Consider the following 72,089-nt stretch of genomic DNA (forward strand, 5'->3'; position numbering starts at 1 on the left):
TGACAGTCATTACTTTAAAAAAAATTCTAAATAAACACTTTAAATTTTCCATTAATCTTCCACTATCTCCTCTCCCTGGCTTCGGATTCTGCCAGTCCTTTCCGTCAGTTCCATATAATCCATCAACCTGGTGCCCTTATATCCGAGGCTCTTAAATCTCTTCCAAGTCCCTTCTGTAGGTCTTCTTCATATTCTTTGATGCTCAGGAGCAAATCTCGGGAAAACTCCAGCCTAGCAATACTTTTGTTCCTTCTGGACAGTTCAGCCAAATTTCCAAAGTTAAAAGTAATGTCCATAGAGTGTTTCAGAACGTATTTCAGGATTCCTCCAATTCTAGCGACCCCCAAAACTTCAAACTCCTCCAAACCCAGGTCCATGTCCCAAAAGTCAGTCAATCCCTGGATAGAGGGTTCTTTCCAACTTTCCTTCTTCAATCCAAGCCGGGATCCTAGCCTCAAAATTTGACTTTTGCTAGATTCAGTCATGAGAGACCTCAATTTATAATCCTCAATCTGCTTCTGAGAAATTAAGGATCCCGCTTGTACTACTTTTGGTTTCACATCATCAGCTTTCTCCTTTTCCTCCACCATTTGTCCAACCAAGATATGTTCCTGTACCCAATCCTGAGTTGTTTCTGCATTGACACTCACTTTTTGATTCAAATTAATCACGTTCTGTTCCAACTTGTCAATTTTAGAGATCGTGTCATCTGTCTTTTTATGGAGCTGTTCCAGCGAGTAGTTTATTTTGTATAATACAGTCACAATGGCTTCTCCTATCAACATTTTGAGTGATCCAAGGTCAGACTCTATTTTTCAGAATCTTATCTTGCAGCTGGAGCTCTCCCTGTTGCACTCCTGTAACAGTTTCACATGCTCCCTCTAGAGGGAAACAGTCTCCGTTTGTATCAATTCTTTCAAACACAACTCAAGCAAGTAACAATAGTTTCAATTTTCGGTTACTTTTTCCTCCTTTTTTAAACGCAGGAGAGGACAATGGAGACAGTACCTTTCTTATTTTAGCTAGCTGTCAAATCCGTTCTGTCAATAAACATTCCCCGAACGTCATCTGGCAGCCCTTTTCCAGGTTCAAAGCAGTGGCAATTTAATTTTGACTCTCTTCTGCAGGCACACTAAATCCAAAACTTCCCCTCTCTTCTCCTGCTTCCAAGAGGGGTTATATATTCTTGTCCGGTGGGAATTTAATCCTTTATCAAAAGCTTTCAAAGACTTTAGCTTGTAACGTCTTTGCTTCTATCTATTTACAAAACAGGAGGCGGGCTTTCTGTTTAGAGCCTTCCCGCTTCAGCGCCAAATTAAAGTGTTTCAAGGTCCAATTTTCCATTCTACTCACGGGTAGTTGTTTAAAATCCAATTGTCCACAGGAAAAAGTCAGCGCTCTCCGGCAACAGCAATGCGGCTTCACTCCGTGAAAGAAGCGGTCGATTCAAAGCACCGCACCGCTCACCCCACGTCGCTCCGGATCCCCAAAACAGGGTTTCCCCGCGAGTAGGGGGGGCGCAAATGGTGCCAGCCGAATCCCAGGTTCACAGGCTTCTCCCGCCTGTGATTTCTATGGGTCTCCGCCTTCACCGTGGCGGTCAGACCCTGCTTTTCACGGAGCAAATTCCTCCCGATTGGAGGAATTCAGCCATTGCCGGAGGCGCCTCCCCGGAAGTCCTAAATTCAATTTCCCATTTCATCCTTCTCTGGTCCGCTATCTTTCACCATTTCATCAATCTCAGCTCTGATCTCTATGGATCATCTAATGATGTATTTGCCATACTGAATATTCTTGATCTTATTAACAATTCAGTCTCCACCTTAAGATCTTCACAATTTGCACCTTAATATCTTCAATCTCCTGTATCCACTTTAAGATCTTCACAGCGTTATCTCTTATCAGAACACATTCCTTTCCCAAAGAGGCAATATGAAGTAGCAAGGCAACACTTTTGCCAGGAAAACAGTGAATTAAAAATAAAGGAAATAAAAATTCTTAGTACTCAGAACTCCCTTGATGGTTTCACACTTTCTTGGTTCAAACTACAGATAGGTAGCCGTGTTGGTCTGCCATAGTCAAAATAAAAAAAATCCTTCCAGTAGCACCTTTAAGACCAACAAACTATTAAACTATTAAACTATTGGTTCAAACTATTAAAGCATACTTTTTGTTCTGCCTTCTGCCCTTTAATGACCGAATCTTCTTAAAGCCAAAAAGTAGCTCACACACCAGATGTAAATGTCAACCAGAAGACAGAGAAACCTCTCTCAGTTGTAAATTATAACCATCTCAGAGATATTTAGAGAAGAGAAGGCTTGCAGACTCTATGCTCTTCGAGGCTCTAACATGGCTTTTGGGCAAGATGTCGATTCCTCCAATTTAAGTTGCTCACCCTTGTCCAAATTCCTAGCAGCTGACAGCTTTTCGGTCTTCTGATGTAGAAAGTGGCTTTTTCAGAGCACCAATACCCTGTTCATTCTTATCCCCAGTGTGAATTTGATAGCTAAGATTCATGTCTTGGCTAACATCAATCACCATGTAGTTATCTCTGTAGGCAACTTGCCAATGGAAGACGTTCAGTCCGCCACGTACCGCCCCCGCCCCCAGAAGTCTCCAGAGTCATTTCAACAATATGATGAGGCTCAGAAGTATGTGGGAGACTCAGGGGATATCACAATGAGGCATTTTAAAGCTGGGATTCCTGGATTACAGGACTAGATGACCCTTGGAGTTTCTTCCAGCTCTACACATCTATGATTCTATGAGGGTGTCACAATATATGCAATTGGCCATGAAGCTGAAATCAGCAAATCCTGAAAAAGGGTCTGGGTGGGAAGGAAATAGTGGCTAATTAAAAACTTTAAACCTCACAGTCAGCCCCCCCCCCCATTTCCCCTCCAGCCCGCTGAGGTGTGTTAAAGTGCCTCAACCCTGATTTATGGCTAAGTAAATATGGCTAAATACGGGCAATTTTCGCATGATTAGACCCAATTGTCACATTTCACCAAGAAGACGATGATTCCATTTCGCTGTAGGCCTTAGACTAATGAGCCTGCCTTCCCTCAAGCAGGGGGCTTGTCTCCTGAGGCATGCAGGAGGGCAAAGGTGTGGGGCCTCTGCAGAATCCCCCCTTTCTTCTCCCAAAGCTCAGGGCTGGCAGGCATCAAGCCCTGAGTGACAGAACAATGGTCTTCACAGACCGACAGATTCAGGTTACTGAAGGCTGATTTCGTTTATCAGAAGAGCACAAGAGCATAAGAACATAAGAAGAGCCTGCTGGATCAGGCCAACAGCCCATCTAGTCCACCATCCTATTCTCACAATGGTCAAGCACCTTAATATCCTAGGAACTAGGATAGAATCCCTCTGGCCATGCAGGTCCCACAAGAGCATCAGAAACTGCTGGATCTGAGCTGTGCTCTCTGTAGTCCAGCCTCCTCTTCCCACAGTGGCCAACCAGTTGCCTCTTGTGGGAAACTCGCCACCAGGATTTGACTGCAAGAGCCCTCTCCCTTCCTGCAGCTTCTGGCAACTGCTTTTCATAAGCATGAATACTTCTGTGGAGGCAGAGCATAGCCATCCTAGGTAGTAGCCATTGGCAGCCCTCTCTTCCTCCATGAATCTGTCCAATCCTCTTTTAAAGCTATTGAAGTTGGTGGCTACCATTGCCTCCTGTGGTTGCAATTTAAAACAGAAGCTGTTAGCAGAGCTCTGGGTAATTCCACCTCCTAAGTTCCTGCAACACTGAGTCATGCTAGTTTGAGCTGACATGGGTTCAAAGGGTTCTGCGAAAAGACAACTGCAAATGCAATTTGTGTGTGTATCCCATAATCAAAGTCTCACTTCAGCTGTGATGACTGTGGTTATGAAAGCCACAGCATCTCATTCCCAGCAATAAGTGCAGGGGAGGGGGGAGCTACCCAACCAAACAGAGGGGCTGTAAGGGTATATGTGATATTTCATATGCAAAGTGCTCAAAGATCTATGGTAATAAACTGATGCTGATGGTGGTTGTGATCTAAGACTACCAAATAGAATTGTAGGGGTGGAAGGGGCTGCAAGAATCATCCAGTTCAGCCCCCTGCAATGAAGGAATCATGGCTAAAGAATCCCCAACAAGTGGTCATCCAGCTTATGCTGAAAAGTTTCCAGTGAAGGAGATTTGCTATTCTTCTTCTTAATCATAGAAACATGGAATTGTAGAGTTGGAAAAAACCCAACAGGTCATCTAGACCAACCCCCTGCAATGCAGGAATTGCAGTCGCAGTGGATAATGGGCCAGAGCAAGTGTTAATGGCTTAGATACTTTTTTAAAAAAAAGAGTCTAACTTCATCATGGTTTCATTAGAGTTTTTCCTCCATGCATCAAACTTTGTCCAACCATTTAACCTCCTCATTAGGAGACATGTTTTCTTTTAATCTTGCCTTTTAAAAAAAATGGGGGGGGGTAACAGCTACTAATTTGCAACTCTGAGGCTCATTGAGTGCACTGAAGGTTGATCCCATTGTTGCCCCCCCCCCCACTTCTGTTGTGTCTGCACATGACGTGCATCTGTGGATGCCTCGCTAAGGTATCTCATGTCTGGGCAATTAATTATGCCCTGAGCATGCTGACTTTCCCACCTCCAGATACAATTCAAAGGCAATGCAGAAACTGTGGTTTTCTCTCACTGCCCTGTTCCACTTAATTAGTTTCACATGTCCATAGACCCCCATCTTGGGTCTGCTGTTTAGAAATGTGAAAAAAGCTATAAGGCATAAGAACATAAGAAGTGGCTGCTGGACCAGGCCAGTGGGCCATCTATTCCAACATCCTGTTCCCACAGTGTTCAGCCACATACCCCAAACACACAACCCATAAGCAAGAGCTGAGCACAAGAGCCCTCTCCCCTCCTGTTGTTTCCAGCAATAGTACTTCTGGTGGGTGACATGTTGTGCTCCTTCAAGGGTAGTTTGTCCACCTTGGGGCCCCACCCTGCACTCAGCTCTCACCTGTGGCTCCTGGAAGCAGCCACACCCTAGGAAATGGCTTTGATTGCCTGGCTAAACCAGGTGAGGGTAGCTGGTGGGTATCAAACCCTCAGTGAGTTAGAGACTTCCCCTGCATATGAAGACAGGCTCTGGTGGATTGAGCGGATAAGACTAATAGTGGGTCCAACCAGTGCTTCCCCCCCTAGAAAAATAGGTGCCGGTACTCACCATGAAGTTGTTACAGTAAGTGCCATGCTGTACAACCACAACAAAAAAGAAATGCTGGCACTGCGTATCCTTGAGAACCCCCTGAAAAAAAGCCCTGGGTGCAACAGTCAAGAAGGCGATTTCTGCATGTCCTATAGAGGGAAGTGAGGCTCGTCAAGCAGGGAAGGGAGCCCATCTAGAAGGAAAGCTCTGATCCTAAACTCCCACTGACTTGTGGGATATCTTCAGGAGTAGAAAAGGCTAATGAGTAAACCCTATAGCCATTGTGACTAATTGTACTGATATCCTTTCATGTGTCTTGAACCTGCTTGGGTACCTGGTGCTGCAATTAGGAAAAACAAACAAACAAAAACTCCATAATTCTATGATTCATTGGCCACCTGTCAGGGATTCTTGAGCTGTGATTCCCACATTGCAGGGGGTTGGGAGAGATGACATTCTGGGGACCCTTCTGATTCTACAGTCCTATAATTCTTGAGCTACAATTCATGCATTGCTTGAAAGGATAGCAGAAGGGGAGGGGAGGGGAAAGACTGGAACACAATTGCTTATAATCCACAGTGGCATACAGATTCTCCATCACAACCGAGAATGAAAGGAAGAAATTAAGTCCATCACAGAGAAAGCAGCTGATCTGAGGAGTGAAGGAAGGGGAGGGGAAACCCTCCCAGGGATGATGGGTGTTGTTGACTCAGCAACTGGCCTGGGAATGTCTGTTTCTATATGCATATATCTCTACACTCTGCTCTGGTGCAGAGACTACCACCACCATGTTTTCATTTCTTTACCACTTAATATTTTAAAGAGAAAAAACCCTCAAAGCAGTTTACAACCTACATTCAAATATTTAAAAAAATCCAAAATAAAACATTATAGGGGGGATTCATATCTGAAGTATATGTTTGGTGCAACATAATTAACAGGAGACTAAGATGCTATCTTAAAGATTCCAAAATTTAAAAAAGAGGCCAGATATAGAATACATGTTTAATGCTGCAAAATTAACCAACCCTCCCCCCACTTCAACATTTCAGACCATACCCCTGCTTCCTTAAGTGTGCTGCTCCATTATGTGCCCTTGTACATGTTGCTGTGGCAACCACAGGTGAGCATCCCTGAGCCTTTCCTCTGCATTATAAGCACCTGACCCCTGACCCTCTTCCTCACACAGGTAGGAAGATTTAATTGCCGTTGCACGATCGGGAACCCGCAGAGAGGACAAGAGTGAGGAGGCCTTGTGTTCCCAGAGCGCCACACACCCCTCACAGCACACTCTGCGAAGGAATGAAAGTGCCATGTTATTGCATGTCCGTGAGCACAATGAATATGTAAGGCCAAGCGCTCCAGGCAGAGGCAGGAAAAAAGAGATGTTATTTGAGTGCAGCAAGGCAACAGGTAATTCTGGAGGCTGAGAAGGTAGTAAGGCAGATGCAGGAAGGCAGGAGCACCTTTCCAGAAAGCGGCAGGAGTGGCAGAGCAAGAGGAGCATTGCAGGGGGGTGGACAGGATGACGCTTGGTGTCCCTCCGAGCTCTGCAATTCTTTGATTCTATGACCTCAGAAGGAGGTAGGCTCTCCTTCACTGGAGGTTTTGAAATGGAGGTTGTCTAGCCATCTGCCAGAGATTCTTGAGCTGGGATCCCTGCATTGCAGGGAGTGGACTAGATGGTCCTTTAGGTATCTTCCAACTCTACAGTCCTATGAATCTTTTTTTTTTTTTTAAATGATATTTATTACTTTTTCAAAATTTCCAACACAGCAACAAACACAAAGAAAAGGAAAAAAGAAAGAAAAAACAATACAAATATAAAATCAAGCAAAGACAAACAAAAACAATTTAAAAACACCTCAAACATTTTCAATATCTTATATTTCGTTCACTTATTTCCAGCGACTTCCTCACACCTCCCTTTTTGTATTCTACTTCTGTTATTTGTTTCAGCAATTCCTTTCCATCTTACTCTGTTTTCTGTTCTATAATTATCTTAACACATTCTTGCCATACTTTTTCTTTAATTTTCTATTAATCTATTTATACTTAATTCCTTATGACATTTCAACTAAAGCCATGTAATTTCATTCCAACATTTTTCTAACAATCCTTAAATTTACAGTATTTCTATAAATAGTCTTTAAACTTTTTCCAATCTTCTTCCACCAACTCTTCACCCTGGTCTCGGATCTTGCCAGTCATTTCCGCTAATTCCCTAAAGTCCATCTACTTCGTCTGCCATTATCCAACATTTCGGTGTTTTCAAAAAGCAACCATTCTCTCAACCAGCAAAAGACAGATGATTCACAACGAAGTTTAAAGGTCTGGCAGGGCAGGTCCACCTCCTTCTTTAGCATCCATCAATATCTTAAGCTTAACTCGAGGCTTCCTGCCCTGCCAAACAACTCTAGGAGCATCCCTCTGCCACCTCCTAAGACCCTCCATCCCCTCCAGAGCTTGCAATGTTTGAAACCACAGCAACATCCCCAGCAACACAGCAGCCCCCATCCCCACCACAACAACTCGGCCCAACAGTAACATCTTCTGATTTGACCATATTTCCAAATTCTCCTTCTCTTCAATCCAACATCCTTCGCAATTGTCCTTAAGCAGATTCACATTTTTGGCGGTCATATTAACCCCCAAATACCTCTCTTTCTCAACCAATGTTAGTCTTGTCGCCTCCTGAAGCTCTGTCAGGCTTTCCTTCTCCAACTCAAACAGGGCTCTGGTCCCCAAATTTATCTGCTCTTCTCTAAGTTCAATCATAACGAATGTCAGCTTATGTTCATCAAGTTGTCTTTGTATAGATGGGGCTCTCCTCTCCAGTTGTATCACCTTAAGTTCAGCAGCAAGGGTTTTTTCCCTAACTTCATCTGCAGTTTGCCGTATCAGAGTAGATTCCTGTATCAGTTTCTGGGTGGTTTCTGAATTGGTATTCACCTTTTGTCCCAGCGTATTTAAACTTTCTACAATTAAATCAGTCTCAATATTTGCAACATCCAGTTTTGCATTCCTCGCATCTGTTTTCTTATGGAGTTGTTCCAGCGAATCATTTATTTTCAATAATGCAGCCACTAAGGCCTCCTCTGTCAACATCCCGTCTGCTTTTTCCCTTCCGTTTGCCATAACACTTTAGAAATTCAAGGTCAATTCCAAAGTCTCACACTTTTCTTATCTTGCAGCTGGAAGTTCCCCCAGCCCAGCTCCTGTAAAGTAACCAATTTCAAAAGCTTCCACTAGGGGGAAACAAGTTGTAATTGTATTGGTCAATATGTCCTCTTTTAAACACAGTTTCAGTAATCCGAAGTTAATTTCAATTTTCAGTTACTTTCCTCCTTTTTTAAAAACAGCCGGGAACAGTAGAAACAATGTATTTCTCTTATTTAGCTAGCTGTCAATGAACGTTCTAAGCGCTGTCAATGAACATTCCAAAGCAGCCCGTTTCCAGAGTCAGAGCGGCGGTGTTTTAAGCCTCTCCGCTCTCTCCCGCAGGCATATTCAATCCACACCTTCCCCCTCTCTTCTCCTGCCTCCAAGAGGGGGTTTAATGTTCTTTACTGTTGGAAATTTGATATTTTACAAAAGACCTTCCAGGACTCCAGCTTGCAACTTCATTGCCTCAGTCTATTTACACAAAGGGAAGGTGGACTTCCTGTTTTGAACCTCCCCATTACGATGCCAAATTAAACTTTTAGAGATCCAATTCTTCCGTTTCTACTCACGGGTAATTACTTTAAAGTCAAATTGTCCACAGGAAAAGGTCAGCGCTCTCCGGGAACAGCAATGCGGCTTCGCTCCGTGGAAGAAGCAGACAATTAGATGCACCGCGCTGCTCACCCCACGTCGCTCCGGAGCCCCAAAAACCAGGGTTCCCCACGAGTGGGAGAGGTGCAAAAGGTGCCCGCCGAATCCCACATTCACAGGCTTCTCCCACCTGTGATTTTAACGGGTCTCCGCCTTCGCCGTGGCAGCCAGACCCAGATTTCCACGGAGCAGATTCCTCCCGGTCAGAGGAATTCTGCCATTGCCGGAGGCGCCTCCCCCGGAAGTCTCAGTCCTATGAATCTATGGTTCATTACAGGTTGGACTAGAAGACCCTTGGGGTACCCTCGTTTTATAGTCCTATGATAGGACAGAACTGCAATCTGAATACACTTTTGTCCACATTTGCTGGGTAGTGAGTCAGGTTCCTTTGTTAAGATGCTGCAGATTTTGGGGGGAGGAGGGGGTGGGACATACTTGGCTAAAAAGTTCTCAGCAAAATCAGAACATGGAAAGAAGCTCAATGTGATTTACAAAGAGAGTGAAAGAATAAAATCAATAAAAACAACTCTCTAAAGATAAAAACAACAATATACTAAAAACGAATTAAAACAGACATCCACCTTCTACACGTCTGGAGAGAGGCTTGTCTAAAGAATGTTTTTAGCAGGTGCCAAAAAGAGTACAGTGAAGAAGGGGCTGCCACAATAAAATATTGATTTCCCACAAATGAGGAATGGATGCCTGGTGGCACCTGTAACATGGCCAGTTTTGCTGATATGGTAATGTGGCCTTGCAGGTAAATTGGTCCCACATTGTTAAGGGCTTTATATACTGATAGTAAAACCCCAAACTTGGTCTAGTAGCAAATAGGCAACCAGTGCAGATCTCTGAGCAGGGGTGATTTTGGATTGTTTAGTTGTAATCCCTGCACTGAAGCGGGTTGGGCTAGATGACCCTTGAGGTCCCTTGCAACTCTACAATTCTCTGCTCTATAGTGGCAAGGCCTCACTGCCACCAGGCACCAGCAGTTGTGCTGCAGCATTCTGCGTTGACTGCAGCTTCTGGATGAAGTGCAAGGGAAGTCAGGGCATCCATAAAGCTATGTAAAAACTTCCTTTAAAAAAAAAGTAAGTCACAGAACATTACTGTATATTGGCAAGAGACCCTTGTAACTTTGCCCGTCTGCATCCCAGTGATGCCCTTGTTTGGCATTCGGTTGCTATTCTGATAGGACATTCCTTTTCCACCCACCAGGTCCAACAAGACATAACACAAACATCCCTGGGGGGAGACAGCAAGGACCGTTTCTCAGCTGCCTTGACAGCTTGGGTTCTGCAAATTCCTTCCTCTGTTTAGAACTTCTCCTTTTTGCAGCTCATCGTAAACTCAGAAATTCAGCTGGTCCAGGCACAGGTTTTGCAAACGTTCCTGGAAAGGAATTTCTTTTTTATTTTATATACAGAGAATGGTTCCTTGTCATCATTCTTGCTCCTCCATTTTTGATACCAGGCTGTGGGCATAGCCAGGATTTTTGTTGGGGGGGGGGGAGAACCTCAGTTTGCTATGTATTTTTATTGATATGGGGGCAGCTGCCCCTCCCTGCCCTCCCTGGCTACGCCCATGTAACAGGCTATGCTGTGCCAAATAGTGGATGGAGACACCCATATAAATAAAGGCTGTAACATATGAGGAAAGGTTGTAGCATTTGAGACATTTCAGGTTAGAGAAAAGGCAAAAGGTGACATGATAGAAGTTTAGAAAGTTATGCGTTTCTTCATATGCATGTAAAGAGCTGGAAATGGAAGGGACCAGGACTATCCTAGAGGTTGAAGTACATGTCTACTCCTCCTGCACCTCACCCTGTGGTAACAAACCAGAGCCAGGACAGTACAGTGGTTAGATTGTTGGGCTAGGACCTGAGAGAGACTAGGGTTCAAATTCCCCTCTCGGTCATGAAGCTCACTGGGTGACCTGAGCTAGTGGCTGCCTCTCAGCCTAACCTACCTCACAGGGTTGTTGTTATATAGGAGATAGGTTGAGGATTAAATCTGTAGATTAAAATTTAAACCTCCTATCCCATGTGTGTGGGAGAAAGACAGAAAGTTAGTGGGCTGTGAAACCTTTTGGCAGAGTAAAACACCTATACGTTTTACAGCATACTAAAGATTATGAATTAGGCAATTACATTTTTTAATCCTTTTTATTTGTGGTCTGCTGACCTCCATCTCTTCAGCCCTGTTGCAGAGAGTGAACCACACCTGTTTTTAGTAAGATAAACAAAAAACAAAACAGAGGTTTACTTACATTCCAGCGTAGGCAGCAAATGCAATATAGGTAAGAAATCTTCTTAGGTACAAAATGCAAAAGTTGGCTTCAAAACAGGGTGCATGTATCTGGAACCCCCCAGACACACATCTGATCAGTTTGGCAGCATGGTGGCAGAAGGGAGTATAAAGGATTATTTTCTTTGTTACATAATTTCTACCCGGAGGAGGCAGGGGAAGTAGCCACACAGAAGGTACCCTCTAGGATACCTCTAGGATACCTAGGGAGTTTAAGAACTCTCTGTGTACTAGCCTTGTGCATGTCTAGCAAAATATGCATTTGAGATTTGGATGCAAACCCCACAGTTGTAAAGATTAAGTGAGGAGGGGGAGACAACCATATACGCCACCTTGAGCTCGTTGGAGAAAAAAGTAGGATAGAAATGCACTCAATAAATAATTCATAAATAAATACAACTCCAGAATGATGATGTTTCTGCTTCTTGCTTCTTAAGCAGCAGGTGGGTGGGCAGGCAGCTGCACACAGATGACAAGGAGATGACGTGAGATCAATCCTCCAGCTTTTGACCTCGACCTTCTCTCTTCAGTGTCTTTTATTCAAAGAGATGAGTTCTTGACTGATACAGGTGGCTTGACTCCTAAGTCCAGGAGGAAACTGCAGCTCCTGGTTTTAAAAAATCTGGATAAAAAGTTTTTGGGGGGCAGAGGAGGCAGGGGTGAAACTAGGCTTTATTTCACCTAGGTCAAAGACACAGTTTGGCACCCCCATGAACCTTTGCGTACACACACAGAGAGAGACTAGGAACCTAAAAGGCACCCCTCTGGAGGCTTCACTCAGGGTAAAAAAGCCTTCCCCTCCCATAGCTACAGCTCTCGCAGGAGGGCTCAGAGCAACCCTTGCATCCTCTGCTCTGGATCAAGATATTCAGTTCTAAACCAGAGCTTTGCTCCTGGAGCTTTCATGAATCCTTAGCCTCAAAAAGGGACAAATGAATGTAAGAAGAGCTTGGCTGCTGGATCAGGCCAATGGCCCATCTAGTCCAGCATCCTGTTCTCACAGTGGATAACTGGATGCCTGTGGTTGCATCCCTTTGATAAAACATTTCTGGATAAAACATTTGTTTTTTGTTTGCATCATGGTAGAGGGACCCAAGCAATCAGAAATTGGAGAATGAGCTGTATTTTCTTTGCCCCCAAAATACTGAAACCTAAGGATGGAGGGAAATAGCAAGAGCAGCAGTAGCAGCAGCAGCAGCAACAACAACGTACGCATTGGAACTACCTTTTGATTATTTGTGCAGATAAAAAAAAAAAATATCTAAATTTGTATAGAAGATGCTGTCAGGCTAGACCAATGGTCCTTCTAGTCTAGCATCATCTACTTGCAGGGACCAACCAGAAGCCTCATTCAGAAAATCCCCAAACAGGACCTGAGCAGAAGAGCCCTCTGCACTCCTTTGCTTTCCAGGAGGTATTCAGAAGCATTGCTGCCTCTGACTGGAGCCAGAGCAAAGCTATTGTAGCTATTGTTTCAGGCAGGGCTCTAAAATGTCTAACGCTCATTTTGTTTCTTGCTTCTAGATATTGTATGGCTACTAGCCATTATATCTGTTATCTGCCTCCACAGTCAGATGTAGCATTGCTTATGAATACCAGTTGCTGGCAACTGCAGGAGGGGGAGAGTGCTCTTGTGCATGAATCCTGCTTGCTGGTTTCCTATACACAGCTGGTTGGCCACTGTGAGAACAAAATGCAGGCCCAGATAGGCAGCTGGCCTGATCCAGGAGGGCCGTTAGCACTTTCATCCACCAAGGTCCATAGAGACAGCCTGAGGCTACTGGGATATTTATTAGGCTTGTAAAACTTCAGGACTCAGGCCTAATTGTCTACACCCCATTCTCCTCCTCCCTTGGCACCTCACCAAGGGAAGCATTTGATTTAAGCTCTGTTCCCAAGCTGTGTCAAAGCTTCTGTGGCTGGCGCTTGAAGCCGAATTAAACAATTTGTGTGAGGGCCAAAGGATAATTGCAACCTCCATTGTCTGGAGGCCTGAATTCCAAGGAGTAATTTGTGTCTAAATGGAGTCAGTCCTCAGCTTGTCCCCTTTCTACCCGCGGCATGCCTTCCCTCCTCTCTCTTGGTTGCAAACCAGCCCACTTTGAATCATTAACATTTCTGTGCTTCCTTTAAACAGGGCAGAATTCCTGCTTCCTGAAAGGTAGGGTGAAAACAGGGCATGTGAACAGAAGAAAGTAGAAAGAGCCTGCTGAAAAAACAGGGCTCATGTCATGCAGCATCCTGTCCTGTGGCTAAATGCTTCTAACAGCCTAGGAAATCTAGATAGACACACTCTGTGCCTGGAGGTTCCATAAATGCATAAGAAGAGCATGCTGGATCAGTCGTTTGTCGAACATCACATTCTCACCATGGTCAAACAGGTGCCCCCATGGGGAAACCCGCAAGCAGGATTTGAGCACAAAAGCCCTCTCCCCTCCTGTGATCTCCAGCAACTGAGATTCAGAATCACTGCTGCCTCTGATTGTGGAGGCAGAGCATAGCCATTGTGGCTAGTAGCCACCCATAGTCCTCTCCTCCTCCATGAATTTGTCTTTTAGAGTAGGGTTACCAGAGGTCCCCAGATTTGAAATCTGTCCCTGGACAAATTCCGTCCCCGGAATGTCCCCAGATTTGCAAATCTGTCCCCGGGAAACGTTGCAGCGGCAGCCTCAGCAGCACAGAGCCAGCCTGGTAGCGCAGTTGGCTCTGGCTGGCTTCAGGAGCAGCTCGCTGCCATGGCGTCCGCCATTTTTCCTCACTGGAAGTCCGCATATGATGTGTCTTGTGTGCAACATATCATATGGGATCTTCCAGAGAGGAAAAATGGCGGGCACCATGGCAGTGAGCAGCAAGCAGCTCCTGAAGCCAGCCAGAGCCAACTGCGCTACCAGGCTGGCTCCGGGCTGCTGACTGCCACTGCTGCTGCCACTGCCGAAGGAGAACCGGGGACATCTGGAGCTCCAGAACTCCTGCCCCCTTGTTTTGACTGATTGGGGGAGGCTCGGGAGTTGCGGCCGACCGGCCATTACCCAGTTTTTTTTAAAAAAAAACTCTGTGCATTTATGTTTCACAAGGTGCGAAAGAAGGGCTTTGCACCTTGCCTGGCAGAGAAACCGCGCGCATTGCACCCCTCCTGGACAACACCCACCCGCGACTCCCAAGCCTCCCCCGCTTTGTCAAAACAAAGGGGAAAGAGGGCAGGAGATTGGCGCGCCATTACCCAGTTGCATTTATTTTTCACAGGGTGCGAAAGAAGGACTTTGCACCTTTATACAATATGCATGTGTGCTTGGGCCCAGGGTCCTTTCCCTCACCATCCCCACTACTGACTCCCTGTTGCTACTCAGCTTCAAAAGGGGGGAAAAGGGGGGGAAAAGGTGTCCCCTTATTCACTGAAAAAAATCTGATAACCATATTTTTGAGCCATCCAAGTTAGTGGACATTACTGCCTCTAATGGGAGGGAACTCCACAATTAAACTACGTATGTGCTGCATGAAGAAATCCATTTTAAAATCTGTCCCCAAACTCCCATCATTCAGCTTCACAGGATGTCCACAAGTTCTAGTGTTATGAGAGACAGAGGAAAACTTTTCTCTATCCACTTTCTCCATGCCATGCATCATTTTAGAAACTTCTATCATGTTGCCACTCACTCTTCTTTTGTCTTTCCACCCACTTGGCTACCCTTTTCTGAACCTTTTCCAACTCCTCAATATTCTTTTTCAGGTCAGGCAACCAGAACTGAACACTCTGTATATTCCAAATGCAGTTGCATCATGGATTTGCATGATGTCCTTATCATTTGACAGTTTTATGAAACTTGGTTGCAAAATAGGCCACCCTGAATGGCCAGCATATAAGGAATTCCCTTCAGAGGGTGGGATTCCTACCTCCTAAGAGGGAGGTTGAAATCGGGTCATGTGCATTTGGGGATGGTCCCTCGTGCCATGTATTTTTAGAGACTAAAGGCACTTTTAAACCAATGGACTCAAATGACAAGAAAGGAGATTCCAACTAAACATCAGGAAGAACTTTATGATGGCAAGAGCTTTTCAACAAGCCTTCCCTTGGTAGGCTGTGAACACTCCTTTCTTGGAGGATTTTGAGCAGAGGTTGGATGGCCACCTGTCAGGGATGCTTTAGTTATGATTCCAACATTGCATAAGGGTTGGATTAGATGACCCTTACAGGTCCCTGCCAGCTCTACAGTTTTCTGATTATGTGAACATGAAAGGAAATGCAGGGGTAAAGCTTAGGAGAGCCCACTGCAAACTTTCCCATTTTTGTCCATGCTGTCTTGCCCTCAGGGTTCTTTCCCCTATCCTTTTTTATAGCATAATTCCCATATTTGTTCCGATTCAGCAGTAAACAGCAGGTTTTCCAGGAGAAAGCAGTGGGACAACCCCCCCCCCCCCCACCTTCATGGACCTATCAGGGGCAAATTTATTTTTTTATTTTTATTTTTTTAAAAATAATGTTTATTAAAGTTTTAAACAACAAAAAAACAACACACACAAAAAGCAATACAAAACTCAACAATAAAAAACAAAAAGCATAACAATTAAAAACAAACTCTCTTTTCCATTTCCATTTTTAGATTACTTATTTTCTGGACTTCCTCATACCTCCCTCTTTTGTATTCCAATCCAAATTATTTGTCCAGCAGTTTCTTTTCCACTTTTTTAATCCCAATCTTTAATTTAATAAAATGTTAAAATATATAACTTCAACTTCTTTAAACCTAATCCTTGATCTTAATATCATATAACGTTAACATTTTCCCTTTTAATATCAAATTTCCATTTCTTTAAACATCTTTAATCTTAATCTTTAATCTTAATCTATCATTAACTTTAACCTGTGCAGCTGGAAACCACTTATTTTCAGTCCAACATCACTTTAACATTCCTTAATTTTGCAATGTTTCTGAAGATAGTCTTTGAATTTCTTCCAGTCTTCCTCCATCGACTCTTCTCCCTGGTCACGGATTCTACCAGTCATTTCCGCCAATTCCATATAGTCCATAAGTTTCATCTGCCATTCCTCCAGTGTGGGAAGTTCTTGTGTCTTCCAATACTTTGCGATAAGTATTCTTGCTGCTGTTGTTGCATACATAAAGAAAGTTCTATCCTTTTTTACCACCATTTGGCCGACTATGCCCAGGAGAAAGGCCTCTGGTTTCTTAGGGAAGGTATACTTAAATACCTTTTTTTAATTCATTATATATCATTTCCCAGAAAGCCTTAATCTTTGGGCACGTCCACCAAAGGTGAAAGAATGTACCTTCGGTTTCTTTACATTTCCAACATTTATTATCGGGCAAATGGTAGATTTTTGCAAGCTTGACTGGGGTTATGTACCACCTGTATATCATTTTCATAATATTCTCTCTTAAGGCGTTACATGCCGTAAATTTCATACCTGTGGTCCACAACTGTTCCCAGTCAGCAAACATAATATTATGTCCAATATCTTGTGCCCATTTAATCATAGCCGATTTTACCGTTTCATCCTGAGTATTCTACTTCAGCAGCAAGTTATACATTCTTGACAAATTCTTAGTTTTGGGTTCTAACAGTTCTGTTTCTAATTTTGATCTTTCCACCTGGAAGCCAATTTTCCTGTCCAATTTAAATAACTCCATTATCTGATAATAATGAAGGCAGTCTCGCACTTTGTTTTTTAGTTTTTCAAAACTCTGCAATTTCAGTCTATCTCCGTCTTGTTCCAAAATTTCCCAATATTTCGGCCATTTGACCTCCATATTGACCTTTTTCAAGGCTTTCGCTTCCATTGGTGACAGCCACCTTGGGGTTTTGTTTTCTAACAGATCCTTATATCTTAACCAAACATTAAATAGCGCTTTCCTGACAATGTGGTTTCTAAACGCTTTATGTGCTTTGACCTTATCATACCATAAATATGCATGCCATCCAAATACATTATTAAAACCTTCCAAGTCCAAAATGTCAGTGTTTTCAAGAAGTAGCCATTCTTTCAACCAGCAAAAAGCTGCTGATTCATAGTAAAGTTTCAGGTCTGGCAGGGCAAATCCACCTCTTTCCTTTGCATCTGTTAAAATTTTAAATTTTATTCTGGGCTTCTTGCCCTGCCAGACAAATTTAGAAATATCTTTCTGCCACCTCTTGAAACAATCCATTTTGTCCACAATCTGCAAAGTTTGGAACAAAAACAACATTCTAGGCAATACATTCATTTTTATCGCAGCAATACGGCCCAGCAGTGAAAGCTTCAAATTTGACCAAGTTTCTAAATCTTTTTTCACTTCAGACCAGCATTTTTCATAATTATCTTTAAATAAATTCCCATTTTTTGCTGTCATGTTAATCCCCAAATATTTAACTTTCTTAACCACTGTTAAACCTGTCTCATTCTGAAACCTCTCTCTTTCAATCAGTGTTAAATTTTTCTCTAAAACCTTGGTTTTTAACTTATTCAATTTAAATCCTGCCACTTGACCAAATTCTTGAATCAGTTCTAAAACCCTTTTAGTACTAGATTCTGGCTCCTGTAACGTCAATATTAAGTCATCTGCAAATGCTCTCAACTTGTACTGTTTAGTTCCGACCTATCAGGGGCAAATTTAGGGCTGTGCAAGCAGTGCAGCGAGACACTGGGCTTTTTGAAGGAGGTGTGAGGACTCTGACAGGATCCTAGGGTCCGCCCCCCCATCTCCTTGCCAAAGGCTAGTTAGCACTTGCCCAGCTTTGAGAAGGAGGTGGGAGGGTTCTAGGACCCTGCTGGAGTCCCGTGCTTCCTTCCCAAAGCCCAGCACCTCCTTACCCACTTTTGGAAAGGTAGTACGAGGTTGGGGGCACCAAATTTTGGCCTTGCGTAGGGTGCCATAGTACCCAAGTCTGCCACTGGACCTGTGACTTGGAATCATGGGACGAATGGAAATGAGGATAAGCCCAAGTGTTAAGAAGGCTTTTGAAATCATTAATCAACTGGTGGTGCAAGAAAAACTAAAAATTAATTATGAAAAGAAAAAGGGTTTCCCCTCCACCCCAAGAAGTTTAAAAACACAAGTGGCAAGTTGGTGGTCACTTCACTGAGCAGGTAAAAAGTTTTAAATATCTAGGTTAGTACTTTTATTCAGCTAGGAATTGTAACAAACACTTTGTAAATATGAATAAATTGGCTATTAATACAGTGAAGTCTCCATCAAAGTTCTATTGGAGTAAAGAAGGCAGATTCCTCCAGCCATCAAAATTTATGAAGCCAAAGTCATCTTGCAAATCTGTTATGGTGCACAAATATGGGGATCTCTTCAAAAAATGAATCTGGAAATATCCCAGAATAAATATCTTTGTGTTCCCCCAAGACAGTTGAATCTTCCATTCCCATACCGTCCAACTTTTTCCGACAGAAAACTGGAACGCGTGTCTTCTGGGACATGCTCCCGAGTGAGTCACATGACTTGCACCTTGCTCTTGCCTCCCCCAGCACCTTTTTCAGGGCAATATCTTGCATGATGCCCCAAAATACATGTTTTGGGGCATTGCACCAGTATATTTTCGGGGAGCAAGAGCACAAGAGATTGTGGCACCCAAAATGGCCATTGGGGTTTTGTGTGAAAATGCAAGATGTCCCTTTATTCCAAGGCACTTGGAAGGTATGCATTATTCACTTGGAAGCTGATATTTTTTCAGTGAAGGCCAGACTGCATATCCTTGCCAATGGCGGTCTTTTGGCTCTCAAATTCCAGAAGCACCCTGTGCAATGCTAAAATTCGACACCCCAACTCTTGAGCTCCATTCTACAGCATTGTTGGGGCGCCCCCTGCAGCATGGTGTCTAGTGCAGCTGTACAAGTTACGCTACTCTAAAACCACCTCTGATCTTTGCCCTTCGGTATTGACTAAAATTTTAACAAGGGATAGGGCCCATTTTAGTACTTTCTGCTTTCAAGGAGATGCTGAGGCTTAACAGTACAGTGACTCAGTCTTGGAATCTGGAAACACTACAAGTTATTGATATGTTTGGCCTCTCTTTGGACATTCTGAGTTCACTGGACTGTGAGGCAGCATCTCACCGCATGAAATCTCATATTTTAAAACATGATTTTTGTGCTGATCACACTTCTGCTTGTCTGTCCAAATGCGGCCTCGAGTATGCCAAACTGTCCATTCAGATTCCCTGTCCTCACTATGTGACCAGCATCACAAATGTTGAATGGAGAAAAGCCTTTGTAGTTCTGCGATTCCAGACTCTGCACAGTGCCATAGTTGAAGGATGCTATCCCTGGATGCCTTTTGAGAAGAGAGTTTGCCCATATGGAGGTAACGTGCCTGAAGATTTACCCCACTATTTGCTGGTTTGCCCAATCTACAAGGACTTAGAATCATTAAAGAGCAGCCTTGTTCAAAGATTTAAATCTCCCAGTGGGGAGGCTGATTGGGTATTTGATCAACTTTTTGTTAGGTGACAGGACCGCCTACACCTCTGAAAAACTGGCCTGTTTTTCCTTTAGAGCAGCAATTTTAAGGAGAAAGGTTAGTGGGGATGATACATTTAATTCTTCAGGGTTGCAAACTCTTATCTAACAAAATCCCTGGTTTTAATAATTATTTTAACTGTGCCATGTATTTTATTTTGTATTCCATTTTGTAATGGTTTTGGCTACACAAATAAATAATATTCGTATACCAGGAGATAATGTAGCCAGCAACAGATTGGTTTCAAAGCATCCGCTCACCCATTGATAATACTCTGCTTGCCATCACAGCTCAGTCTCCTGGTTGGTCTCAAAAGACCAGGAATGCTTCCTTGGACAGAACCACCAGCAAAGATATTTTCCAGCAACCCACTAGAAGCTGATGGACCCTTGGGTCTTTGAATGGCAATGTAAGAACATAGGGGGAGCCTGCTAGATCAGGCCAATGGCCCATTTAGTCCCATTATCCTGTTCTCACAGTGGCCAGCCAGATGTTTCAATGGAAAACCTTCAAACAGGATTTAAGCACAGAGCCTAAGAATGTAAGAAAAGGCTGCTGGAAACAACAGATTTAAATGGCAAGAAAGGAGATTGCGACTAATCATTAGGAAGAACTTTCTGACAGGAAGAGTTGTTCAATGGCAGAAGGGACTGCCTTGGAAGGTGGTGGACTCTCCTTCATTGGAGGTTTTTCAGCAAAGGTTGGATGGACATGGTTGCTTTAGCTGTGATCCTTGCACTGCAAGGGGTTGGACTAGATGGAACCTGGGATCCCTTCCAACTCCACACTTCTAGGATTCTACAGTTTGAAGGAAGGGGTTGCCAGAGGCACCTTCAAAGCCTTTGTTCATAAATACTGTTGTACAATGGAGATCTGATTGAGTAAGTGTGGAGCATAATTCTCACACACCTGGAGGAGCAGTTGTCAGGTAGCTTATGAAATCCCAAAATGGCCCTGCCCTGCTTTCCCATGAGGAAATGAGGACCTTCCCTTTCTTAGCAGGCCAGAATTCTCACCTCTGCAGACTCCGTTGCTACTGACAGTGATGGAAGGATTTTCATAGCAGGGCTTTTGAAATATGGCACTGGCAAAATATAGCCTCACAGTGTCTAACTAGATGCCTGTAGGAAAGCTGCAAGCTGGATTCAAGCACAAGAGCCCTCTCTTCTCCTGTTTTTCCCCAGCAACTGGCACTCAAATGCCTTGTTGCCTCTGACCAGGCAGAGCACAGCCATCCTGTCTAGTAGCCATCAATATTTCTCTCCTTCTCCATGAATTTGTCCAGTCCTCTTTTAAAGCCATCCAGGTTGGTGGCCATCACTGCCTCCTGTGGGAGCGAGTTCTACAGTTTAAATATGCACTCCATGAAAAAGTCCTTTCTTTTAATCTGTCCTGAATTTTGCAACATACACACACTGATTCCTGCAATTATTTATTTATTTATTTATTTATTTATTTCATTTATATCCCACCTTTCCCTCCAGTCATTTCCAGGGGGCATACTTAGTTCGCCCCCCTCCCCAAGTCACTAATGGCCAAGTGGGGATTTGAACCCTGGCCCGCCAGGTCAATACTCTAGCCATTACACCACGCTGGTTCTCATCGCAGGGGGTTGCAATGCAAGGGGTGAACTAGATGGTCCTCTGGTGTCCCTTCCATATCTACAGTTCTATGACTTTGCATCAAGCTGGGCTGCAGAAGGAGGAGGAAGCTGGAGCACCCACCACGAACCAGCTGTGAACACAAATCAGGGTGCTTGAGGGGAACCTGGCAATGGTACCATCCACAGCACACCCAGTAGCCTGGAACGCCAACGTCACCTGGCAGCTGGTGATGTACCACCCACGCTGTGCCCCACCTTGGGCCAGGGAGGAGCAGCAGAGGGGGCAGAAGCAGAAACATGCCTGGAATGTTTGTTGTGGGAGGAGGTGTGGCAAGTTTAAGGTGTGACTGGGTGAACAGTAAACATTCATCCATGGGCAGGATGATCATGTGCTCAGTACATAAGGGTGTGTTCTCTCTCTCTCTCTCTCTCTCTCTCTCTCTCTCTCTCTCTGCAAGGTGAAACTTTTGGTAGTGGAGAAATCTGGGATAAGGAATTAAATACACAGGAGGAGCTTGGCATAAGAACATAATTAGAGCCCTGCTGGATCAGGCCAGTGGCCCATCTAGTCCAGCATCCTGTTCTCACAGTGGCCAAATATCCCTAAGAATTTAGCAATCTAAATAAACTGCCTCTGGGCATGGAAATTTCAGAAGAGAGCTGCGGGGTCAGGCCTATGGCCCATCTGGTCCAGCATCCTCTTCTCACAGTGGCCAGCCAGATATCTGTCAGAAGCCCACAAGCTGAATTCGGACACAAGAGCACAAGAATACTGTATAAACACCTTCAGTGAAGGAAGGTCCACTGTCTGCCTAGGTCATCCATCCCACTTTCAAAGAACTCTTACCCTCAGAACCCCCTACAGATGCCCATGCAACCTCTGTATACAAATATCAAATGAAGGGGAGTCCACTATCTTTCAATGGACAACTTTCTTTTTTCCAGTTTCTGGGAATATAGCAGGGAAATGTCACACAGGAACCAAAAAAGGGCTTCCAAAGTGTTGTCACATGAAGTATGGAGCAAGCTGGCTTTCTGCTGCTCCAGAAAATGGGGACCCAAAATGATGGATTTGAATGACAAGGAAGTAGGTTTTGACTAAACATTAGGAAGAACTTCCTGATCATAAGAGCGCTCCACAGTGGGCCAGACTCCCTCTGAAGGTGATGGACTCTCTTGCACTGGCAGTTTTTAAGTGGAAGTCAGATGGAGCCGTCTGTTACAGATTATTCAGCAGTAATTCACGCATTGCAGGGGGTTGGGCTAGAAGACTCTTGGTGTCCCTTCCAACTATGTGGTCGCATAATCTGTGATTCCTGGGTTCTAGCTGACAAGTGGCTTGAGATAGAATATCAACCGCTGGGATCTCATGGTCTCTCGAGTCTTTTAAATTGCCCATTAGCTAAAAATATAATTGGCTTCCTTTAATCCACATTGTCCCCAGGGATGCATTTGCTGTAGCATCCTAAGTGGGCTTTGTTTGAGGCTTGGGACTTTGCAGCGTGCGTAGCCTCGCACCAGCTGGCAACAGACCGCAAATGACACCAGGGAAAGGAAGAGGAAGCTGGTGACATTGAAGACCATGTGTGATTTGAGAGAAATATGTCTGAAAGGAGAGGCAGATCTGTGAGGGGTTATGATAGTAAGGGAAACTGTAATTAGGACAGGTTTAGCATGTCTGCATTTTCCTCACGCTACAGCAGGAGATTCACCCAGCAGCTGCCGAAATGATTTATGGCACGCTCGCTGCATTCGCCCTGTAGGGAGGTAAACAGAACGTACATACTGTCCCATTTACTCAAACTGTTGAGGGATATGACCTAATTTCTCCTCGGCTGCTGTGCTTTCACTTGCCAGGCTGGGAATCCCAGGAAGCATTGCTTGTTTCCCCACCAAAAGCCCAGATGGAATTAGCTGTGATTCACGAATTGCAGGGGGCTGGACTAGATGACCAACAAAGTCCCTACCAACTCTACAATTCCATGATTGTTCAGCTGTGATTCCTGGATTGGAGGGGGGTGATTCATTCTTTTTTTATTTTATTTTTTAATTCTTAGTTTACAAAAATATGTGCATTTCATTTGTTGCAAGACATTAGTGTTGAATGCAGTACTAGGATGGGAAGAAAAGAGGGTGGGGTGGGGAATGATGAGTGGGGTGGGGTGGAGTGGGTTGGGTTGGTAATGCCTCTATTTTTCTACTTAGTGTATTTGTGGGGTTTTGTGTCAGCATCACTTGTGTGGGTTCTCTTTCTGTTCGCTTGTTATATTTCCTTGGTGGTGAGAGTAGTTGGGTGTGGCCTAGGGTTTGGTTGGTTGTCTTTGGTTGGCTGCTTGTCATGGGGGGATGCTGTGGTCTCAGTGTTGTTCACCATCTCCTTGGTCAGTGGTATCTCAATCTCCCTGGTGGTCTTGGTTTGAGATGTGCCTGGTGTCCTTTTGGAATGGGAGGGTATAGGGGATGATTCACTCTGTGATTCATTGGAAGTTTTTAAACAGGCATTGGCTGACCTTCTACCATGGACTCTCTAGCTATGGTTCCTGTATTATGTGGGGCTGGGATCCCTTGCAACTCTTATGATTCTAGGATTCATTGGAGGTTTTCCAACAGAGGTCAGGTGACCATCTGTCTGGGATTATTTTGCTTTGATTCGTGGTTTGTACAGGGTTGGACTAGATGACCGCTGGGGTAGCTTTCACCTATACAATTCTGTGGTTCTAACTCTGCATCCTGTCTGGGCTAATGGATTCAGCAGTGGAACCCCCAACACAGTTAATCTTTTAGATGTTCGAGAGTCTCTTTGCTCGTGGGGAGGTTTGCTTTAGAAAATCCCAGGGATTCTCCTTGGCTTTGATAGAGGCGTTTTGAGCTCTTTCCACAAGACAGACAGGAATCTTCTGTGTAACCATCTCTCTCTGCATGGGGTGTCCAGGGAGTTGAGTCTCTGGCTAAATTAGTCTTCCTCTGTTCCCACAGTCACACTTCTAAACATTGCCAGGGCCCTGCGGTGTGATGGAAAGGGCAGAAATTCAGCTGAAGGCCTTTGCTGTTTTTCCTCCTTTGTTGAGGAGGAAGAGGCTGACATTGGAAAGGTCTCTCCACAGAAGCAGTTTCACTCCAAAGTACAAAGTACTCCACTCGACAGGAGTCCGAAGGGGAACAAAAGCATCAAGGATAAAGTAACAATTTTCCTTCCCCTTCTTTTAAAAGCACTCAGAAGTGCAGGGATAAGAAAGACTGGGGCAAAAGGTCTCACGAACAAAGACTTTTAATAACCAAGGAGGTAGAGGATGCCTTCTTAGGAAGCGTTCAAGTCTCATGTTGCTTCCAACCAGCTGCTAGAAAGAAAATACGATTATGAAATGCTCCACCTCCATTTTAAACTACCATTCCCCAGAGAATCCACATTTGCACCTAGGCATGCACAGCACATTTCCTTCTGGTGTGCACCCAGGGATTTATTATTATTATTTGGCAGTCTTAAATATCAGAGGATACTAGAATTGCAGAGTTGGAAAGGACCACAGAACGTCATCTAGTTCAACCCCCTGCAATGCAGGAACCACAGGTAAAGAATCTCTGACAGGGGGGCACCTGACCTCTGCTTTAAAACCTCCAATGAATCTTAGAATTACAGAGTAGGAAGGGACCCCAAGAGCAATTCACATCAGAGTTGAAAGCAGCCTTCCTTGACACATTCTCCAGCATCCTGGCTGCATTGTGGACTTGGCCCCAGGCTTTGTTTGGATGGCTTCCTTCAGTTCTAGAGATGCCTTTATGAGTCTGTTAGCCCTCTGGCCAAGGGCACTTTAGGTCTTGGCTAATTGCAGAAGGAATCCCATTAATGGGATTTTCCTTTGCTGTCCCAGTGGGTCCAGTTTCCACCAGGTACTCTGTCACACTCCTATGAGCAATGGCATGATGTGACAGGAAAAAAAAGAGAGGCTAATGCTATTCTAGGCTGCCTCAACAGAAGGACATTGATAGAGGCTACAGGTCATTGGAGGTGATTCTACAAATGTTCACACTGACTAGGAGGGTGGTACCATGCATTGGTTGTAAGCTGGTTGGTTTATACCCTCCACACCAACAAGTTATCCATGCAACACTTGATCACACCACTTCATGGGAAGACCTTGTCTAACTGCAAGTGGACAGGTAACATAGGCAAGGTGCTAGTCACTGCTACAGAACTTGAAATTCATCCCTCATTCGTGAAACTCTCAATTGGAAAGCCTCTTAGGTGGAAATGCCATAAAGGGGACTTCCGGGTTGGCGCCATCGGCAATGGCGGAATTCCTCTGACCGGGAGGAATTTGCCCCGTGGGAAATTGGGTCTGGACCGCCACGGCGAAGGCGGAGACCCGTAAAAATCACAGGCAGGAGAAGCCTGTGAACGTGGGATTCGGCGGGCACCTTCTGCGCCTCCCCTACTCACGGGGAAACCCGTTTTCGGGGCTCCGGAGCGACATGGGGTGAGTGGCGCGGTGCTTCTTCCACGGAGCGAAGCCGCACAGCCGTTGCCGGAGAGCGCTGACTTTTTCCTGTGGACAATTTGACTTTAAAGTAATTACCCGTGAGTAGAGCTGAAACGGGAGAATTGGATTTTTAAAAGTATAATTTGGTATCGAAGCGGGGAGGTTCAAAACAGGAAGTCCGCCTTCCCCTTTTGTAAATAGACTGAGGCAATGAAGTTGCAAGCTGGAGTCCTGGAAAGTCTTTTGTAAAAGATTAAATTTCCATCGGTAAAGAACAAAACCCCCCTTTGGAGGCAGGAGAAGAGGGGGGGGGAGTTGTGGACTGAATATGCCTGCAGGAGAGAGCGAAGAGATCTAAAACACCGCTGCTCTGACCCTGGAAAAGGGCTGCTAGTAGGACTGACGTATTTTGGAATGTTCATTGACAGCGTTTAGAATGTTTATTGACAGCTAGTTAAACAAGAGAAATACATTGTTTCTACTGTTTCCGGCTGCTTTAAAAAGGAGTAAAAGTAACTGAAAATTGAAACTAACTTGAAACTAATTTTCGGATTGTTTAAAAGAGGATACTATTGACTATTACAAATAGAAACTGTTTCCCCCTAGTGGAAGCCTTTGAAACCGGTTGCTTTACAAGAGTTGGGTTAGGGAAATTTCCAGCTGCAAGTTAAAAACCGTGAGACTCTGGGACTGACCTTGAATCTTTTAAGTGTTATGGTTAATGGAAGAGGAAAAACAGACCAGTCAACTGCTGACAAAACATTAAGGTCTGGGAGGACTTGGCAACAATCCAGGAGAGCTTCACCATCAGGCCCCCCTGCTTTTTTTGTTGCAGCCTTTGTACCAGTATATGTAAAACCAAGAGAAATGTTGACAGAAGAGGCTCTAGTGGCTGCATTATTTAAGATAAATGATTCATTGGATCAGCTTCACAGGAAAATGGACACGATAAATGCGAAAGTGGATGTTTCAATCATTAAAACTAACTTAAATATAGAAAGTATAAATAATACTAATACAGAAACTACCCAGAAATTGACACAGGAACCTATTTCGATACGGCAAACTGCGGAGGAGGCCAGGGAAAAAGCTGTTGTTGCTGAATGTAAAGAAACACAACTGGAGAGAAAGAGCAAGAGAGCCCCAGCCCTACAGAAGCAACTTGATGAATATAAGTTGACGCTTGCTATGACTGAACTTAAAGAAAAACAGACGAATTTGAGGATTAGAGTTCACCTTTGGTGGACATGCCCAAGGATTAAGACACTTTGGGAGATGATTCATAATGAAATGAAAAAGGTATTTAAATATACCTTTTTGAAGAAACCAGAGGTCTTTCTCCTGGGCATGGTCGGCCAATTGGTGTTAAAGAAGGATAGAACTCTTTTCACGTAACAATAGCAGCAAGAATACTCATTGTGAAGTACTGGAAGACACAAGATTTATCTATCCGGGAAGAATGGCAGATGAAGTTGATGGACTATATGGAATTGGCGGAAACGACTGGCAGAAATCCGAGACCAGGGAGAAGAGAGGGTGGAAGAAGACTGGAAAAAGTTTAAGACTATTTATAGAAATATTGTAAAAATAATGAATGTTAGAAAAATGTTGGAATGAAGTTATATGGCTTTAGTAGAAATGCTATAAGGAATTAAGTATAAATAGACTAATAGAGTATTAAAGGGAAAAATAAGATTAGAATATGTTAAGATAATTATAGGATAGAAAACAGAGGAAGATGGAAAGGAATTGCTGAAACAATTAATAGAAGTGGAATACAAAAAGGGAGGTGTGAGGAGGTCGTGGAAATAAGGGAATGAAAGTTAAGATATTGAAATTGTTTTGTGTTTTAAATGGTTTGCGTCTTATTTTGTTAATCTTATGTTTTTTCTTTTCTTTTCTTTGTTTTTTCTTTCCCTTTTTTGTTTTTTCTGTTTTATTGTGTTTAAATGGTTGGAAAATCAATAAATATTATGGAAATGCCATAAAGGATCTGTCTGTTCATCAAGAGTACAGGTATCAGATCACACAGGCCATAAGGACAAGAAAACTTCACATGGATCTGGCTTTTCTTGAAATTGGTCCAGTGGGCCATTCAAGGTGACTAACAACATCAAGGAAGCTTTGTCACATACGGGTTTGAAAACATGGCCTTGGAGGCAGAACCCTCCACAACTTAAGACCGATAGAGGAACATAATGTTTGTGTGTGCTACCCCTGCTGGTTCAACATCAATATAAAACACTCTTGGGTGGAAGGTCTGCGCCACATTTTGTTTCAGCTGCAGTGAGTTAGGCTGCAAAAAAAAGGTTATAGTGGGTGCTGTTTTGCCACCCATCCAACGTTCAGCATGGTATGCAGTCAGGAAGATGATAATCCAGACACTCTTGTGCTCAGATGGCAGTGAGGAGAGCTGGTGTCCAAAAGTTTGTTGACTTGAGGGTCAGAGATGATGACACTCTGGGAAATCTTTCTGTACGTCTGAGGAAAACAGCTTTCATTAACCCCAGTGCTTCATCCCAATTGGAGCTAACAGACTCAGTGATATTTTTTGTAGAAAAAGAGGTGCCGGAACTCACCATGAACGCCTCCCTTGTTCTCTTAGAATAGCAATGATGTCCACCTGAGGGGGGTCAGAACTGAGTTCCATCTTTAAAAAAGCCCTGGATAGACTGGTCTCATTGAGTATAGGAACCTCCATTGACATGTAAACTTCCTTCAGAGGAACTAAAGCAAGTCATTGATGAGCCCATGCAAATTCCAGAGTGGCCCTGTCATACTCCGTCTGTAGAGAGGTGTGTGAAACAAGTCACAGAGGCAGCAGGCAGGGTGTATACACATGAGAAATGTAAGGGCTACATCAGAGGTCAAGAAGAAAGTTGGCAGCTGATGTCCAAGCTAATGTTGTATACTTAGTAGGATATGTTTTATGCAGAATTTTTTTATAGTATTATTTGAGATTTTCAGAAGGTAAAAATAAAATTATGTGGTCTTCCGAGAACAGTTTACGTGCTTTTTAATCCAACATAGATTTACCAAGTTAAATATTGTCTAATCACAAAAATAATAGCAGATTTGAACTCTTGACACTCAAAAACATGTTTTAAGACCCCACACTGAAGAAATTAGCAAAAATTAAGCTTCACCTCCTAAAATGACCTGCTCTACCCTGACATCTTGCCTGTCACTACACCACCCTCTTATCCTACTCTTAAGAAACTGAGCCTGCTGTTTGGAGGAAGTTCCAAGCTGGCACTAAATAAACTCCTCAGCAGTTCACACACACACACACACACACACACACACACACACACACACCTTATAATTAGAAATCCCTGCTCTGCAATTATTCTACTTTCCAAAGTACAGCTGCTTCCTGCTCATTATCAGGTTAAGGAACTTCTTCTGATAGAGACAGCTGCATTAACCCTGTAATTAAGAGGCAGATCACCCAGGGATTGCTCTCGGCACTCGCTCTTAGCCACCCCTGAGCCTGGAAGGAACTCTGGGTGAGAGCAGCAGCAACGACACCCTTTTGGTGCTGGCCTTTCACAATGTCACAGCAGTCTGAATGTCATGTTGGTGAAAAGGTCAGCAGTCATAGAATCATATATGTCATAGAAATGTGGTGTTGGAAGGCTTCCCAAAAGTCATCTAGCCCAACCCTCTGTATTCTGTCCAGTGAATGTAGTCCAGAGGATGGAGCTGTTTGTCAGCTTCCTGCTCCTTCCAGCAGAGAGGAGGATGGGTAGAAAAACTAGAGTCAGTTAACTCTGCCCACCCATGACTCTGGCTCCACCTATTGCTGGGCTCTCTATCTTCTGCCCCACTGTTCCAAAGAAGCACCAGCTATCCCTGCAAATATCGTATGCTCAGGTTGTATATATGAAATCTGCTCAATTCACTATATTATAGTTGCAATACCCTGCAGCGCCCCCTAGGCTTGGTGCTCAGTGTGGCAGAACCAGTCGCGCTGCCCTGCTCTGGTTCGCAGCTTAGTTATGCTGGCAACATGACCTGGAAGCTGTATGCCGGCTCCTTCGGCCAATAAAGCGAGATGAGCGCCACAACCCCAGAGTCGGCCACGACTGGACCTAATGGTCAGGGGTCCCTTTACCTTTTTAAGGAGAGCATGTGGACCCATCCTCAGGAGAGGTGGGGAAATTGACCTTCTGTGGGTGCTGGAGAGAATGGAACGTGAAATAAGATCTAGCCATTTGCAAAGCTATAATTTCAAAGCAAGCTGCTCTTGTAAATGATCATCCATTTCTCTCCCACTCAGAAGTCTTCAGTGTCATCTATCGCATAAGGAAGGAGAGACAACGCCAGTTCAGGAAAATTATCTGTGGGCAGGAACGGATGTTTTAGTGCCAGCAAAGAGCTACATCAGTCTTTACATTCTCAAGCTCAGTAAATTCTAGAAAGAGGAGAAAGGATAAGAGCATCATAAATGGTAGAGTTAGTAGAGTCCACCCAACTTCTGCTTGAAACCTCCAAGAAAGGAGAGTCCACCACATTCTGAAATGATTTGCACAGCAATGCCCTCAGATTTTTAAAAAAATCATATGTGCGTGTGTAACCACAATTTATGTAATATTGGAGGAAATTCAAAAGAGGTCAGATGCCATTCTTCTACTGTTGGCAATTGTTGTTGTTTCCACAACGACAGAAGTTATTGGAATATGCAGAAATAGAGAAATTAACAGGTAAAATTTGACAACAGGGTGATGAAACGTTTCAGAAAGAATGGGAAAAATTTATGGCATATATAGGAAAAATAAGGTGAAATAGCGAAACCAGCAGAAATGAAAAAACCCCCTCATAATGTGAAATACAAAGAAAATTATTAGATAACAAATATAATAAGAAGCAAAATGTATAATGTGAGTAATGTAAGTAATAGTGGTTGTAAATGAATGCAGACAGACAACAAGAATTGTATATATAGAAGGATTTATTTGTTTTTGGACATATCATGGGCAAATATAGAAGAAGAACAGAAATAGATAAAATGGATGACCACAATGTGAAAAAATTTAGATATGATATAAAAAAACCAGAAGACGGAAGGAGGGAAGTCAGCTCTTAAGAGCATGTATAAATGTAAAATGTAAAACAACATTTATATGTGGAGTATGTAACTTAAAAACCAATAAAAATCATTATAAAAGAACAAAAAAACAAAAGAGGTCAGATGGCCACCTGTAGTAGTAGTAGTAGTAGTAACAACATCATCATCATCAACAACAAATTTCTTATACCCCGCCCATCTGACTGAGTTGCCCTAGCCACTCTGGGCAACTGTCAGGGATTAATTAACTGCATTGCAAGAAGGTTGAGCTAAAGAATCCTTGAGGTCTGTTCTAGCCAGGGGCAGTGCCTCCCATTTTGCTTCACCATCCATCCTTATGTGTGGTATGGTGGCAACCATGAAGCTCCAGTAGCAGTGCTGGCTGCAGGCAAGATCTCATGTTGCAATACCTCATGCACTCCCCAAGTGCCGCTCCTCTGCTAGCAGCAGGGCGGGGCAGGGCCCGGAGGGGGCACTACCTCAGACTCCTGCCACTCAACGTGGCTGCCTCATCTCGCTTCATGGGTTGGATGACCCTGCTTCTAGCTCTATAGTTCTATAATTCTATTATGCCACAAAGGTTTTCCAACAGAGGTCGGTTGATAACCTGTCAAACATTCTTTAGTTCAGACTGTCCTGGATTCACAGAAGTAGTCCCAGTTTCTGAATTTGATACCAGAATGTCCTGCTTTTCCTTAAAGTTAAAGGGACCCCTGACCATTAGGTCCAGTTGTGACCGACTCTGGGGTTGTGGCACTCATCTTGCTTTATTGGCCGAGGGAGCTGACGTACAGCTTCTGGGTCATGTGGCCAGCCTGATTAAGCTGCTTCTGGCGAACCAGAGCAGTGCACAGAAACGCTGTTTACCTTCCCGTTGGAGCGGTACCTATTTATCTACTTGCACTTTGATGTGCTTTCAAACTGCTAGGTGGGCAGAAGCTGGGACCGAGCAACGGGAGCTCACCCCGTCGCGGGGATTCAAACCACCGACCTTCTGATTGGCAAGCCCTAGGCTCTGTGGTTTAACTCACAGCACCACCTGCATCCCTGATTTTCCTTAGGATGTCCCTATTTTCTTGGAGAAATGTTGGAAGGTATGGAGTTAGGCAACCCCTAAGTCAAGGAAATAAGTAACTATACAACCTTTAGAAGACATCTGAAGGCAGCCCCTGTATAGGGAAGTTTTTTATGCTTAATGTTTTATTATGCTTTTATATAAACTGGAAGCCACCCAGAGTGGCTAGGGCAACCCAGTCAGGTGGGCAGAGTATAAATAATAAAAATGATGATGACCAACCTGTCCATATCCTTCTTCAATTGGGGTGCCCAGAACTGGACACAGGACTCCAGGTGGGGTCTGACCCTGGCAAAATAAAGTGGTGCTATGACTTCCCTAGATCTGGACTCTTTAAATGCACTTCTGTTGATGCAGCCTAGAACTGCATGAACCTTTTTTTTGCTGCTGCCTCACCCTGTTGACTCATGTTAAGCTGTGGTCTACTAAGACCCCTAGATCCTTATCACATGTACTGCTGGCAAGCCAGGTGTCCCCCATCCTATATTTGAGCACTTATTCCATGTGAATCCTCCTTTGTCCCCAGTCAGTGTGGATCTCCTTTGAGATAAACGCAGAAGGGCTTGATGGTACATTTGCTTCTAGTTATTTGGACATACCAGCCTTCCAAAGCCCTGGGCAATGTGTAATACTTCAGACAATTACATTTTATTTAATAAGGAGCAGTGGACAAGATAAGCGAACAACCCTCTTCTTCGAAGCCTTTAACAACTTGGGAAATTTCCAATATATATTCAAATTGCTCCAGCCACCCGTTCTGCACTCAAGACATCCTTATCACTTCCAGCTGTCAGTGGGGATATAGGTGGCAGGCGATGCGAGGATGGGCCTCTGGGACAGACGACTCCTTTGATCTTCATGGCACCAAATATTAGTGGTGGGAATGGGCTACATGACATGAACTTGTTTCCAAGAAAAATGAATACTGAGCAGCATCAGCAGAAAATCATTTCTCCTGCAAGACTCATCACTCTGGGCCACAAATCCACAACTGACCAAGCACATCCCAGATTTTGAAGGTGAAAGGGACTCCTGGGTCAGCTTCTTATGTATACTGTAGTTCCCAAACTTTTTTTGGTTCCATCAACTAGTGGTGATTTAGTGCTTAGACTGTTGGCCTAGGACCTGGGAGAGATTAGGATTCAGATCCACAGCCAGCCACAAAGCTCACTGGGTGACCTTGGGCCAGTCACAGGGTTGTTGTGAAGGTAAAACCAGAAAGAAGAAGAAACATGAACACCAACTTGAGCATCTGGGAGGAAAAGGTGGGATATAAATGTAATAAAGTAATAAAGAAACAAACAAGCAAGCAAACTTATCCCCAGTGCCCCCTACCCTATACAAAGTAGTAGTCAGTGGTTTGCACAACCCACTATAGAAGGTAATATAATACAATAAAATTCAAAAGAGCAGCCATTGATTGCACATTTATTTACAATCCGATTAAAACTATTGAGTTTAATTAATTCAACCTAATTGATTAACCTGATCTGGTGATAGCAGCTTCCAAAAGTCTGGGAGACATTTACACCTCCAACACCCTGTTGCCTTTTAGTGCCCCCCCCCCAATAATCCTATAGCCACCCCCCAGTGTGGTACTATCCATTTTGGGCACCACTGGAAGGAGTGCAGAGGAAGGTGAGCAAAATGAACAAGAGCCTGGAAAGCAAGTCTTGGGTGGAACGGTTGAGGGAGCTAAGATGTTTAGAGAAGAGAAGACTGAAAGGTGTTATGAGAGCCATCTCCAAATATCTGAAGGGCTGCCAGGTGGAAGATGGAGCCAGCATGTTTTCTGCTGCTACAGAGGGCAGGACCTGAACCAATGGATTAAAAATGATAAGAAAGGAGATTCTGACTCAACATCAGGATGAATGTCGGAGAATTCAGGACAGTCAAAGGAAAGTCCTTCTTCACGCAGCACAGAATTAAACTATGGAACTCCCTGATTCAGCATAATGCGATCATCATGTAATCAAATCCAGCAGGATTGCCTGGATTGATGTTTAAAGAGGTGGGGGGGGGGGGAGGCACCAAAACTGCAGATGGGAGAAAGAATCCACAATGAACAGGAAGCAAACAATGTACAAGAAAGGTAAGCGAGGTGTGAGAAGAGTAGTTTCATGGGGTGTATTGTGGGCATAAAATGAAGTACAGTCTGGTTGGTTTGTTCTTTAAATTAGGTGGCTAATCTTTATAACAACCTCAATGTTGCCTTTATATCCCATAGTAAACTATATTTCTTTAAGGGTAGTAGCAGCACTGATGAATAGCAATCTTGTTTCAGCTTTCAGATATTTTTTTTTGTGGCTAAGTTTTTTAAAGTGTAAATTACTGATGACATGCCATTTCTATAAGATTTGTTTCAAATCATGTACTTTAATTGATAGTTTTTCGGGGGGGGGCAGCAAGCTGCATATTTTGTAAGCCAATTTCAGTGAAGGGTGCATGTGGTACAGAAATGTCTCACATGCACAAACACTGACAGTGTATATATGTGTGTGCTTACCTAGAGCATATATGCACATGCACACTCCTCCAATATGTGTTGTCATGTGTGTGTATATATGTATATTTACACACATCCTATATCTTTCTCACACCAAAAGTTTTTCTCCCAAGCTAGTGAGAACGTGGTGCATTGGTGTTCCTGCTAGGAAATAATGAATTCTCTCTTTAAAGGAGTGAATTAAACCATAAATACATAGAAGTGTGTGGGGGGGGGGACTATGGAACTCCCTCTCACAGGAGGAATTGATGGCCGCCAATTTGGATGGCTTCAAAAGAGGATTCTCCAAATTCATGGAGGAAATGGCTATCAATGGCTACTAGCCACAATGGCTGTACTCTGCCTCCACAACTGGAGAGAATAATGCTTCTGAACCAGTTGCATGGTATCTTGCGTTTGAGTTTCCCATAAGCATCTTTTTGGCTCCTGTGAGAATGGGCTGCTGAACTAGATGGTCCATTGGCTTGATCCGGGAGGCTCAACTTATTTTCTTACATTCTTATGTTACAACTCTACAATTCTATCATTCTATAAATGGGTCCCTCTGAAGGGTCTGGGTGACCTTTGGGTCCTCAATCTTTCCTGATAGTGGCTTCTCCTCCCCCCTGTCCTCTGCTGCTCATAAGAAGAGCCTGCTGGATTAGACCAATGGCCCATCTAGTCCCATCCTGTTCTCACAGTGGCCAACCAGATATCTCAATGGGACTCCCACAAGCAGGACTCTAGTGCAAGTATACCCTCCCCTTCCATGGTTTCCAGCATTCAGAAGCATTGCAGAGCATAGTGCTTGTGGCTAGGAGTAAAATCTTCTTTTAAAGCCATCCAGATTGGCGGCCACCACTGCCTCCTGTGGGAGTGAGTTCCACAGTTTAACTATGCACTGCATCAAAAAGAACTATCTGAAATACCCTAAATCTATATCTGAGAAGAGCTGAGTAGGGGGCTAAACTGTGCGAGAACATGGTACATCTCTAATTTGAATAAATGACCCCCACCCAACCAGAGAAATCTAGCTTGGCACATCTGTCCTGTCATGTAAATACTGGAGGCTTTGATCTGAATACCAGTCGCAAAGTCTGCTCCTGCCACTTAGCCGGTCATACAACACAGGCAATTAGCTAACAGCGTCTCAGTAAATATTTCATACTTTATAGCAAAAGGCTGTTTAATTTTTCATTCTTTTAAACCAGCTTATGAATGATTTATGGTAAGGATCTCTCCCTTTAATTTTTTTTGGGGCAAGCTGAATGGACATTGGCATGAAAAGATCCCTACTAAACTGGGGTGCCAACTTGAATAAAATATTGTGGGGAGGGGGGGGGAGGTAAGCTCCGCTGTGCATAATCAAACACAAGACGCTGTTCACATACACCTTTTGAATAGCAATGCCCATAAACTTTTTTTGGGGGGGCAGCTCCCTCAACTATTTTAGGGGGGGGCAAAGGGACCTTGGTCCCTAAAAGTTTGCTTCTATGCTAGTAAATCAGATCTAGGTATCTGTCCAAACGACTGTCCTCTATGTGTGCCTGCTGCAACTTTCTCTGGTGGATAATAGGCAGGTGTGTTTAGCAGATCTGCCAGCCAGGTGGGGTGCATGTTGCTATGTGCTGCCTGCTAATATCTCATAGAATCAAAGGGCTGGAATTGGAGTTGGAAGAGGTCCCCAAGAGTCATCTAGTCAAACCCCTGCAATGCAACAGCTTTGCAACAGCTGCTGCTTCCTGCACACCCTCCTTTTACTTCCAGGCTTATTTTATTTCTGTAACTGTTCAAAACATTTTCATGAATCATAGCTCAATAACCCCTGACATTCAACTTCTGGTTAAAAAACTTCTAAGGAAGGAGAGCCCCCTATTTTAAAAAAACCTCCAGTGAGTCAGCTTTCTGACAACAAGAGCTGTCCAAGAGTCAAAGGGCGTACCTAGGGTCCCTTACACCCTTGGCCAGGAGCTGCATTGGCAACCTCCCCCCCCCCAAAAAAAAAACTTGCTGTGACAGTGGCAGTGTAGAGCCACACACATGTCATACACAGAAGAAATGAAAAGCAATGCAAAGAAAGAGGCCCTGCTTTACTGCTAGAGCCGTTTCACTTTTGAGAAGCAATATCGCCATTAGAAACCCCTTAAATAATCAGCCAGCACAGGAATCAGCAGCCAAAGTCCCACCAGTAAAACTTGCAAACCACAACAGGTTTCACACTGAGAGACTGTTTGAAGCACCCCAGAAGATACCATCTGTTGTCACCTGCAAAGTTAGTGATTTAAGGGGTACAAATCAGCCAGATCCACCTTCCTGCTCTCCCCACCCCCACAAAAGGGAAGCAATACTGTACCATTTAACCACAGAAGGACTGAGCTTGCTGCGTGAAAGGGCATTGCGGGATCCAACCACAATGGAAATTATCTGGTTCTCCCTTCAGCACATCAAAAGCTTTCCTGGGGAGCAGGGCTGAAAGGGAAGGCCAGAAGCTGAACAGCTGATAAGAGCTTCCTTTTGCTTTTGTGGTCAGTCAGGAGCAGTGGGGAAGAGCCAGGATGCTGCCCTCTTGGCTATCCCTCCAGCAGCCCGCTTCCCTCACCGCCAGTTACCTATGGGTGGCTACAGAACATGCCACCCAGGAGTTGGCAGCCCAGTGCCCCCTGGGGCTGCACGCTTGGTAGAGGCCAACCTCACCAACCCCCCAGGACCACCTCTGCCAAGAGTGGAATAGATTCCCTCAGAAGGTGGTGGGCTCTGCTGCACTGCAAGGGGTTGGCTTACATAATTCTTGGGTCCCTTCCAACTCTATGATTTGGCAATTCTGTGATTCTCCCTCACCCAATATAATAACAAAATAATTGGTGAGAAAACAGACCCATGGCTGGAGATCTGGCATGTTGGGTCAAACCAAAATTCAGCTTTTGTGTCTGCCCTGAAATTCATTACCAAGGGATTCCATTGTTTAAAAAGCAGTTGAAATTTATTGATGCCTTTTTTTCTTTTTTTGCATTTTCCAAAACAGGAACAGAGAGCATATCTAACCCCCTCCCCTCCCCTCCCCCTGTCCCACTTACAACCATACCAAAAACAGCATATCTACATATCTGTACCATATGACTTCCCTTCCAACCTTTTCCTGGTTCCTTTGCTTTTCTACTACTCTGTGTAATCCACATCTTTTTAATCATCCAATTTGTTATCTATTAAGTACTCTATCTGTTTCATCTCTGCTGGATTTACACGAGACCTGCTTTATTGATGCAACTTAAGGTAGGACAATTAAGTGTTGACATGCCAAATAGAGTAATTATTTTTAAAAAAAAAACAACAAATCCCAGGTTTCCTTCCTAAGACCTAACTAAATTCCTGCATTGACTGAGAGGTGAGATCATAACCAACTTCAAATCAGATATTTGAAGGGCCATCAGGTGGAAGATGGAGCAAGCTTGCTTTCTGATGCTCCAGAGAAGAGGACCAGAACTGATGGATTCAAATTGGAAGAAATGAGATTCCAACTAAACATTAGGAAGAACTTCCTGATGGTAAGAGCTATTCAACAGTGGAAACGGGCTCCTTTGGAAGATGGGAGGGTTTCCTTCAATGGAGGTTTTGAAAGAGAGGTTGGGTGGACATCTGGCAGGGGTTTTTTAGCTGTGACTCCTGCATTGCAAATGGGTTGGACTAAATGACTCTTGATGGCCTCTTCCATCTCTACAATTTGCTGATTCCAGCGCCATCCATTACTGAGAATGCTGTGTGTGCGTGCAGACTGAATTAGAAATTAGAATCTAAATACAAACATTCGCAAACAAATCCCCCTTTCATTCCAGAGCTCTATTCACATGATAAGTTAAAAGTGTTCTATTAATGAATTGTATAATAACATCTGAGTGCCGAGGCTGTTGCCTCAATCTGCCCATTTATTCTCTCCTGGTATCAAATTCCACTGACGTCTCACCCTCCTCCACATGTCCAGCTTCCGAGAGAGTGCTATCTTCATTAGCAGAGAGAAACTGATATCGTCCATTAACTGACCCCCTTCCTCTGCAGTGACCCCCTCTTAACAAATTTGCACGCCCCGGGGGAATGTGACACTCTGTGCCCAGGCCCACATGGAAGTCGTCTACCATGACAAACAGGTGCTGCATGTGTGTGTGTGTGTGTGTGTGTGTGTGTTTTTATTCTTTGGGGGGGGGGGAGAACCAGTTTCCATATGCAGTATTGGTGGAAGATCGTTTTCTACCTGAAGACTGTGGGAGGAAAAATATATGAATCCCTGTGGACCTATGTGTGTGGGTGAACAAAAAAAGAATTTGCTGGGTGCCTGGATTCAAAATGCAGGACTTGTACACAAGAGCGTTCCAGTAGCAGAGTATTAAACTCACAAAAATAAGCAGCACAGTGAATATAGGTTGTCAAATCTTTTTTATCCCATTTACAATGCACCTTTCTTTCTACCCCATTTGCAAGGAACAGACCACACACTGCAAAGTAAGTTAGAAATGCTTTACTTACAGATTCATAGGTTTGATAAATGTGTTGTTCCATGCAGCTGCAAAGAGAAACACAGACAGAATATTTTTGGGTAGAAAGTACTGTATATAATTCCAAACACATGCTGAAAACTCAAGAGCAAGCTTACACATGTCCTTCATTACATGATGCAGAGAAAGAGAAAGTTGAAGATTCACTTCCTTGGGAGCATGACCTGAGTCTGTCTAGCAATAGAACTCTGTGGTCCTTAACCATTTCATGCAGTCATGCACAGTTATGCAATCTCCCACAAAATTGAGAGGGGTGCTAATTTCAGGACTTTAAGAGCCTGAAAGATAATTGAAAGAAGGATGTCATTGAATTATAGATGGCAGGGAAAGAGAAGGCTTTGGAGAGGAGTTACGGGGCAAAGGGAGTGAATATTTTGACGGGAGAGATTAAGGGTCCAGGCGTGTGTGCTTGTGCTTCCAAAAACTTGGAAGAGGATGGTTCCAGGAAGCAAATATTCACAAACAGAATCAGAACTAAGAAAATTAATTTCAATAGGGATGAATGAAAGGTTCCTGCTTAGGCAGGAATAACTAGATACAGAAATATAGAATTGGGGGGAGGGCATGTGGTTTGACGGAAGTCCATGCAAAAAGGATTGAGCTGTCTTAGGAGCCCACAAGCTTAACATATGTCCACAGTGTGATGCAGCCGCAAAAACAGCTAATGCAATTCTAGGCTGCATCAAGAGAAGCCAAATGTCTAGATCAAGAGAAGTGACAGTACCACTCTATTCTGCCTCAGTCAGACCCCACCTGGAGTCCTGTGTCCAGTTCTGGGACTAGGGGTTGGAAAACCAAGCCTTGTGAGGAATGACTGAGGGAGTTGGGCATGTTTAGCCAGGAGAAGATGAGACTGAGAGGAGATACGATAGCTATCTTCAGATATATAAAGAGCTATCCCATGGAAGATGGAGCAAGCTTGTTTTCTCTTGCTCTGGAGGATAGGACCTGAACTTCAAGTTACAAGAAAGGAGATTCCAACTAAACATCAGGAAGAACTTTCTGACACTAAGAGCTGTTTGCAGTGGGACAGACTCCCTGGGAAGCTGTTGGAATCTCCTTCCTTGAAGTTTTTTAAAGAGAGGTTCAGTGGCCAGGGAGCCCTTTAGTTCTGATTCCTGCAGTGCAGGAGGCTGTAGCAAATGACCCTTCGTGGTTCGTTCTGACTCTACAGTTATATGATTCTATTGTGATTGTGTTTCTGCAGGACATATTTGCAATATACAAACTCCCCCTTACACACACACACACACTCAAGCAGCTTGAAAAATTAACCTATTAAATACAACTCTGGGGAGTACAAAGATCTGAAGACCCGTTAAAAAAATGAAAAGGGCCTTTTGTTCAGCTGCCTTCTGCCCTGCTGTTGCATTTTTTTTTTATTAAATATTTTATTAAGGATTTTCTTGTTTTACAGAAGTGTAGTGCCTCGTTTTTTTTTTCTTCCATGTAACATTTTTACAAATCCGTAATGTTGAGGCATTAGGGGGAGAAGAAAAAAGAAAAAGAAAAAAGAAAGGGGGGTGGAGAGAGGGAAGATGGATAGGGGTGGGGTCGGGTGGCGGTGTTTCTATTATGTTTAATGTATGTAGAGTTTGGTGTAATTGTAGCAGGCAAGAAGGGAGACTCAACAAAGGAGGAAAAGGCTTCTCATGAACAATGAAATGAAAGCAGTCTAAAATTCTACAGTATTTTAGCATTCCGGGACTGTCATGTATTCTAGGATTCAACTGGAGATTAAGGGGCTGGCTAGGAAGAATTTCCCACAAGACCTGTGGAGGGAGGGAGGGAATGGGCAACCATTGGAAGGCCTTGCAGGGCGCAAGTGTCACCCGGGAGTATCATGTGCTGGGCTGGTGGTAGCTGGGGAATCACAAAATACTGCCAGCTCAAAAATTCTGAAACCATTACCATACTCTGAACTTCAAACCCGTTTCAGACAATGTATTGGTAAATTGCTTGGCCTTAATCTGAAGAAACTGGTGTGGCTGCAGAAGGATCTTACAGATGAGCTGAGATTTAAAAAGGCCATGTATAAGAAATGGAAGAAAAGTGAAATCAAGAAGGAAGAGTATACACCAGGAACCAACAGTTGCATGCTGAAGGTCATGCAGGGCCAAGCTCAGAAATAGTTCAGGATTGCAAGAGAGGTCTAAAATAGTAATAATAATAATAATAATAATAATAATAATAATAATGGTTTCTTTAGTGGGGTGGGAGAGCTGGGGGTAAAATCACATCTAGAATCCAATGTGCCCCTTTGGTTTTAGATAGTACATGGGTAAAGGTAAAGGTAAAGGTACCCCTGCCCGTATGGGACAGTCGTGTCCGACTCTGGGGTTGTGCGCCCATCTCGCTTAAGAGGCCGGGGGCCAGCGCTGTCCGAAGACACTTCCAGGTCACGTGGCCAGCGTGATGAAGCTGCTCTGGCGAGCCTGCAGCAGCGCAGCGCACGGAAACGCCGTTTACCTTCCCGCTATAAAGCGGTACCTATTTATCTACTTGCACTTAAGGGTGCTTTCGAACTGCTAGGTGGGCAGGAGCTGGGACCGAACGATGGGAGCTCACCCCGCCACGGGGATTCGAACCGCGATCTTACGATCGGCAAGTCCTAGGCGCGTTTTATCCACAGCGCCACCCGCGTCCCTAGTACATGGGTAGACGAGTCTAAAAAGGCCGGAACACAAATTTTCACAGCCCTCTAGCAGCTATGGTGGCTTATTTACGAGAAGTAATGTATTTAGTATTAACTCTGAAAGTGTATGCTCAATTCTGACCAATTTTAGCCTCCTGGAGCATCAGGATACCCCCCACCCCAATCATAGAACCACAGAAACATGGAATTGTAGAGCTGGAAGGGACCCAAAGGGGACCTAGTCCCTCCCCACTGCAGATATGACCATAAAACCTTTATCCGCCCCCCTCCATTTGATTTAACAGCATCAAACATGAAAGAAAAGAAAATGCTCAGTGTACTTCACGTTTCAGAGACAGAAACATCCCTCCCACTGTATAGAGGTCTCATGATTCACACTGTCATTAAAGAAAAATATATATAGATAAACTGTCTCATCTGGGCCTGCGTGTTACATATAATCGAGTGCAAGAAGTATCAGCCACAGTAAGAAATGTACTGTCTAAACAATACATGGAAAATGATGTGTGCCTGCCCAAAACGTGGTCAAGTAATAATAATAATAATTCTGCAGACAGAATCATAGAATTGAAGAGCTGGAAGGATAATCAAGTCCAGCCCCTTGCAATGCAGGAATACGTATGCAGCTGTCCCATACAGGGATTGAACCTGCAAACTTGGCTTTATCAGCACTATGCAGCAGTGCACATTGGGCACATATGTGCCAGCTGTAAAACACACACACACACACACACACACACACACAGAGGGAGAAAGTGCTGATCTCAGGGCGACAGGGACCCCAGCACCATGTGCCCCTTATCACAGCACCAGGATGACCCCACAGTTGGGTCCCTACCCGCTCACCCCCGCCCTCCACCAGCCCAGGAGGCAGAGCCAGCTCCTGCGCTTGCCATTGGCCGCTCCCTAGTCCCCCCCCCCCCCGCCCGGCAGTGCTCGGATACTGTCCTGGCACCTGCAGGCCCCTTTTCTAAGGTTGGAAGGCAGGGGGAGCATCCCTGGGTGGGGAGTGCGAGCCCCGCACCAACCCCCGGAAGGAAAGAGAAGGCCTGGGAGAAGGCAGCCGCAGCAGATTCTGGGGCTGCAGGTTCAACGCCCTGGGCTGGGGGAAGCAGGAGGCTGGGAGGGCCAAGCCCCCGAGGGGAAGGGGAAGGGGCCGAGGCAAGCCGGGCAATGAAGCCATGGCGGAGGAGCTGCCTGGACTCAGCCCTGCCCTGCAGGCAGGCATCACGGAGCAGCTCAGTCACAGCCGCTGGGCTTTTGCCTCCGGTTCTCAACCCCCTGCCAGGGTCTGGAAGAGCAGAGGGGCAGCTGCAGTAGCAGGAGACACAGCCTAGGGGGGCGGGGCGGGGCGTGCAGCTTAGGATATGCAGTGCCACACCATTACTGATCAGGAGGAACCCCTGCTTACCAGAGTCTGGCTGCTGTCCAATCACCTGGCGCGCCGGCGGCTGGAAAAGTGGGGAGGCGGGGACGTCGAAGCTCAACGATTTGTTGCTGCTTCTGTTTCTGGCAGTCGTTAACTGGGGAGGGGGTGATGCTGGATGTTGGGACTCCTGCTGCCACTAGCGACGCTCCTTTGGTACTTAGCTAGGGCCACCAAAAAAAAAAAAAAAAAAAAAAGGTCTCAAGGACTGCATGCCGCCCGCGGGCCATATGTTGGACCACCCAGATCTAACGGGATTTGCATTCTGAGCTAATAATGTGGCAACTCCTTTTGCAACAAATCCAGGCAAAGGTCGGCCAGATGCCCGTCCAATTCCTGAGGTCTGCTCACTGGCTGCATTACATTCCAGGGCTCCCATGGTTTTAATGTTTCATTTGCATCTTGCTCACATCTCATCACTGTTCTGGGAAATCTAAAATGCATCTTTAAAAACCGAGTTACAATAATTTTTGCATATTAGATACCATCATTGGCATATTAAAAACAGTTCTGCATGGAAAACAGTTGGAAGGCAATCTCTCTGGGACCATGCTAGAGTGCATTGAGCAGGCAATGGGAAGGAAATGGTGAGACTCCCAATTATGGAAACAACCAGAGTGGGCAATTTTCTGGGTCTTCCCAATGAAAAAGCATCCATCTCAAAGCATGCAGCAAATTTTTATAGGATAGGCTGAAGCAATGGAAGTCTAGTGTCCAGATTAAGGGAAGTGATACAAATAACACAGCAAAACAATTACCAGTAATATTCATATTATTTATTGTTTATTTATTTCATAAAATTTACGCACCTCTTGATTGCAAAAACCTCAAAGCAGTTTGAAAAACGATAAAACAATAAAATCGAGAAATATTCACACCCATAATTTAAAATGGACATAAGTTAAAATATTAAAATAGATTAAAATGTTTATTTTTATTATTTACATTTATAGCTCACCTTTTCCTCCAAGGACCTCAAGGTCATACATGTGGTTCTGGATGCCTCTTGGTAATCCCTTCCAACTCTCCAATTCTATGATTCAATGATGACTATCTTGCAGCAGAGATGGTGTCATCTGCAATGCAAAAAAAAAAAAAAAGGGGGGGGGTCACCTTGACACTGCAGAATTGAAACTAGCTCCCATCTGGATCTGATACTGATTCAGCAATTTCGCAAAAGGTTTTGTGTTTAAAAAATGAAACATTCAAGTTTTCCCCGCTAAATATTTAAGGCATACATGAGGCTAAAGCACCTGAAGAATGGTCTGTATCTGGTCGCTATAAGTGAAGCAGAATTGGGGGCTGCAGAGAAAATGATGAGACCACGCTTATAGAGATATAAGAATGTAAAAAAAAAAAAAAGCCTGCATGGGTGGGGGTTGGACTAGATGACCCTTGGGGCCCTTCCAACCCAACTGTTCTATGATTCTATGGAACCTGGAATAACGAATGCAACTTTGTGCCTCAGGACTATAAACGCCAATATACAAAACATTGCCATGGAGCCATCCAGTGTTGCTAGTGTATCTAGTCTCAGTGAAAAACATAGTAATAGGGGCCTCCCCCCCTGTTGATTGACCTCTTAGGAAATGGCATTGATGAGGCCTTCTGAGGCTGGTTGCTATGGTGGTTGTCAATCACCCATGTGGGTGCTTAGTAGTGCCAGAGCCGCAGGTGAAACAAATACCCTTCATTGTCCTTGCTTCGGATCCTTTTCTCATGCAAATGTCCATTATGATCATGAAGAAAGACAAAAGCAGGCTTGCCTCCAAGAACAGAGCACACGGTTTCAGGTTCTGCAGACGGTATCAGCTGGGAAGGGTCCCTAATGAGCACTACAGAGAAAAAATAATGGCACCATCCCTAGAAGAATGCAGGTGCATTCCAGTTTGTGAGACACACACACACACACACACACACACACACACACACTCACTCACACTCACACAATTTTTTCCCCAACAAGCAGAAAGACATTCGGTTTTGCTTTTTCTTTCCCCAGTGTTACCTTAGGCTCTCTTGAAGCCTTATAAATATTCAATCCCTGCTTGTGGAAGTACCATTTGGGCAATCTTCCATTACTGGCCCTCTGTTAAGCATCATAGGATTGTAGAAATGGAAGGGACTCCCCAGGCTCATCTAGTCCAACCCCGTCAAGTGAGAGACTATGCACTCAGCATGGGTAGGGAAGAACCAGCCCCATCATAGAACTTCAGCTTCCACTCCATCTCAAACCCCAGCAAGAGAAGCAAGACAGGTTCTGCAGAGTGATGTTGCTGTGGCTTCATGCCATTTACCATTAAGGTCCTTGGGCAAACCTCTGTCATTCCCAGGATCAGTCCATTAGCAATGACAGTGAATAAGAGACAGTTGGAAATCCTAAACTCATGCAGAGTCTGGTTATGGTTCCTGTGTTGTAGTGGGCTGAACTGGATGACCTTTAGAAGACCTTGCACCCCTACAACTGCTGCGGTCCGTTGCACAGTGAATAATTCTTTAAACCACATGGATTCTGGTTGGGCTTCTGCCTGTTTTCCTCTGCACTCATTTGTGGCCAAGAAGAAACTTTGAGCAAGCCTGCTTCTCTTCCTTTAGCTCCTCACTTTGTCCAATGATCCAGCCTGTATGCCATTTGTAGGAGAGTATGGTCAATCGGGACACGGGTGGCGCTGTAGGTTAAACCACAGAGCCTAGGACTTGCTGATCAGAAGGTTGGTGGTTCGAATCCCCACGACGGGGTGAGCTCCCGTTGCTCGGTCCCTGCTCCTGCCAACCTAGCAGTTCGAAAGCACATCAAAGTGCAAGTAGATAAATAGATACCGCTCCGGTGGGAAGGTAAACGGCATTTCCGTGCGCTGCTCTGGTTTGCCAGAAGCGGCTTAGTCATGCTGGCCACATGACCTGGAAGCTGTACGCCAGCTCTCTCAGCCAATAAAGCGAGATGAGCGCCACAACCCCAGAGTCGGCCATGACTAGACCTAATGGTCAGGGGTCCCTTTACCTTTATGGTCAGTGCAGGACTAAGATATTTCCCAGGCTGGCTTTTTCTAACATAGAAGCTGACTTGCTGCAGTGTGTCTTTCTCCTGGGAACCTGGATCCTTGCACGATGCAGATCCCACAGGTGTTGGCTGCAAAGATTTAATTAATTCTGTGTGGGGACGGTGCACGGGGAGCCTTAATTGTGGTTAAACAGACATTGCTAAGAAGTGTGTAGAGACATCCTGCTGGTTGTCAAGCAGGAGATTTCTATGCTCCGAATGCCAAAGGTCAGCTCCTCCCCTGACATATGCAACTCCTGATTTCGCAAAGCAGTGCATAGTTAAACTGTGGAACTCGTTCCTGCACGAGGCAGTGATGGCCACCATCTTGTGTGGCTTTTAAAGAGGATTCTCAGAATTCATGGAGGAGAAGGCTTTTGGTGGCTACTAGTAAGAATGGATAGGCTCTGCCTCCAAAGTTGGAGGCAGCAATGATTATGAATCCCAGTTGCTGGAAAACACAGGCGGAGTGACTGCTCTTGTAATGTATTGCATTCATATCCCACCCTTTTCTCCAAGGAGCTCAAGGTGGTGTGCATGGCTCTCCCCTTCCTCATTTAATCCCTACAAAAACCCTGCGAAGGAGTTTGGGTTAGAGGCAGTGAACAACCCCCAGTGAACTTTATGGCTGAGTGGGGAGGATTTGAACCCTGATCTCTGCCAGGTCCTAGTCATTTAATCCCCTCAACAACCCTGCAAGGTTGGCTAACATGATTCACACAATGTCTGTTCCCCCCACCCCGGTTTTTATTGAATAGTTTTGTGCTTTTTTGTTGTAAATCACTTTGATAAACATTTTCATGACATAGTTGTATATAATCTTTTTTTAAAAATATATAAATATATGAATAAAGAATCCTTGTCATAGGCCCACAGATTCCGTAATAAGACCACACCTGTTTCAACTGACTTCTGAGTCCTTTCTTCATCTGCCAATGCATGAGTCACTTGGAGGGTTGCCATTGGCTTACGGACAAGAGAATGCATCGCTGCCGTTTGCAGCAAACAGCTCCTCCACTCTTCAGATTCAGTTTCGCAAGGAACCGATGTCTGTTTTCTGTTCTTGGAAACTAAAACAAAGAACCCGGTGTTACAACCTGGTGGACAAGCAAATAAAGACTTTAAGGAGCAGTCTGGTAGCATGTCATCAGAACATCACAACACAGAACCATAGAATTGTAGAGTTAAAAGGGACTCCCTGCAACACAGGAATCACAACTAAAGCACCCCTCACAGATGGCAATCTGACTGCTGTTTAAAAACCTTCAAGGAAGGAGAGGCCACCACCTATCAAGATGATTTGCACAGTAATGCCCCCGTGTGTGTGTGTGTGTGTGTGTGTGTGTGTAAAAACAGACTTCTGAGGGAGTCTGTTCCACCCTTGAAGAGCTTTCGCTGCCAGAAAGTTCTTCCTGTCATTTGAATCAACTAGTTTGGGTCTTACCCTCTGGAGCAGGAGGAAACAGCAGAAGAATCTGCTGAATCAAGTCAAAGGCCCATCTAGTCTAGCATCCTGGTGGCACTGCTGCTTCTGAGTGTGGAGGCAGAGCTGAGGCATTGTGGCTAGTAGCTGTCAATAACTCTCACCAACTCTACCCTTCTATGAATTGGTGAACCTTGTGTAGGAAGAAAATTCATGCTGACTCTGATCTGTGGTTTTAGCATTTAGTATTTTATTTCCTGTTTTCTGGTGGACTGCTCTGGGATTTTCTTAAGCTAGCAGGAATGGAATGAGATAATGTATAAGCAAAGCTTGGTCTGGGTAGCTCCTTTTCTGGCTTGTTCCCTGCTGAAATTGGGGGGGGGGGTGAGGTGTTGCCCATAGGGAGGCAGCAAAGGGATGTGGTTCAGCAGCCTGGAGTGAGCGACTACTTAAGGCAATTTATGAATTCTTACAGGATAAATAAGACCGAAATGACTTTGACTCATAAACTCTGTCTCTGTCTCTCTCTGATTCCATTTCAGACAGGAGGCTGTTGCACCAGCGTGAGCTTGTTTGACGCTGATGAATTAGTAATAGATTTGTAAATTATTAAAAGAGGATTTTATTTATTGTTTTTAATGCTGCATGCAAGGAGATCTGGGCCTCTCCCCGAGTTGTCCCAATCTCTGTAATCAATCCTGCTCTGCGTAACTTGTTCCAGTGTTGCCCATTTAAGGATGCTTTGTATGCGAATGTGACGTCGGTGGTGTAAGATGGATAATAGATTCATAGAATTAAAGAGCTGGAAGGGATCCTGAGGGCCATCTAGTCCAACCCTATGCAATGCAGGATTCCCATCTAAAGAATCCCTTTCAGGTTTTCTTCAGCTTGAAGCTGATCAAGCTTCTCTTCCAGGATACAACGCCCTGCTAGGCTCACTGAGTCAACAGTGTGATGCAGCAACAAAAAAGCACCATGTATCTCGAAGCTGCATCATCATCAGACAAGTGTCCAGATCAAGGGATGGAATAGCACCACGCTATTCTGCCTTGCTCAGGAGCACCTGGAATCACAGAGTTGTGGAATTGGAAGGGACCCTGAGCGTCATTAAGTCCAACCCTCCTGCAATGCAGAATTCTCAACTAATGCATCTATGTCAGATGGCCATTCAACTTCTGCTTAAGAAACTCTAGGAAGGGAGAATCCACCACATTCCAAGGGGGACCATTCTTGACCCTTCATCAATTTGGTCCCCTTCCTCTGCACATATTCCAGCTTGCCTTTCTCAAATAGTGGTGCCCAGAACTGGACATTAGATTTCTGTTGATGCAGCCTAGAATAACATTTACTTTTGTTATTGTTGCTTCATCACACTGTTGGCTCATGTTATGTTTTCTGTCTACTAAGACCCCCTAAATCCTTTTCTAAAAAGCATCAGAAATAAAGAAAACAATATTCAACAAGAAACTCAACTAAAAATTAAGATTAGCACTTTGGAACAACTGCACACAAAAATAAAAATGTCCAAGTATATGAACAATTGAAGGGTACAAAACAACTGCTTGAATTAATGCAAGTTCAGAAGGAACTTAAGATATATTATGGAGAACCACGTGTATCAGATAACCCTGCAATACAACATATTAAAGAGTTCTTAAAAAAATTAGAAGTCCTCAAACTGACAAAACTAGTCTACAAAAACTCAGATGCAAATTAAACTGGAAGAAAGTTAGAAAAGTGATTAAAACATTTTTAAAAATGGTAAATCACTGGGCATTGTTGGGTTAGCAGGTGAATAATAAAATCATAAAATTATAGAGTTGGAAGGTACCTCAAAGGCCATCTAGTCCAACCACTTGCAATGCAGGAATCTCAACTATAAATTTATAATTTATAGTTTATAGAACTTTATAATTCTATAAAGTTTTTCTTATGGACCTAGAAAAACCTTTATTGCAAGCTATACTGTAATGGAAGCAACTTGCATTAACAGATTGCCTAAATCATGGAACAAAGCTAAAATAGTCCTGGTTCCCAAACCAAATAAAGATTTGACATCTCCGAATGCATATAGGCCAATTTCTCCTTTAAATGTTGATGTTAAGATATGGTCTTCAATATTAGCTATGAGGCTGAGTGATATTATTGTAAAAATAAATAGATTTGGATCAAATTGGTTTCTGGAAATATAGGAAACTTGCAACAAACAGCAGGAGATTGATAAACACAATTGTTTTTGGAATCCGTGTCTCAGGAGACAATGGAGTGCACCTTCAAGGGATGAAGTCAAACTGCTGCGTTAGAAGCACTGAAGTGAGCTCCCTGGGATGCTAGCCTGCTGTGCAGTCTGTATGGAGCTCCTTGACTATGTTAAAAGAAAGGTTTAAGAAGATCCAGTATTGGAAGTGGAAGAATTAATAATAAAGAGAAAGCTTAAATATCTGTTATGGTTTAAAGTAAACTATTTGGAATCTAAATTTGATTCCCCCTGCCCCCTGTCTGTATTAGCTACTATAAGGTATCTATGGGCCTATCACCTTTCCCATTTTATAATGAATTTCTAAATCAGAAATCTGGGGTAGTTAAAGTTTTCAAACAATGGCAAAATGCTGGTTTAGAAAGCACAAAAATGATGTTGCAGGATCAAGTTATTCTGACAACTGAGGAAGCCGCAAGTGCCATGGAAGGAAGGAGACTTCAACTCTTCCAATATTTTCAAATTAGAGGTGCAACCTTCTCTCTGATATGAAAATATGAGGAAGTCAGGAAAGAGAATAAATGAAAAATTCTGTTTATCTCTCATTTGGATAAAGACATAACAGCAAGATTCCATGACCTTTGGTTAAACTTGGATCAGAACCAGGATACATATATGAGAAAATGGGTGTGAGATTTGGATCAGAGAATAACCAGGAAATAATGGGACTGGATTTGGGACAACTTTCATTCTAATATAATTTCAGCGGACCTGAAGGAGAACTATTTTAAAAACCCTCTATCAAATTGTATTTAACACGTTATAAATTGAATTAAATATATATGTTAGGATCGGATAAATGCTGTAGATGTGGGTTAAATAAATCTGATTACATATATATATGTATTTGGAATTGTTCTCAGAAATATTCTGGAAATCCTTTCAGATACCTATGATGTTTTGGGATATTATATTCCCTTGGAACCTAAAACATTTCTGCTTGGTTATCTAAAATAGGTTATTCTGGGAAATGATCAAGAAATAGTGTTTAACCTTATAACAGCTGCTAAGATTGCTTTTTAAAAAAACTCTCCTACAATATCCGAATAGATTGAGAAAATCTGCACCCTAGTAACTATGATTAAGCTGACTTATTATAAAAGAATACATACAGACCAGCTTGTGGGAAAATGGGTAATTTTATTGTAATTTTTGGAACAAGAAGTTCAACAATAATGCCCAACCTGTCAACTTGCTGCAAGGGGGGGGGGGGGGGAGAGATTTTAGTGATGATTATTTTAAAATTTTTGTTCAGAGGCATTATGTACTGTATTTATGGAAATCTTATTTTTAAATAAATATAAAGAATTGTGTGCAAGTTTTCTTTTTAAATCAGTATGCTTCATATAGGAAAATGGCAATAGTGTTATTTGTTTGTGGGGTAGGAAGTCAACTGTTTATGAAATCCTTCTAACCCTTGGACCTAACAAATGTTAAAATATATGCAAAGCTAGCTTCCTTGTGGGGTGATAGTCTGGGAGATGAGCCATTAAGTGGATTAAGGGGCTCAGTGCAAGACGGGCGAATGGATGGAGCCTCCTTCCTCACCAGACAAAGCCAGAGTTTGGCGTAGAGTTTGGGGGCAGTGATGTGATCTAGGAGTAAAGCAACAAGTCAGAGAACAATGTCTGGTGTCTGCTTGAATCCAAGCTGTGGCTACGGGAGAAACAAGACCCTTTTGGAGCGTTGATACTGTGAACCCCTCCATCCTGGGCTCAGGATGTAAATAAACCGTTTATCATAAAGACACCACAGTCTCCACTGTGCCTCATTCCAAAAGGAAACCCAAACCCTGGAACCCCTGCTCAGAGATTGGGGTGCTATGCAATAATATTTAGCTGATCTTGGAGTACTTTGATATATTCAGATTTATGAATCTCTTGACGAATCAGTTAAACAGTCATCCTAGATTCCTTGAAGAGTCACATCTGTAAAACACACATCTCTAATTATTTTATATATAAATTGAAAGCAATGAAATTGAGACTAAACATTAGGAAGAACTTTCCGAGGTTAGGAGCTGTGTGACAGTGGAAGGGCTCCCTTTTTAAGTGCAGAGGTTGGATAACCACCTGCCAACTTTGCGATTCTATGGTTCTTTGATTCTTTCGAGGTTTCTAAGCAGAGGCTGGATGACTATCTACTGAAGATTCTTTACCTGTGATTCCTGCAATGCAAGGTTTTTTGTTTTTAAAAAAATCTGTTTGTGGAGCTCCCAGCTACTCTATCCAGGTGCTGATGTTGGAACATCAGGCTGCTTGGTCTTAGATGAGGCCCAGGTTGAAAAGCAGGGGGCCAAGCTCATGTACAGTGAGCTGGGGTGGGGGGAGGCAGGAAATCCTGTTGACACCCCTGTCAGCTCCATTCTTGCATTTGGCTCTCCAGTGGCTCTGCATCACTACTTCTGCTTCCTATTAACTGTAATACATCCCAGAATATCCTCTTCTTTCCACTGTAAGGATGAGCTAATAAAAGCATCTGGGTAGTGGTGTGGGGCTGTTTGGGTGGGTGCTGGGTGTTGGATGATCACTGTGCAATTTTGCACATGGTGGGATTACTTCTAATTTTACTCAGTGTTAACCGAGACCATTGCTTGGTCTTTGGATACAAGCGACCCAATCTAACAGTTATTCACATGGTTATCCTGAAGAGGATTTTCCTCCTCCTTCTGGGAACAGTGAATCACCAAGTCCCCCGTGTCTGTTTCTGGGAGTCAGTCAGTGCCACAATTTCATAGAATTATAGAATTGGAAGGGAAACCCCAAAGGTCATCTAGTCCAACCCCCTGCACAGCCAAAGAATCCCTGGCAGGTGGCTACCCAATGTCTGTTTATAAACCTCTAATAAAGGAGAGTCCACCATCTTCTGAAGTCATCTGTTCAACTGTCATTCAAGATAGTCGCCATCACTCCTCCTGTGGGATGGAATTCCATAGTTTAACTGTGTTAAAGAAGGACTTCCTTTTATCTGTCTTGAGTCTTCCAACATTCAGCTCCACTGGATGTCCACTTTTTGCATGTCATGCATCATTCTATACACTTCTATCATGTTGCCTCTTACTTGCCTTTTCTCCAAACTAAAATGTCCCAAACGCTGCAACCATTTCCCCATACCCTCCAACATTTCTCCAATGAAAAGAGGCACATTCTAGGGAGAAGCGGAACATTCTGGGATCAAATCAGAAACTGGGATTACTTGCTTTCTGAGTTTGGTTGCCTCTCCTGGCCTAAAGACCTCAGGAGAGCTTGAGAGCATTTTTAGCCACTCCTCCTTTTGTGATGATGGAGAGAAAGGAGAGCTTGTCTCCTCTCCTTTGATCCTCCTTGCAAGGAGGTCCCATTTGTCTTTTCCTGCCACTTGGCAGCATCACACACACCACAAGAACACAGCCATTAAGGAGGGTGGGAGGCAGGAAGTGGTGGGGAGGATGGAATCAGGCGGGGATGGCCTCCAAACATAAACAACTGGTTGTTTAGAGGTGATGTAAGGCGGCCCTGACTCATTCTTGCCTCCCACCTGGCAGGCAGGAATCCTTCGCGCAAGATGAGTGCTGATGCTTCTCTGCCTCTGCAAATGTCCCTACACATCTGTAGGTGCCCCTCTCTGCATCTTTAGCAAAACAACAACAACACCAGTTCTAGGCTGCATCAACTAAAGTTTAGTGTCCAGATCAAGGGAAATGAGAGAACCGCTCTATTCTGCCTTGGGCAGACCACACCTGGAGTCTTGTGTCCAGTTCTGGGCACCGCAATTTAACAAGGATATTGACAAGCTGGAATGTGTGCTTAGGAGGGTGACCAAGATGATCAAGGGTCTGGAAACCAAGCAGCTTGGGGAATTGGGTATGTTAAGTCTGGAACAGAAGAGACTGAGAGGAGATTAGATAGTCATATTAAAATATCTAAAGGGCTATCACACTGAAGATGAAGCAAGCTTGTTTGCTCTTGTTTTCTCAGGAAGAACTTTGCAACATAGCTGTCAACGTTTCCTCCTTTTAAAGTGAAACTCCCTTATTCCAAATAGGATTCCTCGCAAGAAAAGGGAAAAGTTGACAACTATGCTTTGCAACAGTCAGAGCTGCTTGACAGCGGAACAAACTCCATCAGAAGGTGGTAGACTCTCCTTCGTATTGGATTTCTGCATTGTAGGGGGTTGAACTAGATGATCCTCTGGGTCCCTTGCAACTCTTCAGTTCAATGCTCACTTTGAAAGCACTGAGTCACAGTAGGCTCAAGACCCCAAAGCGTGCTGCTCCCTCTCCAAATTTTCCCTTTCCTCTCTTTGCATCCGTGCAGACAGAACGCAAAGGCGTCAGCTCCCAGCAGCTGGGCCCCAGATGCTTGTTCTGGGATTCACATTCATGTAATATAATAAAGCAACTGCAGGGTGGAGTTGCTTTGTTTCATTCTTGCTGTTTCCAAAGGGCAAGAGAGAGGAGAATTATTGCTACACACATTGTGAAATGATATTCCACTGATCTGAGCTTCCCAGCACACACACACACACGGGGGGGATTTGGGCTGGAGGGGAGAGCTATTGCCTCTCACCAAAATTATTGTGGAGATGGAACGACTTCCCTATGAAGAAAGATTGCAGCATTTAGGACTTTTCATTTTGGAGAAAATATGAGAAAGAGGTGATATGATGGAAGTTGTAAAATGATGCCTGGCATGGAGAACATGGGTAGAGAAAAGTTTTTTGCTTCCTCTCATAACACTAGAACTCATGGAGATCCTATGAAGGTGAAGATTTTGGAAAATTCAGGACAGATAAAAGAAAGTCGTCCACACAGCACAGAATTAAACTCCATAGAAGGCAGTGATGGCCACCAACCTGGATGTCTAAAAGAGGGAAATTTCATGAAGGAAGAGAGGGCTAATCGGTGACTAAAGGTAAAGGTAAAGGGACCCCTGACCATTAGGTCCAGTCGTGACCGACTCTGGGGTTGCGGCGCTCATCTCGCTTTATTGGCCGAGGAAGCCGGCGTACAGCTTCCTGGTCATGTGGCCAGCATGACTAAGCCGCTTCTGGCGAACCCGAGCAGCGCACGGAAACACTGTTTACCTTCCTGCTGGAGCGGTACCTATTCATCTACTTGCACTTTGACGTGCTTTTGAACTGCTAGGTTGGCAGGAGCAGGGACCGAGCCCTGTCACAGGGATTCGAACTGCCAACCTTCTGATCGGCAAGCCCAAGGCTCAGTGGTTTAACCCACAGCACCACCCACATCCAATCAGTGACTACTAGGCCATAATAGCTCTGCTCTGCCACCACAGATAGAGGCAGCTATGCTTCTGAATACCAGTTGCTTGAAACCACAGGAGGGGAGAAGGCTCTTGTGAATGAATTCTGCTTGCAGGCTTCCCTTTGGGACATCTGGTGGCCACTGTGAGGACAGGGTGATGGACTAGATGGGCCACTGGCCTGATCCATTGACTCTCTTCTGATGCTCTGAAGGAACTTCCAGGCCCAGAGGCAGTCTATCTCGATTCCTATGTTGTTAGGGGCATTTGGCCACTGTGGGAACAGGATGCAGGGCTAGATGGGCCACCGGCTTGATCCAGTAGGGCTCATCTTATGTTCTCCTTACATGCTGGAGGAGAGAGTTGTGGAGCCTGCAGGGGAACCCACTCTTTTCCTGTGGGCAGTGGAGAGACAGGGAGATGGAAAAAGATTCCCTTCCAGGAGGATATCTGGACTTAATAGCTCTCATCACATCAAACCTTCTTCCAATCGCTGGCCACCTCCTTCACCATGCTGCCTGGGACAGGCCTTGTAAATGAGAAAGGCCTTGTCCATTACTACAGCGGCTGTTTCATTTCTCAGGGTGCAGAGACATCGGGGGGAGGACATGCCTCATTTGAAAAAGCTGTAGAGAAACGTTGTTTGCCTCTGCCAGCACAGATGTGCCACAGAAACATAGAATGGTAGGGTTAGAAGGGATTCCAGAGGGTCATTTAGTTCACCCCTGCAACTGCAGCCTAAGATTGGCCAACTGACCTCTGTTTAACAACCTCCTAGGAAGGAGAGTCCACCACCTTTCGAGGTCATCAAATCATGGAACTGTTGAGTTGGAAGGGATCCCAAAGGATCATCCAGTCCAACCCCCCTGTAGCACAGGAATCACAGCTGAAGAATCCCTGGCAGGTTGCCATCCACTCTGTGTTTGAAACCTCCAGTACAGTCCATCACCTTCATGTTGGATAACCAGCCTCATTTAACCAAAATGGGGTGTTAGGGGAGGGTTAGTAAGTCTGGTGGGGGATACGTTGTGCTCCTTCTGGGGTGGTTTGTCCTCCTTTGGTCCCCATCCTGTACTCAGTTCTCACATGTGGCTTCTGGAAGCTGTCAGCATGCAGACTGTATTTTATGCTGCTTCTACAATTAAGTGTTTTAAATTTGTTGTTAGCCACCCTGAGCCCAGTTTTCTGAACCGGGAAGGGTGGGGTATAAATAAAAATTTATTACTATTTATTATAACAGTGGCCATACCTTTGACTGGTCAGCTAAACTAGATGAGGGTGGCTGAAGCCTGGGCCCCCCATATGTTTTTGGACTACAACTCCCATCTGTACTGCTTGGGGATGATGGGAGTTGTCAAACAAAGCAGCTGGAGGGCACAATTTTGGGTAAGCCAGAGCCAAAAATGCTGGGGAAGCTGGTAGAAATTAGTGGGGTCTGGGGGCCAGCTCTCTTTCACATGTTCCATGCATTTCTTAACAAAAAATATATTTCACATTCAATGCACACACAATTCTGAATAGTTGCGTGCGAACTTGTGCCCTTTATGACTCCTTACAGTATCCACTTCTTTGCTTTGGCAGTTGGACAGCGCAGCCTCATCTTATGGTGCACATTTGTAGGTTTACATTAGTGAACACTGTGTGAATACAATGAAGTAGTTGTGTGATACACATTGTTGCTCATACAAGTTTAACATTTAGAGTGTGTTGTTCATTCGGCAATGATCATGTGTGTGCTTATATTATTGATTTTAGTCATTAGAAACTGTCAGCATTTGACAGTAGGCACACCCCAGAAACAGTTTTGACTGGTCCGCTCAACAGGCGAGGGTAGCCAGTGAGTCTCTCTTTTTTAACAACAACAACAATTTTTATTGATTTTCTTTTCTCACAACAATTATTCAATATCATCATTTAACATCTATTTTCTAATTTCCCTCCTCCCTGTTGACTTCTCCCAACTTCCATTTCTGGTTTGTTACATCAAATGTTACATTCTGTTATGCTTGTTATGCATAATGTTCTGTTATCACTAATTATATTTCTTTGTCTCGGGTAGCCAGTAGGTCTCAAACCCTTGGTGGGTTAGGGACTTCAACTGCATGCAAAGACAGGCTCTGGCAGATGGAGTGGATGAGACTGATAGTGGGCCCAACAGTCAAGAAGGCAGTTTCTGCATGTGCTGTAGAGGGAAGTGAGGGGCTGATGGGTCTTGTCAACCTGTGAAGGAGCCCATCTAGGAGAAGGTGATCCTAAACACTGATCCTAAACCAGGGGTCAGCAACCTGTGGCCCATGGGCCACCAGCAACCCATCGGGGTCATTTAAATGGCCCCCGAGCTGCCCCCGAACCAAGCCGCCCACTCAGCGAGTTCCCACGTGCTGCGCTAAACTGGTGGGGGTGGGGACTCGCTTCTGTGGTGCCAAAAATTGCATCTACGCAGATGTGATCCGGCCCACAGACCGATCTCCGCGGGAGTGAACCAGCCCAGGCAGGGTAAACCTTGCCGACCCCTGTCCTAAGCTTCTGCTGCCTTCTTTGGGAGAAGAAAAGGCTGCACAGATCTGAAGTGCAGTCCCTAAGGCAGTGGGATGGCACCTTGTACACCTCATTCCAGCAACTCCTGCAGCCAAGCTGGTGCCAAACGTGCAGCACAGTGGCCAAATACTGCTAAGAACCTAGAGAGCTAGATAGACAGCTTCTGGACTGGGTGGTCCCATAAGAACACAAGAAGATCCTCCTGGATTAGACCAATGGGCAGCCATCTAGTCCAGGACCCTGTTCTCACAGTAGTCAAACAGATGCCCATTGGGAAACCCTCAAGCAGGATTTGAGCATAAGAGTCCTCTCTCCTCCTGTGGTTTCCAGCAACTGGCATTCAGTAGCATTGCTGCCTCTGACTGTGGAGGCAAAGCACAGCCAAGGTGACGAGTAGTCCTCCTAAGCCCTCTCTGCCATTTGTCTAATTCTCTTTTAAACCCATCTAGGTTGGTGGCTATCATTGACTCCTAGGGAAGGGAATTCCACAGTTTAACTATGTGCTGAGTAAAGAAGGACTTTCTTTTATCTGTCCTGAATCTTCCAACATTCAGCTTCACTGGACGCCCCAAAATTCTAGCGTTATGGGAGAGGGGGGAAAACCATTTCCGCCCACTTTCTCCAGGCCATGCATGATTTTGTAAATGTCTCTCCTGCTGCATCTTAGCCACCTTTTCTCTAAAAAACGCTTGTAGGGGAGTTCCTCCATTCATCGAATAATTTGAGTTGCCTTTTTCTGAACCGCTTAGAACTCTCTTTTTAATTTTAGGTGGGGTGTCTAGAAGTGTACATAATAGATTCCAAATGTGTTCATACCATAGATTTGTACAATGCCATTACGATATTGGTAGTTTTATTTTCAATTCCCTTTTCTGATGATCCTTAGCAGGTAATTTGCCTTTTTCACAGCTGCCACACACTGGGTTGACATTGTCATCAAGCTGTCCACTACAACCCCAAGATATCATTCCTGGTCTGTCACCTCCAGTTCAGATCCCAGGAGCATATATGTGAAAGTAAGGGGGGGGCGTTTAGGGGGGGGCGTTTGCTCCAACTTGCATGACTTTACATTTGATATGTTGTTAACCCCCTAATCATGCTTGGATCCTGCTTCAGAAACACGAAGCTCATAAGCCTGTGATTCCTGCCTTGCAGAGGACTGGACTAGATGACTCTTAGGGGTCCCTTCCAACTCTACAGTTCCATTCATTCTATAACAGTTTCCAGGTGGGGAGACGAAAGCAGAGCTGACTGTTTGTGATGTACATTCTCCCAGGTTATGCCAAGTAACCTCGGAGGCTGATGATTCAGAACTCTTTCTGAAGTCTGCCCTGTTGCATCGATCTCATCCTGTCATAGACGCAGCTGGATTCTCCTCCTGCGGGTTTTCCTACTCAGATGCATGGGTTGAATTTCATATTTTTTTCTGGCTGAAAAGTGAAAAGAATGCAGTCCGTGCAGGGTTGGGGGTTGCCCAGATGTTATGGCATTATCAGATGGATGTTGCGGTGCGGGACAGGATCCAGCAGGAGTGGAATGTCTCTCAAACTCAGTCATTTTCTGGAAACCACAGGAGGGGAGAGCGTTGCTCTTGCGTTCGGGATCCTGCTTGTGAGCTTCCCATAATGGACATCTGGTTGGTGACTTTGAGAAGAGGGGGCTGGACTAGATGGGCTGCTGGCCTTTTCCAGCAGCCAGGCTCTTCCAATGTTCTTTTCGAACCTCCAGGTGCAGAAGCAGTCTATCTACAGTTCTCTAGGGGTATTTGGCCACTGTGAGAACAAGTGGCTGGACTAGATGGATCCACCTGCATTATCCAGCAGGGCTCTTCTTATGGGGAAGAGGGGAGGAGAAGCCTGCAAATCTGCTTCTGCAGAGTGTGCGCAATTCATTTTAGCCTTCACAGTAGGAACTAGTCAGTTTCAGGGTTTCAGTGTGCACCAAGAGTTAATGGGGCAGGATGAGGCAGCAGGACATTTATCTTTTTTCTGCTGGGGGTTATTTAGACAGTGCAGATCTTTCCAAACCTCTCCTAGGAACAGATTCCAGCAGCCAACCCTCTACAGCTGTTTAGACCATCAACTCCAGGCTGCTTCTTCTTTTTTTAAAAAAATGTCTTTTATAATAAAAACCATATATAATCGATGTGTCCTGACCACCATCACTCCATCTCCCATCTCAAGGCCTTCCAACAGACAGCAGGGGGCTGAAATGGAGAACTCTTTTGACTGCAAAAGCAGACCCTCGACTCACTGCTATGGATTCAGGCAACCAAGCAATCATTATCAGGACCATTTCCATAACTGCAAGAGAAGTGCAGAGATACATTCCACCTTTTTCCCTGACAAGGGCTCTAGGCGGTTTACAGATAAAATAGAAACAGCTAAAAGCATAGGGAAAAACCATAATTATAAAACAATTCACAGAATCTCATAGAATTGGAAAAGACCCTGAGGATCATCTAGTCCAACCCCCTGCAATGCAGGAATCTCAACTAAAGCATCCCTGGCAGATGGCCATCCAACCTCTGCTTAAAAATATCCAAGAAAGGATGGCCCACCACCTTCTGTGGGAGTATGTTCCATTGTCAAATATCTCCTACCATTAGAAAGTTCTTCTTGATGTTTAGTTAGAATCTCTTTGTAACTTGAAGAAAATATATAAGGAAACTTAGATATGGAGATTGGGGAGAATAGATTCAGTTCTTACCCACTTCCAGGAAACGATGCTCAAATGGAAATGCAGCCTACCTTTCAGAAATTTGCACTTCTCAAAGTTTCCTAATGCAGTTTTCTATCCAATATGGATAGAAATGCATGTATTAGGAGAAAATGGGCATGATTCTGCTTACGTCTGAGAAAACTACAGTATACAAGGGATATAGCTTGCAGAACTGTATATAGGGGAAATAACAATAATATAGTTGTACCTTGGTTTTCGAACGGAATCTGTTCCGGAAGTCCGTTCGACTTCTGAAAACGTTCGAAAACCAAGGCACAGCTTCCAATTGGCTGCAGGAGCTCCTGCACTCAATTGGAAGTCGCATAAGTCATATTGGACATTTGGATTCCAAAGAACATTTGCAAACCAGAACACCTACTTCCGGGTTTGCGGCATTTGGGAGCCAAAATGTTCAAGTCACAAGGTGCTCAATAACCAAGGTATCACTGTAAAGGTAAATGGACCCCTGACCATTAGGTCCAGTCATGACCGATTCTGGGGTTGCAGCGCTCATCTCGCTTTATTGGCCGAGGGAGTCGGCATACAGCTTCCGGGTCATGTGGCCAGCATGACTAAGCTGCTTCTGGCGAACCAGAGCAGCGCACGGAAACACCGTTTACCTTCCTACCGGAGCGGTACCTATTTATCTACTTGCACTTTGATGTGCTTTCGAACTGCTAGGTTGGCAGGAGTAGGGACCAAGCAATGGGAGCTCACCCCGTCATGGGGATTCGAACTGCCGACCGTCTGATCGGCAAGTCCTAGGCTCTGTGGTTTAACCCACAGCACCACCCACATCCCAAGGATGTAATAGCACCTAAAAGAAGCTCCTGGGAGGCTGGAGAGACATTGCTGCTGCTGTGAGCACTGGAAGGAAGATTGCTGCCTGCTGCAAGGCCCATTTCCTGATGGCCTAGGGGGCAGGGCCCAGACTCACCTTGAACAGCCAAAAGAGCCTTCTTGGAGGCCACTGGGACATTGCTGGAACAACTCTTGGGACGGGGCAACTGGCTAAAATGTTTTACAATGTTTTAAGCAGTTCTAATTTTGGTTCCTTTGTTTTGTTTTTGTCGTGTTGGAGTTGGTTAAATGCTTAGTTGGGGTTGGCGGCTATTTTAATTAGGGTATAACTGTAAACTGTTTATTATTGTTGTTATTATTGGTTTCTATTGATTTATTGGTTTGTTGGTTGTCTGTATGGGATATTCTGTTTTTTAACGTTTGATGTTTTGCTGTATTTTTATATGTATGCTGTGAGCAGCCCAGAGTGGCTGGGGAAACCCAACCAGATGGGCATGATATAAATCAAATTATTACTATTGTTGCTGTTCTTGTTATCATCATCATAAAATAGGCCTGTAGAATAAATACAACTGCGCATGGGTGAAAATAGCAAAGCCCACATAAAAAAATCATAGAATTATAGAGTTAGAATGGATCCATAGGGTCATTTAACTGAATGCAATGCAGGATTATCAGTGTTGTCTGAGAATCAAATCTTGTTCCGGATTTGCCAGGCTTGTGATGAAGGTTGCCTTGCAAATTATGCTTCCGCTGTATATGTAATAAAGGAATGCCAAATCATGTAAAAAGCGTCTGGAGGTTTTAGTCCTCATTGAAATATCAAATTACGTGTAATATTATCCATTCTAGCTCTATTCTGGAGTGAGTGGTGTACCAAGCGGCCAGTTTTCCATTGAGGGCTGTTTTCCATTGAGTTGCAATAACTATTTGAGCTTCTAAGATCATCATATAAATAAGACCCATTCTTTTTGACAACATATCTACATTGGTCTCACCAAAAATATTCAGCAGCATTAATAGATGGGGATGTGGTGAACTGATCTTAAGATGGGTAAAAAAAATAAAATTGAGAGATTGACAAATTTGTCCATCCTTTATGGTGACCCCATGGTCAAGGCAATTAAGCATCACTTGACAGATTGATGAACACTACTTTCCAGAAAATATATGGGTTCCTTTTACTATTTTTTAAAATATCCTGCTTCCCCTCTCCACTGTTCTGATTACCTTTCACCTTTCCTTCATGATATAAAGTGGTACCTCGGGTTACATACGCTTCAGGTTACAGACGCTTCAGGTTACAGACTCCGCTAACCCAGAAACAGTACCTCGGGTTAAGAACTTTGCTTCAGGATGAGAACAGAAATCATGCTCTGGCGGCGCAGCGGCAGCAGGAGGCCCCATTAGCTAAAGTGGTGCTTCAGGTTAAAAACAGTTTCAGGTTAAGAACGGACCTCTGGAATGAATTAAGTACTTAACCCGAGGTACCACTGTATATATTTTTTTCTGAAGGGCCGCAATTTTTTCTTAGTTTTATTTCTCTCTCTCTCTCTCTCTCTCTCTCTCTCTCACACACACACACACACACACACACACATCACTGCTATATTTACTCTCAGTTTAATTAGAAATGAGTTACGTGATCTAAGTGTTAGAATTTAATTGCCTGTCCCTAAAACAATTTTCTCCCTCTGAAATGTCTCTGCTTAATGATTTTCATTAAATGGGTTTTGAGTCTGTCAACTGGAGTTGGAAGGGGGTTGGGGGAGTTGTGGCTTCTTTTAAATAACTGGTGCTGAAGCAAGTTAGTGTGGCTGTTTAGAGGAAAATGGTGGCCCACACATCTTGGTGGCTTCCCCACTTTTTCCAACATGGCCTGTGGTTGGAGGCAGCAATGCTTCTGAACCTCCCTTACTGCAACCCATAGAAGGAGAGCAGGCTCTTGTGCTCAGACCCTGCATGCAGGTTTCCCATAATGGCCCCTGTGAGAAGAGAATGCTGGACTAGGTGATCCAGAAGGTTCTTCTTATGTTCTTATGCTGTTGTGCTCAGATCCCGCTTGTGCATTTCCCATGTGCATCTGGTCAGCAACCGTCAGAAGAGGATGCTCTGCTAGATGGGCTATTGGCCTTATTATTCATTCAGCAGGCTCTTCTTGTTCATTCATTCTTTCATTTATTTATTAAACATATTTATATACTGCTGCATCATAAAGGTAAATCACAGTAGTTTACAACAATATAAAAATATAAAACAAAGTCATAAAATCATGAAAAGTTTAATCAGCAAAAGCAAAAGCAAAAAGAAATAAAAAACCAATATGAATATACTGTTACATGCCACCCCAATCTCTGCTGAGAGGTAGCAAAATTCCAGCAGTTCCAGGAAATCACCCAAGGTCGTGTTTCCATTGTAAACTCAACGCATGGCAAAGGCTGTAGCATTTTAAGATATATGGTTTATTTTATACCTATAGCCACCTAGATCTACATGAAGAGGAAGAGAGTTCTTCTCCAGAGTGTCTCCCCTTGCTTCTTTCGCAGTTTCAAACAGCTTGAGTCCAGAGTAGTCAGCCATGCCCCCCAGTCTCTTGGTTGCAGCTTCACCAGTCAGCAGTTCTATCCACATGGCCCCACTTCTTCCTAGCCCACCTCTGCTCCAAGCAACTTGTCCCATCTGTCTCCTATTCTCCAGCCTAGTTTTTTAGAGGCACATTCCCCCCCCCCTGCACTGCTTGCTGCCTACCCATCACCTTGGCAACCCCTGTCTGCCCAGGCCCAAGGATTCCTCTTTGATGTGGGTCATCAACATCTTTTGTCATGCTAGCATCTCTATCCCAGGTGAGGCCCTGGCTTCAAAGGCAGATTCAGGGCAGTGTGGCTGGTTCCCCTGCACAGGACGAAGGAGCCAAGAGTGCACATTCTTACCTCCTTTGCAAAGCCTAGTTAGTGCTTGCCCAATTTTGGAATTGAGGAGGGAGGAGATCTTCCTTCTCAAAGACTGGCACCTCTCTTACCTGGTTTGGGAAGGCAGCTTTGGACTGGCTGGGGTAGGGTGGCCATCAACTTTTCTCCTTGCCCAGGATGCTACTGCTGGCTTGGAAAGGAAACATAGCCTGTATTTTCCGACTGGCGTGGATTCTTCCCTTCAATACTCCGGATACTAGCCAGACATTCATTTACTTCTTGAGTTTTGAAGGGAGTCTCCCCTCCAACGTATAACAACAGAAGATGCCTGCTGTTGTTATGTTCTTGTGTTCTTGTGCTTGAATCCGGCTTGTGGCATCTGGCTGGCCATGGCAAGAACAGGATGCTGGACTGGACAGACCATTGGCCTGATTTAACAGGGCTCCTCTTATGTTCTTATATGCTAGATTGCCACTGAAATTCTTCAGATGTTTCTCTCGAGGAGGAAAGCCTCTGGCCCCTTCCTCTCCTGATTTGCATTTCATTTCAGGTGGGCTTCGGGTGGAAGTTCTAATCATTTCCAGCCACGAGCTGCTACCACATGGAAGGGGGTCTGTCAATGCAGTCCAGCTGTTCCTAACTCTGTCCTCTCCATCCCTAAGTACAAATGTTTATGTAAATAGCAGACATCGAAGGGGAGAGACGCAGAACCGAAGACTGTGTACTTGGAGAGGAAATGAGTCCCGTAAGGAGATCTTGCTGCTGTGCTCGGATGATTGATGCTGGTTTATTTATCTGCTACTGCTAAACGCTCGCTGAGCACAGATAAAGAGGAGGAGGGCACTCTGATATGTGGCTGGATGGCTCTTTCAGTTTGAGTCATAGGTGGTCTAAATATTACTCAAGAATCATAGAATGGTAGAGTTGGAAGGGACCCTGAGGGTCATCTAGTCCAACCCCTGGAATTCAGGAATCACAGCTAATAATAATAATGCACACACACTCCCCTCCACCCTAGGAGAAGACGTTGAGATGTCTGAGACAGAGGTGGTCTGAATATCTTTATCTGCAATAAAAGTGATTCAAACACAGCTGATCTTTGGGGGTTTTTAAGCAACCCCCTCCCCCCCTCAAGAGAGAGAAGCAGCAAATGTCTATGCAATTACAGTTAACTTAGGTTCTTATGTTATGTACTAAGCTCATTCAGGAAGGAAGAAGAGGGATCAGACAAGCTTTTGCCCTCCTGGACCACTTCAGTCTCTGGATGTACCGGTAAGCAAGTTCTGAAGGGCATTTTGCATCCCTTTCGCAGATGCCTCAAGCAAAACACAAAATGAAGAGATTAGCAAGAGGAAGGAAAGAAACACTTTGAGGCCAGAGGCCCCTTGAGAACCCACCTTTTTGGGTGGTGGGCCTGTGCACAGCTTGTCTGAGGCCTGGGGGATGAAAGTTCTTGGCACAACAGCATAAGTTCAGCAAGCCCCTGCCCCACCGCAAGTTGCCTTAGCCCTCCAAAGCCCTGCCCTGCCCATATGGGCCTGGTGGTCACCCGCATAGATTTCCCACAAGGGGGCATTTATTTATTGTATAAAGGGCTTGTATTTATTCCTAGGCGTCTCCATCTCATGCAATGTAATCTCAGGATGTCCCAATGGGGTGCAAACTGCAGTCAGGGAGAGAATTTACCACCAGTGGGAATGGGGGCCACAGAGATTGACATGCAGGCCCAGACAGGTACATTGATACAACAAGGAAGCCTGCAGAATGGGGCATCCTTCAGAGATGGAGAGGGGCAGCACCCCTCCTCCTAGATTTCAGCCCCACCCTGCCATGGTTAATTCCTCCAAGACATCTACATAACTAGTGGTGATCTGCCCCACACCCAAAGCTGGCCTATTTGTTTCCTTTTTAACTTTTTAAAATCAGTTCGTTAACAACAATGAAAGTGCAAACATAACAAAAGGAAAGAAAACAAAACATCAACAATTCAAGTCATTAAGTGCCATATCCTGGAAGGACGAAAATCCAAATGCAGTTGGGTTAGGTCAGGGGTCAGCAAACTTTTTCAGCTGGAGTCCTATCCACTGTCCCTCAGACCTTGTGGGGGGCCGGACTATTTTTTTTTTGGGGGGGGGGGGAATGAACGAATTCCTATGCCCCACAAATAACCCAGAGGTGCATTTTAAATAAAAGGACACATTCTGCTTATGTAAAAACACGCTGATTCCCAGACTGTCCGCAGGCCGGATTTAGAAGGCAATTGGGCTGGATCCAGCCCCTGGGCCTTAGTTTACCTGCCCATGGGTTTGGTTGTGGAAGATGGACTTACAGTTTACAGTCCCTGAACCTAGCACTTTGCAGAGCCTAACAGACTACTAACCTCTGATGAAAACTGGGGCCATGTCTTTTGGTATGGAGCTCTAATGGGAGCCAGCTTACTTGTATGAGAGCATGGCACCACTGCAAGCATCACAACCAGCTGCAAGAGCCGGCTCAGCCTCCTCCTCAAGTTCAGTGGTGGCGCTGGGGGGGGGGGGGACATTCTGGGATCAAATCAGAAGCCATGATGGCTTTTGTAATTTTAGTATGTCCTGGGAAAATCGGGACACTTGAAAGGTCCCTACTATGGTCAGTCCCTACCTGGAGTCCCGTGTCTAGTTCTGGGCACCCTAGTTTAAGAAGCATATTGGCAAGCTAGATCAAGGGGTCATAGGAGACCACAAGCTGAACATGAGTCACAAGTGTGATGCAGCAGCAAAAACATTCATGCAATTCTAGGCTGAATCAACTGAAGTCTAGATCAAGGGAAGTCCTCATCCCACTCTATCCTGCCTGGGTTAGGCCCCACGTGGAGTCTTGTGTTCAGTTCTGGGCCTCATAGTTTAAGGAGGATATTGTCAAGCTAGTTGTGCAGTGTTGGAATCATAGCTGTCAACTTTCAGATTTGAAAATAAGGGATCAGCAGCCTCGAAAATGAGGGATCAGCAGCCTCACCTGTCCCGGGGAGCCTCAAAAATAAGGGATCAGCAGCCTCACCTGTCCCGGGGACAGTCTACAGGATATCTAACGATCCAGGAAAGCAGCGGAAAACGGCACTGGAATAAGGGAATTTCCCGCAAAAAAAGGGAAGGTTGATAGCTATGGTTGGAATCCTGGAAGCCAAGACCCAAGTTTGGGGCAAGTACTCTTAGGTAAGAGAACCTCAGCAGAGATTTAACATAGGAAAACATGTAGCAAAATAGTGTGTGGAAATACAGGCTTTAAAACCCACAGAATGTGCCCTTCCAGTGAGTTCCAAAATGTCCCCCTTTAAATCTCTTCCAAACTATCACACTACCCTAGCATAGAGATAAACCACACGTGTGGTAAGTCATGAAATGGTTTACTTAAAAAATTCTTCACAGCAGTCAGAAAAGGTGCAGAGGCAGTCAAAGCATTGCTCACCTACAAAAGGTAAAAGTTCTTGAATTACTGGTATAAAAAATGCTTGTTTCTGATTCCCTTCTGGACTGAAACAAAAGAGGCAGGTCAAAGCCATGGGGCTGGAGGGAGCAGCTCAGAGCTCCTCACATACCAAGGGAGGCGGGCAGAGAGAGAGAGCGATAACAAAGGCTTGGTTACCTATTTCCCTCCAAGGTGAGGAGTGATGACACAAACTAAGCCTGTCAGGACAGTTTACTGTGTGGTTTAACCCCTTCATGCACTAATGAGGCTGAAACATGCTAGGGTTATATAAGGCTGGAAGCCTTCAGAGAGGATGATGAACAAGATGATCAAGGGTCTGGAAACTAAGCCTTATGAGGAATGGTTGAGGGAGTTTGGTATGTTTAGGCTGGAAATATCTCAAGAGCTGTCCCATGGAAGATGGAGCAAGCTTATTTTCTCCTGCTCCGGAGGGTAGGAGCTAAATCAATGGCTTCAAGTTATAGGAAAGAAGGTTCTGACTAAACATCAGAAATAACTTTCTGACAGTAAGAGCCTTTTGACAATGGAACAGGCAACCTTAGAAGGTGGTGGATTCTCCATTATTGGAGGTTTCTAATTAGAGGTTGGATGGTTCTCCGTCATGGGTGCCTTAGTTGAGATTCCTGCATTGCAGGGGGTTGGACTACATGACTCTCTGAGTCCCTTGCAACTCTACAATTCTATGATTCTAAGAAGGATGATGAATAGGGAATCCTTCAGAGATGGGGAAGAGAAACACCCCTCCTCTTAGATTTCGAGTCCCCTGCTTTCTGAGAGCAGATAAGTAGGCTCATTTTATACTTGTATATGGCACACTAAAGCTAGAAAGGAGTTGTTTTACCTTGTTTTCCAGGGAGGTAACTATATGGACCTGCTGTGCTAAAAGAAAGAAAGAAAAAATTATTTATATTTATTAATGAGGATAATGTCTACAAACCCTGCGGAGACCTCAACAGGCTTGGGGATTCTAATCTGAAGGAGCAATGGTGATTTTAACTCCAGGGTATCTAAGTCACAAGCAGTGATTTATACTTTTTTGGAAAATAACTTTAGCAAACTCTCTTCAAATGCATTGCCTTTCTTTTTTTCCTTTCCTTTTCTTACAGTGGAGCAACTCTTTCAACTTTGCTGCCCTGCCATACCCTAAAGCCTGTGTTGCATAGTGGTTAGAGTCTAGGGCTAGGTTATGGGAGAGATCAGAGTTCAAATCCTTACCCATCCACCATGACGATCAGTGGGTGTTACCTTGGACCAGTCACTGCCTCTCTGCCTAACTTACCTTCCAGGTTTATGAGGATTTGGACACCCTCAGAAGGCTGTGGACTCTCCATTGTTGGAGGTTTCTAAGCAGAGGTCAGGTGGCCATCTTCCGGGGATTCTTTAGTCATGGTTCCTGTGCTGCGAGGGGGGGGCTAGATGACCTTTGGGTTCCTTCCAACTCTACAAGTCTATGATTCTATCATTCATTGGAGGTTTTTAAACAGAGGTTGGATGACCATCTGTTGCCTCTCTCATCCTCCCCTTACTGTTTGTTCTTGAGTTATTTCTCATAAGAAAAGGAATCTTGGCGGGTAAAGGAGATTTCCCGTGAATGATGAATCACGGATGATTTATTCACTGCTTTGATGGACTGAGCTAATCAATACGTTCTCTGCTCATATAGCGCCGTCTGTGTTGCCACTGACCTTACAGCACTTCATCACCGTCTGTTGCCAGAAGGGGGAAACTGAACAGTGCCATTTTCATTGCAGAAACCAAGACCTGGGTTGCCTGCACTTACAGGACTGAGTATTTCAAGCCTGTTTCTGAGGATGTGCGGAGTTCCTTGGAAGCTTGCCATGGATTGACCTCTCAGAAGATTCACTGTGACAGGCAAACACATTGCCTGATGATATCAGGGACCTTCACTGAAGGAAGTGAAGATAAAACTGCCGGTGTCATAATGCCATTATACAAATGGTGTAATTGCTTTGGAACACTGTGGACAGTTCTGGTTGCCTACCCTCCATAAAGAGACTGCAGAGATGGAAGAAGTTCAGAAAAGGGCAACCAAAATGATTGAGAGGATGGTGTGACTCTTATATGAGGAAAGGCTGCAACATTTGGGGCTTTTTAGTTTGGAGAAAAGGCGAGTAAGATGCAACATGATAGAAGTTTATAAAACCATGCATGGCATGGAGGAAGTGGGTAAAGAAAGGTTTTCCTCCATCTCCTAGAATCCTGAAACTTGTGTCTTTATGGAAGCCAAAGGAATAGACAGCACTCTTGTGCTAAGTCTCAGTCAGGTCCCACCTCTAGTCTGCAGGGACCTCACCTGTTTTCCAAGAATGGCCACTGTGTGAAGAGGATGCCAGACTTGATGGGCCATTGGCTTGAACCAGCAGGCCTGTCCTTATTCTCTTATGTGCGTAAGAAGCGCAAGATGTGGAAATCAAGCCAGCCTCATTGCAGTGCTCAATGCTCTCTCGTCTCTTGGACATGGTGGTTGGTGTCAGTTCTATCAATAGACAGAGGGCTGCTTTGACAGGACATAAAGCATGCGCCATGTTTATCGACTGCCGCTCCTGCAGGGGAGCTCAGCGTTTCCTCCCTGGAGGACTGTAACACTGATTGATACTTACATGGCTTCACATACTTCCCTTTTCTCCTTTTTCTGACAATCTTTCTTAAGGAGACAGGAGAGTGCTGAGGGCATAGGAGCAGTGGTGGGGAACTGCTTTGTCTTGCTGGGTAGTCAATCCCCCTGCCATGCTGGGGAAGGCAGGGGTGAAACTAGGCTTTATTTCACCTGGGTCAAAGACCCAGTTTGGCACACCCACCCACCCATGGATTTGCATACACACACAGAGGGAGAGGCTGGGAGCCTCATTGGTGCTCCTCCAGAACAAAAAACCTGGCTAGCTCCCACCCACCCTCCATAGCTACGGCACAGGAAGGCCAAAGGCCCCCCCAGTCCAGCATCCTGCTTTCCAGGTTAGGAAGCCACCTTCTTCCACTGAACCCAGCAGATGACATTCAGAGATGCTGTGAAACAGAGAGTAAGGTTCCTGGGAGAGCCAATGTGCAAGATGCAGTCCTTTCACCTGCAGCGGTTGAATCTGGGAACAGCATCCCTTTATGATGACGATGACATCTTTGGTTAAAGTGGCTTTAAGCTGTTTTTAATATTGTGTTTTAATAGGAAAGTTGCATTTCCATCTTTGCAACCTACCCTGGGACCTTCTGTCGAAGGGCAGGTAATAAATTTTAGCAGTAGTAATAAGAATCTGAACAAAGCAAAAGTTTCTTTCTGGCATCCCAAAATTTGGGAACTGGTTTTATTAGAAAAAATGACCAGCAAATGATGCATTTCAAGGGGACCATGTCAAAAGAATAGCTTTGCAGAAGTCTGGTTCAATTTATATATATAAGTAAGGAAGAACTTGGTCTGTCCCCTCCCATCTGCTTATCAGTGTATGTGGTTGATTGAATAATATATTATTCCTCTTTAAGGTCTAGCTCACCCATGACAGTAAGTGTTCTATGTTCAAAAAGTATTCTACTTTCAAAAGTATACTCAGGTTTCTATGCATACTAATAATAGAAAAAGAGGAAGGGGAGGAGGAGACTACTTGTCAGCAGTGCAATTATGTCCCAGCATGGCCACAGGGGAGCTAGGGGCCCAGAGATCCTCTCCCATGTGACTGCTGGTGGTGTCTTCAGCTTCTGCTGGTCACGGGGGCTTCTGGGACTTCCTGCCCAAACTTGAAAACTTATATCGGCCAATCATGGCTGAAGTAAGGGGCACAGCTTGGAGAGGGACCCGAGGGAGCCTGCCTCCACTCAGGTCCACTTCCATACCATATATTCCAGCTGTGCTGTGAGTGGGCAGTGCAGCTGGCAAAGATCATTCCACTTGCCCATCCTGAATATCTTGGCACTTCCAGAGGGTAAATGGACAGTGTTTGTGTGCAACCTTGCTGTGGAATTAATCAGGTTAAATTAATTCATTAAACATCATTAAACATTGATGGTGTTTCCTGCTTGGCAGGGGGTTGGACTTGATGGCCCTTGTGGTCTCTTCCAACTCTATGATTCTATGATTCTAGGTGCCATATTAGTGGCCAGGGAGGAATTTGCCTGAAGAAAAATTGGGGCTGTCTGGGGTGGGGTGCCACAACTATTAGCGGAAAAGGCATTGGGTTGGATTCTTAGTATAAACTGGAACAAAAGTTTAGGGTATCCAGGTAAAAGGTTCCATGGGGGGGGGGGGGATGCGAATTGTCCAGAGGTCTAGACAGGGGCTAACAGGCCATAAAACTTGCCTAATGGAGCAATCCTACTGGGATTATTTTAATGGTTTGTTGTCCAAAATTAAGCTTACCAAATATTTTTTATGGAACCAATATAGATAAATTGCCAGGGATGCCGGTAGCACTGCGGTCTAAACCACTGAGCCTCTTGGGCTTGCCGATCGGAAGGTCGGCAGTTCAAATCTGTGAGATGGGGTGAGCTCCCATTGCTCTGCCCCAGCTCCTGCCAAACTAGCAGTTCGAAAGCATGCCAGTGGAAGTAGATAAATAGGTACCACTGTGGCAGGAAAATAAATGGCA

At 44.4% G+C, this 72,089-nt stretch overlaps 1 long non-coding RNA gene across 1 annotated transcript; it reads right to left on the bottom strand.

Annotated features, from left to right (window-relative positions):
- Positions 1 to 29,963: 29,963 nt before the first annotated feature.
- LOC308468054 lies at positions 29,964 to 44,388 on the bottom strand. Its single transcript, XR_013981413.1, has 5 exons — positions 44,354 to 44,388; positions 44,059 to 44,176; positions 43,086 to 43,264; positions 38,990 to 39,026; positions 29,964 to 30,260 (listed from the first exon to the last, which is right to left on the bottom strand). It is a non-coding gene; the product is annotated as an uncharacterized lncRNA (long non-coding RNA).
- Positions 44,389 to 72,089: the final 27,701 nt, after the last annotated feature.

This window comes from Podarcis pityusensis (genome assembly GCF_964106645.2).
Source record: "Podarcis pityusensis genome assembly, chromosome: Z".
NCBI lineage: Eukaryota > Metazoa > Chordata > Lepidosauria > Squamata > Lacertidae > Podarcis > Podarcis pityusensis.